The sequence below is a fragment of the Eubalaena glacialis genome, chromosome X, assembly GCF_028564815.1.
Source record: "Eubalaena glacialis isolate mEubGla1 chromosome X, mEubGla1.1.hap2.+ XY, whole genome shotgun sequence".
Lineage (NCBI taxonomy): Eukaryota > Metazoa > Chordata > Mammalia > Artiodactyla > Balaenidae > Eubalaena > Eubalaena glacialis.
Genome location: NC_083736.1, coordinates 37,365,144 through 37,434,548, shown reverse-complemented (window position 1 = coordinate 37,434,548; position 69,405 = coordinate 37,365,144). Strand labels below are relative to the sequence as shown.

General features: G+C 42.8%; 1 protein-coding gene and 1 non-coding gene across 3 annotated transcripts; both read right to left on the bottom strand.

Annotated features, from left to right (window-relative positions):
- Positions 1–8,966: 8,966 nt before the first annotated feature.
- Positions 8,967–28,646, bottom strand: ATP6AP2 (ATPase H+ transporting accessory protein 2). 2 transcript variants are annotated; one of them, XM_061177895.1, is made up of 9 exons: positions 28,409–28,646; positions 22,002–22,132; positions 20,244–20,375; positions 15,510–15,605; positions 15,220–15,357; positions 14,123–14,176; positions 13,123–13,272; positions 12,020–12,139; positions 8,967–10,010 (listed from the first exon to the last, which is right to left on the bottom strand). In XM_061177895.1, exons 1-9 carry the CDS (start codon positions 28,446–28,448, stop codon positions 9,816–9,818), a joined length of 1,056 nt encoding a protein of 351 aa, XP_061033878.1. In that variant the 5' UTR covers positions 28,449–28,646; the 3' UTR covers positions 8,967–9,815. The 2 variants fall into 2 exon arrangements, with proteins under 2 accessions (XP_061033878.1, XP_061033879.1); XM_061177896.1 differs by lacking the exon at positions 15,510–15,605.
- A 24,084-nt stretch (positions 28,647–52,730) lies between these two features.
- LOC133082770 (U6 spliceosomal RNA) lies at positions 52,731–52,834 on the bottom strand. The gene has a single exon (XR_009698999.1). It is a non-coding gene; the product is annotated as a U6 spliceosomal RNA (small nuclear RNA).
- Between the last annotated feature and the right edge of the window lie 16,571 nt (positions 52,835–69,405).

Below are 69,405 nucleotides of genomic sequence, written 5' to 3'. Positions count from 1 at the left end.
GAGAACAAGCTGCGGTCCACCAGCACCTCTGTGCCTGCCTGCCTGCCTGCCTGCCTGCCTTCCACTGCGTTTAACCCCGTTGCCTTCTGAGAGTCGGTTTCCTTCTGCTTCAAACCTCTTGCAGTGATGTCTGAGCCAGCTCTTCCCTGGAATCGCGCGGGGAAGGCGATTCCGGGAACCACGGTTCCGGCTCAACCGGGTTGACACGGTACCAACCACTGCAGCCAAGTTGAAACTTTGCCATGTTCGTTTTATTGTTCTCTTTATACATATGCATGTGTATATGTGTGTGTGTATCTATATATGTAATATATTTATATATATATAATCCAAACACACATTACTTTTTATCTGAACCATTTGAGAGTAGGTTGCAGACATCATTTTGCTTTACTCCTTAATACTTCACTGTGTATTTCCTAAGAACAAAGATATTCTCTGACGTAACCACAGTATAGTTATCATTGATGAAACGTTGTATACAATATTTTATGTAATTATAGTACACATTTCAGTTTTGTCAATGGTCCCCAAAATGTCCTTTATTGCATTTTTTTTCTCTTCAGTACAGGACCCACTCAGGGCATTTAGTAGTCCCCTTTCATCTGGAACAGTTCCTCAGCCTTTCTCTGTTTTTCATACCATGGACATTTTTGAAGAGCACAGACCAGTTATTTTATAGACTGTTCCTCAGTTGGGGCCTGCCTGATGTTTCCTCACAGAGTCACATCTCAGCCAAAATACTGTCAAAGTGATCTGTGTCCTTCTCAGAGTATCACATCCAGAAGCACGTGTCTGTCTGCCCCTCACTGCTGATGTCCATTTTCATTACCTAGTCAAGGCATTGTCCAGTTTCTCCACTGCAGAGATACGACTGCCCCTTGCAGCTAATAAACGCTCAGTAGGTAATTACTTTAAGACTATGTAAATATCCTGCTCCTTGTCAGACTTTCTCTCTCATAGATTCAGCATCCGTCTTCTCCAAATCAATATTTACTATGATGGATGCAGAGTGGTGATTTTCCAGTTCCACCAGTCCTTCCATATATATCTGTCAGCATTACTGTAAGGAAGACCCTCCCTTCTCCCTCCATTTTTTGTTTGTTTGTTTGCGCTGCGCCGCTTGCGGGATCTTAGTTCCCCGACCAGGGACCAAACCCGGGCCCTTGACAGTGAAAGTGCCAAGTCCTAACCACTGGACCGCCAGGGAACTCCCCCTTCTCCCCCCTTTTATATACGTACCTGTTTATTATTAAGGTGGTCTCATGGATTCCTACTTTATTCAGTGGGTTATAATCCTTTACTGTCCCCTTAATTTGATGCCCTAATCAGCCCTTATTTGGACAGTGGGAGCCCCTTGAAGCTGTCTCCTCTGACCTTTCAGCATTAAACTACACAAAAAGATACACCCTGCAAGGGCTGTCTTCTCCCCGATTTATTCCATGCTGTCCACCCCCATCCCCAAACTTATAGGTAACTAACTACATTGTTTTCTGGTTCATCCTTCCTGTGTTTCCTTTTGCAAAAGTGAGGAGATATGTGCATATTTACTTATTTCCCTTTCTTACACAAATGGAAACAGACTGTTTAAACTCTTTTTCACTTTACAGTATATCCTGGAAACACCCCACACCACCTCACAGAGATCTTCCACTTTTTTTTTTTAATTTTTTAAAAAATTTTTTATTTTTGGCTGTGTTGGGTCTTCGTTTCTGTGCGAGGGCTTTCTCTAGTTGCGGCAAGCGGGGGCCACTCTTCATCGCAGTGCGCGGGCCTCTCACTATCGCGGCCTCTCTTGTTGCGGAGCACAGGCTCCAGACGCGCAGGCTCAGTAGTTGTGGCTCACAGGCCCGGTTGCTCCGCGGCATGTGGGATCTTCCCAGACAAGGGCTCGAACCCGTGTCCCCTGCATTGGCAGGCAGATTCTCAACCACTGCGCCACCAGGGAAGCCCCACATTCTTTTTTCTACAGCTACATAGTACTCCACTGTGTGGGTGTATCATCGTTTATTTAGCCAATAGCCTTGATTTGGACACTTGGGTAGTTTCTACTATTTTGTGAGTACGAGTAATGCTGAATATCCTTTTTTTTTTTAATAGACTTTTTTATTTTTTATTTATTTACTGTTTTTGGCTGTCTTGGGTCTTCGTTGCTGCACGCAGTCTTTCTCTAGTTGTGGCGAGTGGGGGCTACTCTTCGTTGCGGTGCGCGGGCTTCTTGTAGCGGAGCGCAGGCTCTAGAGCGCGTGGGCTTCAGTAGAAGCGGCACACGGGCTCTAGAGCGCAGGCTCAGTAGTTGTGGTGCACGGGCTTAGTTGCTCCGCGGCATGTGGGATCTTCCCGGACCAGGGCTCGAACCCGTGTCCCCTGCATTGGCAGGTGGATTCTTAACCACTGCGCCACCAGGGAAGCCCTGAATATCCTTGTGTCTGTATTTTCTTGTTGTTACTGGTGTATTTTAAGAGGAAGGCCCTAGAAATGGTACTGCTGGGTCAAAGGGTAAATACAAATCTAGTTTTGCCAGATATTGACAAATTCACCTTCCATTTTGCATTCTCACAATGTTTAAGAGTGTCTGTTACCGCACAGCCTTGTCAACAGTATACTGTCAAGCTTTAGAATGTTTGCTAACCTCATAGATGAGAAATGGTATCTCACTGTAGTTTTTTTAAATAACAGCTGTATTGAGGTACAATTCACATACCATACAATTCACCCATTTGAAATGTACAATGGTTTTTAGTGTTTTCCCAGAGCTGTGCCATCATCACGGTAATCAACTTTAGAACATTTTCATCACCCCAAAAAGAAACCCCGTACCCATTAGTAGTCCCTCCTCATTGTCCCCTCCCCAAAGTCCCTGGCAACCTCTCAACTCCTTCCTGACTCTAAGGAGTTGCCTATTCTGGACATTTCATATATGTGACATTTTGGTCTGGCTTCTTTCATTTAGCATTATGTTTTCAAGGTTCGTCCATATGGTAGTGTGTGTGTCAGTACCTCATTCCTTTTTATGGCAGAACACTCTTCTACAATGTGGAAAGACCACATTGTGTTCATCCATTCATCAGTTGATGGACATTTGGGTTGTTTCTGCTTTTTGGCTATTGTGAATAATGCTGCTGTGAACATCTGTGTACAAGGTTTTTGTTTTTTTGTTTTTTTTGTTTTTCTGATTGAAGTATAGTTAATTTACAATGTTGTGCCCATCTCTGCTGTACAGCAAAGTGTCTCAGTTATACCATGTAGACATTCTTTGTTTATATACTTTTCCATTATGGTTTATCACAGGGCATTGAATATAGTTCTCTCTGCTGTACAGTAGGACCTTGTTGTTTAGCCATCCTACATATAATAGTTTACATCTGCTAACCCCAAACTCCCAGTCCTTCCCTCCCCTCCCCACCCCTTGGCAACCACAAGTCTGTTCTCTATGTCTGTGAGTCTGTTTCTGTTTTGTAGATAAGTTCATTTGTGCCATATTTTAGATTCCACATATAAGTGATATCATATGTTATTTGTCTCTTTTTGACTTCACTTAATATGGTAATCTCTAGTTGCATCCATGTTGCTGCAAATGGCATTGTTTCATTCCTTTTTGAGTACTATTCCATTGTATATATGTACCACATCTTCTTTATCCATTCATCTGTCATTGGACATTTAGGTTGTTTCCATGTCTTGACTATTGTGAATAGCGCTGCTGTGAACATAGGGGTGCATGTATCTTTTTGAATTGTAGTTTTGTCCAGGTATATGCCCAGGAGTGGGATTGCTGGATCATATGGTGATTCTGTGTTTACTCTTCTGGGGAACCTCCATACTGTTCTCCATAGTGGCTGCACCAACTTACATTCCCACCAACAGTGTAGAAGGGGGTTCCCTTTTCTCCACACCCTCTCCAGCATTTGTTATTTGTAGACTTTTTAATGATGGCCATTCTGACTGGTGTGAGGTAGCGCCTCATTGTAGTTTTGATTTGCATTTCTCTAATAATTAGTGATGTCGAGCATTTTTTCATGTGTCTACTGGCCATCTGTATGTCTTCTTTGGAGAAATGTCTATTAAGCTCTTCTGCCCATTTTTTGATTGGGTTGTTTTATGTGGTTGTATGTTTTCACTTCTCTTGGGTAGATCCCTAGGAGTGGAATGACTGGGTCATATGGTAACTCTATGTTTAGTCTTTTGAAAGACTGTCAGACTGTTTTTCCAAAGTGGCTTCAACGTCTTACATTCCCACCAGCAGTGTACAAGGGTTCCAATGTCTCCGCAGCTTCAGTAACGCTTGTTGTTCTCTTTTTGATCGCAGCCATCCTAGTTGATGTTCTCAGTGTAGTTTTAATTTGCACTCTTAGTATGAGTGAATTTGAGTATCTTTTCACATGTTTAAGGGCCATTTTAGTATCCTTTTAGGTGAATTGTCAATTCATGTCTTTGGCTTGTTTCTATATGGGAATTTTGGACTTTTCTCCCCTCTCATTTTGAAAGTTCTCTCTATATTAGAAATATTAGTACTTTATCTGTGAGGTATGTTGCAAATATTTTCTTCTTTTGTGGTGTTTTTAGCAGCCTTACTCATAATAGCCTCACACTGTGAACGGACATTTAAAATGTGGTCTGTCCATTACTGGGATACTGTTCAGCAATAAAAAGGAAGGAACTATGGATACATGCTATGACATAAATGAACTTCAAAAACCTGATGCCCAATGAAAGAAGCCAGACACAGGAGACCACATGCTATATGATGTCGTTTATATAAAATATCCAGAAAAGACAGATATATAGAGACAGAAAGTAGATTAGTGGTTGCCTGGCTCAGGGGACCAGAGTGCAAAATGGGATCAACAGTAAATGTGCATGAGGGATCTTGGGTGATGAGAAGGTTCTGAACTGATTTGTGGCAGTGTCGCACAGCTCGGTAAATTTACTAAAACACCATTGAACTGTACACTTGAAATAGGTATGTTATATGATATCTAAAACATACCTCAATAAAATTTTAAAAAATTATATTTTTAGATAGTCAAATTTATCAACCTTTTCTTTCATTGCATCTGGGTTTTGAGTCAAGTTGGGAAAGCTGTTCCCTACACTTGGGCCATTGAAGTAATTCACCCTGTTTTCTTCCAATACTTGTATGGTTTCTTTCTCTCTCTTTAAAATCTAGATCTCTCACCCATTTGGAGTTTGTTCTTGCGTGTGCTGGGAGATAGGGATCTAGTTTTATCTTTTCCCAAATGGGTATCCTGTCGCCCCAACATTTATTCAAAAGTTCACCTTTGCCCAGTGATTGATTTGAGATGCCACTTCTACCATATACTAAATTTCTGTATGTACTTCAGTCTATTTCTAGACTTTCTGTTCTATTCCATTGGTTTGTCTATCAGTGCATCAATACCATACTGTTTTTTTTTTTTTTTTTAGTGGAACATTTTATTTTTTATTTTTTTAATAGATCTTTATTGGAGTATAATTGCTTCACAATACTGTGTTAGTTTCTGTTGCACAGCAAAGCGAATCAGCCATATGCATACACATGTCCCCGTATCCCCTCCCTCTTGAGCCTCCCTCCCATCCTCCCTATCCCACCCCCGTAGGTCATTGCAAAGCACTGAGCCGATCTCCCTGTGCTATGCTGCTGCTTCCCACCAGCCAACTATTTTACATTCAGTAGTGTATATATGTTGATGCTACTCTCACTTTGCCCCGGCTTCGCCCTCCCATCCCATTTCCTCAAGTCCATTTTCTGTGTCTACCTTTTTATTCCTGCCCTGCAACTAGGTTCATCAGTACCTTTTTTTTTTTTTTAGATTCCATATATATGTGTTAGCATAAACCATACTGTTTTAATCATAGAGGCTTTATGTTTTAATATCTGGTAGAGCTAGTTCACCCTTGTAACTTTTCCTTTTCACTGTTTTCTTAGTTTTTCATATATAAACTTTAGGATCAACCTGTCTAGCTCCATAAAAACATTTTTATTTTCATCAGGATCAGATTAAATTTGTTAATTAACTTAGGAAGAACTGACATTTTTATGATGTTGTTGTGGGTTGAATTTTGTCCACCAAAAAGATATGTTGAAGTTCTAACCCCTGGTACCACACAATGTGACCTCGTTTGGAAATAGGGTCGTTGCAGATGTAATTAGTTAAGATGAGGTCATACTGGAGTGGGCCCAGTACTAAGCGTGGGCCCTTAGTCCAATATGACTGTTCTTATAATAAAAAGGAATTCTGCCTCGTCTAGCATACAAATACAGGCTTGAGTTTCCAGCCTGCTGGCCTGTGCCCACAATCACATGAACCAGCTCCTTAAAATAAATGTGCATGTATATATGTGTGTGTATATGTATTTTTCATATATTCTCTGGAGCACACCGACTGATATACATGTTGTTTTTCTATTCAAAAAGATGTCTTTTCATTTGTCTCTTTTTGTGTCTTTTAAGAGTGGTTCAAAATTGAAACTTGTTTTCTATAGCCATGGTTTGAGATGTAACATTCTGGGCTTGTATGTTCTTTCCTTGGGTTTCTTGAAAATGCTGTTCCACCCTCGCAGTACTTTGCATATTACACATGAGAAGTCTGATGCTAGGCAAATTTTCTTATTCATATAAATAATTTGACCTTGTGCCTGGAAGCCCTGAAGATCTTTTGTCTTAAAAGTCTAAAATTTTAATAAGATATGTCTCAGAGTTGATAGATTAATGTCAATTTTCTGAAGTACATGGTGGGCCATTTCAATATGTAGATTTAAATTTTCTCTTATTTCTTGGATTAGAGTTTTAAAAAAAGTTAATGTCACCAAAGATTAGACATATTGAGATCATGTGCCTCCTGACATCATGAGCAAATATCAAACCAACAATTTTATAGAGAGACATTCTATAAAATCACTGGCCATTACTTTTTCAAAAGTGCACCAGTGGTCCAGTGGTTAGGATTCGGCACTTTCACTTGCTGGGGCCCCGGGTTCAATCCCTGGTTGGGGAACTGAGACTAAGGAGACAGGACAACTAAATGCGAAATGCGCTCCTGAACTGCATCTGGGGCCAGTAAAAGGTCACTAGAGTAGGACAACTGACATAATTTACTAATCAAAGTTTGTTCCTATTATTTGCAACCAAGAAACTAGCCAGTACATATCAGTGGTACAATGATGGGCCCAAGCAGAGTTCCTTGAATTTGGTACTATTATTATAGTTTATATTAAGCATTCACAAACCTTTGAGCATGTTATCCCGCTGAATGCTGACTTTCACAAACCTGGAGTATTACCATCCCCATTATATAGATGAAAAACTTTGATTCAGAGAGGATTCAGGGATTTGCCCAAGATTGTTCAGCTAGTAAGTGGTGAATCGGATAACTGAATTCATCTTTATTTCAGTCACAGTGCTTCTTAACTAATGCCTTTTTCTGACAACTTATTTTTCCAGGAAACCACTGCATAGTCACTCTGTCATGAAAAGGCTGGAAAGAAACCTACCTGAAGCCAAGGTTGGAAGGCCTGATGCCACTGCATGTTTTGGAAATTGTTGATCGCCCATTAAAAAGTAAGTTTATGGCTTCCATATTATTTGGTACTAGTGAAAATGGATTCAGGATAGCATTCCTTCACAAAAGACAGCCAAAGAAAGTAAAAAATCAATTCTCTATTATTCTTAACAGAATTAGGCCATAAGCAGTATCTACCACATGTAGAATCTCAGATATCTTATAAACCTGGAATATTCCACCAATTAGATATAAAGTGACTGGGTTTTCTCTTTCAGTGTCAGTGGAATAGTCTGCCATGAGCCTGACTTTCCTGCCTCTCACACAAATCTTGACATCATGATTTATGTTCCTGAACAAATTAGACTTAATTTAAGAGCAAATCATCAGCAACAGGTATAATAATCTTGGCAGAACATTTATTTTAATTAATTGCTTTCTGCCTACCATAGATGGAAGGGTGCTGATGCCATTTACCCTGTAAGGATTAGTGCTGTCATGTTATTAATTTTTTTTCTTCTAGAACGTAGTCTCATCAGTTTTAAATTACAAAGGCACTGGTTTACTTCATATTTCATCATAACAATCTAACTTCTGTGGCAATATTTATATAAGAAACTTGTGAAAGAAAAATGAATTTTAACCACTCTGCAGCATTATAGATCCCTGTTCCCCAGACGTAGGCCCTGTTGGGTTCCGTGGGGGTCAGAGTGTTTCCGGGCTAGGTCGCTGAAAATGCCCTCACCCTCGTAAACTTGGCAGGGGGTAGTGGCGGAGGAGAACACTTGAGTGATTTTAGGACCATTAGTTTTTCTTTCCTGTGGAGTTATTAGCTTCACTATTTATAGTTCAATGAGAGGCAAAAAGAAAACAAAAATTTCCTCCACTCTATGGAAGTTTAACACTGTAACTGTCAATGGTATCCTGCAGTAGTGGTAGAAAACGCAGCTAAATAGACTCCGTCTTCTCAAACATGTTATTTAGAAATGATTTGATGATGTTCTTTGCAAAGAAGAGGCGGACACAGCTAATACTAAACCCAAGTAGAGTTCCCAGGGGCAGGGCAGCACAACTCTCTTACTAAAGTAACTTAGCTACATAATCATGAAGTTTAAAATTCTAATTGGGTAAGCTATAAGAATTTAAAACTGTATCCCTTAAGCCTTTACCTTATTAGTTCTTCATACTCTAATCAATTAGTTGTATATTCACCTTTTTGAATGCTATAGGGAAATTTAAGCCTTCCCTACCTGAAGTCTAGTGTGAATTTATCACATATTCTGTATAAATTCAGTAACAAGCATAGTAATTGAAATGTCTTCCTCAATTGGTAATGAATCTCAGGAGGCAGTGAGAATAATAATAAAAGTTTGTGTAACAAAACAGCCAATTTTAATTAGATTAAAACCCTTTTCAGTTAGGTTTTTATAATATAAAATAGATTTAATATTGAAATGACACAAATTTGGAATCATTATTAACTTTATTTATTTGCCACTCTTTATAGACATTGGTCCACTTCCACATGAAAAGTAGGGAGCATCTACTTCCACTTAACGTTCTATAGAACGATGTTGTACTGCAAACCAGAGTAACTTACTTACAAAAGGGGAAAAATTACTGAAATCATGCCCCAAGATGTCCCCCAAATGTTTTTGTGTGTATAATTACAAGCGTCTATAACTCCACAAAGCTAGTTCCTTCTTAGATCAATGTAGTATCTTTAATATCCACACCTGACCATTCGGATCACCAAACTTTCAGAAGAGGTTAAGAAACAGCTATAGTCTAGTCTGTCAATCAGATGGAAGTCCAAATCTAAGTAAGTGACTATATAAGCACATGCATAGACATACGTAGTTTAGAGCTGCTTGAAGTTAAAAACCTTTACTTTACTCGTTTCAGATTAAGATGTTTATGTTCATAGTATATAACAGTCCAATTATCACTTTCACCTGTCCTGTGTAAGGAAGTAAGGAAGTTAAGCATTTCAAAGTCAGTGCATTTTCCCAACATAAATAACACAAACTGTTATTTCAGTGCATGTTTCCAAATATTAAATGGAATGAAATTCATATTAAATGGTTATATCAATCATAGTATTTGAGCATATTATGGAACCTGTATCACACAAATCAACTCACATCAATACTATAATTAATTCACTCTAAAAGAACATCATCACAGGCACACAAAAGCGAGAACACAATCTGCTTTTTTTATAAATTTATACTATCTACTTTACACTAAAAGATTTATTATAACGAAACAGCCGATTTCCAAACCCCTTTCCTAAGTTGGCATAAGGAAAGTTCAATCCATTCGAATCTTCTGGTTTGTCATCCTATAAATGATGCTATCATATCCAGGATCCATGTTCCAAATATTGTAAGAGGTGATAATCACAGCCAAGGCCAAGGCGATCATTATCCAGAGTATCATGTTGAAAACCACTGGATATTCAAAATTATACTTATATGCGAGGTTATAGGTACTTGATGGGTCCTTCTACAGTAAAGAAAAGAAAATCACAGAGGGAAGAATGTTAAGTTAGGAAATTATCCCAATTTGCTAGCTATGATTCATTTATCTAACAAAGTATATATTAATAAGTGGCATAAGAGCTCCCTATATTAGGAGGAACCAAGAAGGGGGAGCCTTCAAAGAGAAGGTTAGCACACTGTTGGTGGAAGTATATACAGTGCTCCAACTGCTTGCAACGCCGATAAACTTGACCGTGTGCGTATACTGTGATCCAGCCAGTGCATGCCCTAGGGAACACTTCTAGATGTACCAAGACATGTGCAAGGCCATCCATCAACGGGATGAATAAATGTGGCACATCCAGTGGAACATATAGTAGTTCAGGTCATTTTACCGCTATGTTTATCAACTTACGTGGCTCTTAAAAACAATACTGAGCCTTTGCTCTGACAAAAATACATATAGTGTGATTCCATTTATAGAAAATTCACTTACAGGCAAAACCAAACATTACTTAAGGATAAATACATATGTATTAAAACTGTAAAGAAAAGCCAGGGACTGGTTAACATAATATTCAGGAGAGCAATTACCTCCAGATGGGGAGGGTAAAGGAATAAGACAAGAGGGAGCTTCAGAAGAACAAGTATTCTCTTCAGCTTTATAACGTTAAATGTTTAAAATTCTTTAACTAGTATTACATGTTACATACTTTGTACGCTGTGTGTGGAGGGTGTGTCCTGCCAGGGAGGTTTTACATTCGCTTCTGCTGGAGGCCACTGGTCTTACCAGCCTGGGGCTGAGGTTTGTGTTAATTTCTTGGCCTGGGGCTTCCTAGAACTTGCGGATAGTATAAATTTGAGCCTCAAACCCACATGAAGGTGGCCCTGTGGTTAAGGATTCCCTAGGAGACATTCCACCCCCAGCACATACCCCGACTGCACAGCCCCCAAGCTGCCTTCCTGTCTCCTTCTGCTGGCAGGCGGGCTGTTTTCTAGTCTCACTGCGGGCACGGCCCTTTCAGGGTCCCAGCTTCACGGGGAGGCGTCAGTTCCAACTCCCCACAGAGAGCCAGTTGCTCAGTAACCCAACTGGAAATGTTCCCAGGGCAGCCTGACTAACACAGTTCTCCAGTTCCCTTTCTACAGTTGCTCCTTAAGAGTTTCCCTTACTTTCTTGAGAGTTAAACTGTGCACTCAAGAGGGTGTTTACTTTTTATCCACTATTTATTTCTAGATGCTCTGTAGTCAGAAAATTTTTCGGTTTGTCTAGCCTGCCGTGCTGTCTTAAACAGAGGTCCTTCCACTCCTGTTAAGGATGGAAACAAGTCACATCTAGATTATCTTGACCACGTTACTTTTGAGCATCTCACTCTGAGTCCCACACAGCGACTGATAAAACTGAGGAGAGTGCTGGCTGCAAAATGGACCCAAAGGAGAGTGTCCATAAACGACTGGGAATCCGCCTGCTCTGAGAGATGAAGCCAGCTGAAGCCAGCTGTAAGTGATGTTCTTGGCCGTGCGCGCACACGCACTTGTTATATATACTAGGGCTGGCACCCTTGCCTATGATCCTCTAAATGCTTAAAAATCAAAGCAAGATCCAGGTCAAAAAATTGTATTATAAAGAGTGTACGTAGCCGGAAAATGGGAGACTGTACCACAAAGACAATGTACCGCTGAGAAAAGCAGACTCCACAAGTTGAGAGCGCCACACCACTCCCTCATGCTAACTTCTGAGGTCTTCTTGTAATACCCATATTTGAATTATCTTATGGGCTCTGACACATTTGCTTTTATCCCTAACAAAGTCTCGCATCCCTAACAAAGTCTTGCATTATCTGATTACAACCCCAAAGAACTGGGCATCACTGGCAAAACACACATACCTACGTGAATAAGAAACCTACGTTTTAATTGTTTTTTTCAGATTTACTGACTGCTCATTCATACTGCCCACAAGTGATACAGGATTTAGTGGGTTTTTGAGAGTTAATTTTACAATTTTAAAGCAGGATCTAAAAACATACTCACCGCTTGTTTTGCCTCAAGGATAGTCCTAGTCTTCCTCGCAAGGGATGTGTCGAACGATCTGACAGTCACTAACTCTACCACTGCATTCCCACTGTAGAGATTGTACATGTCATCTGCAAACTGAAGAGTTACTGACATTACTATGAATCTCAAAATACACACTTATTAAAATTTTTGTAAAGCTTCTGTGCACCTACAAGAACAAAAACAATTACCTCCTGGCTCATGAAATACACTGTGTCTTAAAATAGGCAAGTCTTAAAGGGTTTGATGATGTTAAAATATTCAGAAAAGTGTTAAGATTCAACATATAAACGTTCAAAATAAAATTACTTCCAGAAAGAAGGGTCACTGAATTTGTTGGTGTATAAATTGGGGGCAGGGAAGTAGGAAAAATGAAATCTTTGTGGTCTCTGGTTGATCACAAACATCTACAAAGATTTAACTATGAAGCCTCACTGAAGAGCTGCAGGTGAATAACGTCAAGGGCAGAAGAAAACTAGCGTTTACTAGTATCTACTAAATGTCTGGTACTGTGCTAAGTGTTCTCCTTCGATTATTTCATAGGGATTAGAGTTTCAGGGAAGATGAAAGTTCTGGCGCTGGATGGTGGTACAGTTGCCCAACAATGTGAATGTACTTGGCGCCACAGAGCTGTACACTTAGAAATGGTTAAATGGTAAATTTATGTTAGATATATTTTACCATGCCAAAAAGAAAAAGAAAAAGAAAAAAGTACTGTGCTAGAGTTATTGATCATTTCCTATGCTGCCTATGCCAGCATTAGAAAGAGAGACATCCCTGGGATTTCCCTGGTGGTCCAGTGGTTAGGACTTGGCACTTCCACTGCCAGGGCCCGGGTTCAATCCCTGGTCGAGGAACTAAGATCCTGCAAGCCGCTCGGCAAGGCCAAAAAAAAAAGACGGACATCCCAACATACACCTGTGACCTACTCCATCCTCGGTCACTGAAATTAGAGGGCCCTCAAAGAAGGTGAGTAAAAGACTTCAATCAATAGTATTTCACGAAGCAGATTTTTCCCATTAGGAGGCTAAAAGTCAAATGCTCATACTCTAACTGCTCACACCCCATTGATGGTTTACCTTTTGTAGAGCATCAACAAGGATCTTAGAAGCATCTCTAAATTGTTCAGAGTCTTCCCCGTAACGTTTCCCAATTTCGTCCAAACCTGCCAGCTCCAGTGAGTATAAATCAGGAGAATGATCCTTGGCTAGATGCTTATGTCGAGACAACTTAGGAGAAAAAACAAACAAAAGGAAATAGATGAAGTATTGTCAAACACAGCCAGTTGGAGTTTTACACTTAACTGAACTAGGCAGAAGCACCCCAGGGTACCACAATAGTCTAGAACGGTGGCAAACAGAACTGGTTTAAATGGGAGTTTCTGATAAAACAAATCCAACACAAATCTCATTTTTAGGCGCAGTTATAATAAAAGCGCTTTTAAAAATTTCTTAGTTTAAAAACCTCAGATACGGGCCAGGGTATGAGAGAACAGATGGTTGGACCAGTTTGATCCCAGGAGAGACGAGCCATCAGTGCTCACAGAGCAGACACCTCCCACACCACCAGCACTACACTTCCACACTCCCCAAACCAACCCCACTGAGAGTTTGGCCAACAACTTCAGAAGATAGCACACGGGTAAGATTTTCTATTTCATCATAGGAGGGTTTTTTTAAAAAAATCACCAAAAAAAAAAAAGAATACACTACAGGCATATATATTCTCTTCCTGACTTGGTCGACTGTGTTATTAGTCCAAACTGTTTAAGTCTTAATGTCTGACAAGAAATCAACAGGTCAGGACCACAGCCAGGGTGGCCTTACTCCTAAGCCTGTGTTCTTGGAAGATATATTAATACTTACTATCCCTCCTAAAGGTAGAAATGCAAAGTAATTTGTTAACATGAGATGAGTTCAAAATTCCCAACACCACCACTGCTTTCTCAACTTTCATGGAATCATAAATCTAGGGCATACTTAAACTTCTTGACCGGTTTCACTATCATTCAAGGACTCTCTAGAAATGTCTTCTGGAACCAGAATAAATGGAACTGAAAAATTAGAGAAGCCTACTTACCAAACTTGAAATATCATGTAGCACTTGCAGTTCAGAAAGAAAAAGCAGATCAACCTGCAGAGAGCAAAGAAATGAGCATTATTTTAAATATGCATCTAAGATCTATATTTGCCATCTATCAAATAAGGCACAGGATATTACAGACATTAAGTACATGAGTGAATTTATGCAACAACTGTCCTCCATTTGCTAGGTTCATTTCAACTGAAAATGCTTATAAAACCGTATTTCCTAACAAAAAGGTGACAGTCATTCTCCAGCACAGTGACTACCACTCAAATAGCTTTATTTTTTTTTAAGGAATGCTTTTTTGTGTGTTTTATTATTTTTTTAAAATTTATTTATTGTATTTATTTATTTTTGGCTGCGTTGGATCTTCCCGGACCGGGGCTCGAACCCGTGTCCCCTGCATTGGCAGGCGGATTCTTAACCACCGCGCCACCGGGGAAGTCCCAACAGCTTTATTTTTTGATAAAGCTGTGATAAAGCATCTAAACTGGTTTTCCCTCAGGGCATCAGAATATTCTGGCGCACTGCAACGAGGTCCTGCCAATAGCCTGCTTTGCTCACATCCCTTGAAGAATAAAAGATGGTGGTCCTGGTCATCCAGAGTAGGTGAAGAAGGGAGGCTACCACAAAGGTGGCATGCCATGTGGTTAAAAGGGTGCATGAACAGGTGGTGAAGCTGACATACAGGAGTCGAAAGTAAGGGTGGTGCCCTCCACTGTACAGTCAAGAATGAATTAGAAAAATGAGGCAACACATCAAAAGTGGCAGTGAATAATGGCTCCCACATTACCAGATCCACACAGCTCTACCAACTACCAACTAGTTACTGTGATTTCTGGCCTGTCAGGATTAATTGGTGGCAACCCTTGCGCTAGAATGTAGTGCTATTTATTACACAGATCAGCTCACAAAGAGATGAGATTCATTTCTTAAAAATTACACTAAAGGAAAAAAGAATCTACTCCAAGCAATAAACTTGCAAAACTTTTCATTTTCTAAAATTTCAAGTTTGCTCTAAAGTCAGGAGCATAAGAAATGGGAACTTACTAATGATATTCATTTATTCATTCAATAACTGCACTACTTACTTCATTGTTCCTACTCAGAGAATTGAGGGGAAGTGAACTGAGAACAGAGTTTTCTTGAAACAGTCGATTGCGGAGCTGTCTTAGTGTTACTGAGAGATCTTCAAAAACCGAGTTTGCCTTCCCCACCATGTACACTCTCTGCAAGAATCCAAAATTTTGTTACATTCTACAGATTAATTCCAATATACAGAGGTCTGTCAGCAATTTTCATAAAATTAGTTTTAAATTTTCATTAAATAAAGAAAGCTTATTTTTTAAAGCATTTAAAATAAAAACTGTATCACACTTACTTCCTCACTGGGAGCCAACTGTAAAACTACAGGAGTTTCTTCAGAAAATAAGGAGTGAATGGAATTTGCAACGCTGTCAAGACTAAAAGGAACTGCCTGAAATTTTAATAGTGAGATCTTAATTATTATCTGAACCAAAATGGGAAGAAAAATCATTTACATAGTATTAAAAAAGGAGCCTTCAAAAAAAAAAAGTACCAGCATTTTCTATGGAAATTCAAAAGACCTAAATCATATCCAAACGCAAAGAGCCCTTTTGAGGGCACAGAAGATTAAACAGCCCCCTAGGAGGCCAATGAGTTTGTGTCTCCAAATGTGCCTAAATGAGAAAAAACGTGCAAAATGAAGGAGAAAACACTACCTTGCACAAACGACCATTTTCTGGTGGTCATTCAGGTATTTTAAGCAGCAATACATCTGGTTTCAATATTGATAAAATGTGCCACAATGAATGTATATTCTACAATAATGTATTAACTTGCATTTAAGAGAAGGTCAAAGGAATTTGAAGACGAATATAATTGAAAGAGAGACCTCATTTTTCATTTCAAAATTTTAAAAATAATAAGATGTAGGGTTTGGTCTTCAGATAGACTGAAGACTCTTAGGCAAGGCATAAAGTATGTCACAAGAATTCTGAATGTGAAATTTATCTTGGGAACACATGATATTAATAAACTGAAATAGCTAATTGTGATAACATGTACTTTTTTCCGTGAATTTATTATTAAAGTGTAACATACATATAATACGGTGCACAAATCTTGGAGTAACAGCTCAAGGAATATTTACAGATGGATATGCTCATATAACCCAACCAGAGCAAAACAAAACATCAGCACTCTGCAAGCCTCTCTACCCACTCCCTCCACCCCCAAGGGTTACCAAAATTCTGACTTCTATTCCCATAGACCTGTTTTTGCCCCACATTATTTTTTAAAATTATGGTAATTTTTCCCCTCAAAAACTTATTTATTCTCAATATTATTACAACAAGCAGTACAGTAGTAATGTTTCTGTTTTAATGGAGACTTCGTACAGTGATTTTTTTTTCCAGTAATTCCCTTTACTATTAAAAGGTTCATGTATATAAGTAGCTCGTTAATGTGGGCCAGGCAGAAATAAATGTGATTAATAAATGTGAAGTGTTATCTATTTTTACTCTTACACAAGATGCATATTAACTCTTCCCCAAATTCTCTTAAACTAAGTTAATGAGTAACTGAAGAAGGGGAAGAGTTCCAGCTTGCAAAAGCATCCTGTTACAAGCTCCCTGAGTCAGCCACAAGCGCTCCTCCTTTTGCAGGCACACACTTCACTTCCTTGGGCTTTGGAAGGAATATGAGAACATGTAACACAAACTCTCCAGCCTCATTTCACCTCAGTGGCACACACAGCAGGAAAGTTGAAGATTAAAGGTAACGTGTCCCTAGCAATCAAATTGGAGAAGCTACTGAGTCAGGTGAGCGCCAAACTGTGAAGGAAAAGAAAAAATTATATAGACTGCTATACTCAAAAAGGAAAAAAGGTCATGCTTAAAATCCCATGATTGTTTTCTTCTACTACATTATAAGGATACACGTTTGTCCTGGGAAAAATGGAAATTCTGTATCTACAGGACTTGAAAATCTAATGATAACAGCTAGCTAATCAAATAGAAGCTTTGTTAAGTGGAATTCTAAGGCTTTTTTTTTTTTTTTCTTCTGGTGGACTTTTCCCTCGGAGCCTTATATCTATCTTTCCACCTACTGCCAGTAAAAGTATTAGAAGCGGTCAGTCAGGGTCAAGCAATAACACGACCTCTTTTCACAGCTTCTACTCCTGTAAAATGAGGCTAGTCTGTTTTAAAATGTTTAGTTTTGGATTGTAGGCTAATGAAAATCTTAATGGCATATTGGATTTTTAATATACTTTTTTATTTTTATTTTTTGGCTGTGCTGCGTGGCATATGGGATCTTAGTTCCCTGACCAGGGATGGAACCTGTGCCCCCTGCAGTGGAAGCGTGGAGTCTTAACCACTGGACCGCCAGGGACGTCCCATATATACTTTTTTAAAAGAGATCTTCTACAGTGATTTTTACAGAAATCACACAACAAGCTACTTAATAATCTTTGAGAAGACTAAAAGTATCTTTTTCACATGTCTTTCATTTTTATTGTTCCCTTCCTTCCATTTACTCTGAAATTCTTCTGGTTTCTTTAGCTCATTAATTTCCAATCTTTTAAATTATCTAACGTGCATGTAGGGTTATAAATTTTCCCTCTTCTTACCACTTTAGCTGTACCCTTTAAATATATGGCACATTTGTGATATTCAGTTCCAAATAATTTCAACACTTCCACCATAATTTTCTCCTCAACCAATGAATTATTTAGGACTGTGTCTATTTCAGCTATCTTTTCTTGTTGGCTTTTTAAAAATTAATGTTTAAGAGTTATATATACATGTGGTTTAAAGAGACAAACAATTCTTTAAGACTTTCTATGGAAGATAAGGTTGCCTGTCCATTTCCTATTTCTCTGAGGTACTCACTTTCTTTCCTCCCCCATCTTTTTTCTTCCTCACTTCGAGTTAATTTTTCCAGTTTTATTGAGATACAGTTGACATACATCACTGCGTAAGTTTTAAGGTATACAACATGATGGTTTGACTTAAATATACTGTGAAATGATTACTGCAATAAGTTTAGTGAACATAAAGAAAATTTTTTTCCTTGTGATAACTTAGAGTTTACCCTCTTGACAACTTTCATATGTATCACACAGCAGTGTTAACTACAGTCATCATGCTGACTGACTGAACATTACATCCTTAGTACCTATTTATAGCACTCACCTTCAAATCCTTTGTTTCCTTTTCTTTTTACCACCACCTCTAAATAATGTTTATACTACTCCATCTTGATTTTTCGATTTTAGGCATTATGTATTTATCGCCCGTTACAGAAAATGAGGATCTAGCTCTCCCACATTACCAACCACAGCCCTATCCCCTTACAAGCACTCTGTTTCTATCTCTCCACCCTCCCAATAGTTACAATTTTCATTTCTGTATCATTTTATTATAACTACTTAAACAATATTCTCAGCCTAGCTTCATACTGTGCAATTCCTGCTTTTCCTTTCTTGCGCTTCTGGTCCCTAATGGCAATGATGAGAAATCTGCTACCATTTTACTCTCATTCCTTGGTCATGACAGCGTCTTTTCTCTCTGGGAAGATTATCAGCGTCCTTGACAGTTCTTCAATTTCACTATATTTAGGTGTTATTTGGCTTTAGCCTACCTCAGTGTGCTCTAAACCTGAGGAGTCGTATCTTGTGTTTGTTTCTACCATTTCCAAGCATTTTTTAAGGTATCATTTTGTTATTGTATTCAGATTTAACTGCATTGTGGTCAGAGAGGGTGGTTTATATGATACTGATTATTATCCATTGAGATTTGCCTTGTGGCCTAGTACATGGTCATTTTTTGTAAGCATGTCATGTGTGCTTGGAGATAATGTATACCAGACCACAGGAAAAGTGTGAAACCCCCCACCACCACCAAAATCAGCATCATATAGACCAGTGTTACAATGCAGTGAAATTAGAAACTGAAAAATTAAAAATTATTTTGAAAGAACCCGTATGTTACAACACTTCTAAATAACTCATGGGTTAAAGAAATCAGTATAAATTACAAAATATTTTTAAGTGAAAATGAAAGCACCACATATCAAAAATATCTTTTAACTGCCTCTGGTTTCTATCCCTTCCTTTAACTCTTTCACAATTTTAATATATGTATTTTTAAATCTCTTTTTGAGGCTGGTCTGTTATCTGTAGTAGTTCTAGGGGGATGAATTCTGTTTGTTGCACCTGCTGACTTTCTCATGGCATTTCTTCCTTCAAGTGTTTGGTAAATTCAACTCCTCTTCAGTTCTTTTTTTACCGAAGGAGCCCTGGGCTGGGGAGGTGTCTGTGTGGGGTGGATTGTGTGAATTTGGAGCATGTGACTCTGCACAGCACAAGCCCATAGTTCCGATTTCTCTTAGGGGGGCTCTTTGGGCCCCACAGCTAAGGGTGGCAACCCAGCTCCTTCATGGTAGCCCTGGGGCAGCTGGGGTTTTAATAGTCCTCCTTTCAAGAACAAGACAGCATTTTATAGCCCCAGGCTTTCTGTAGGGAACACAATTTCACCTTCAGCTCCTGCTCACCATTGTGGCTTCTGAATTCTCTATTCATATCTGGCACCTGTGTGTATCCCTTCCTCGCTTTCAAGTTTAGTGATACATGTAAAGATGTTTGGTGACTTCTATATGCTTACAGTAGAAGGAGGGCCTCTCAACAGCTCAGTCAGCCATATTGCCTGAAAGGCCAGTGAAGGAATAAGTGAGCCAGCAAAATTGCCTCCAGTCTCCTTCTTACACAAAAATGATAAAATTCTGAAGGGAAGGTGACAAAATAATGCCCTAGAAAATGTCAGCAGGTTACACCCTCAACTGGTTTCTCTTTTTTGAGCCTCTGACTATTCTGAGTGGGCCAATTTCTCTACCTTAGAAAGTATTCTCATCCATAGCAAACAGCCAAGTCTCAATAAATTTACAACCATCATATAATAATAATAAAAAAAAACTATTTTACTTATCAGTGCATTAAAAAAAAAAGACGAGTGCTTAGAACACAATCCATAATGACAGCTGACAAGATAAAATTTTAAATGCATCCCTTTAATTCTTTATAATAAATACTCACATTTTCCAAAGGGTACGAAATGACACTGCCTGGGGGTAGAGCAAGCTTGTCCACTCCCTTCACCGTCACCATAACGGTAGCCCGAGGACGGTGGAATAGGTTACCCACTGCAAGTCCCGGCCAAGAAAGGTCCTACACATTGAAAAGTGTGAAACTGTGCCAATTATCAACGCAGGAAACCATTTCCCTAATAACATCTAACAAGCAGAATTAAGGGGTACTGGGATGACACTGGCAATGAAAACTCACAGGGACAGCAAATGTCTTATTTAAAGCAGTAGTTGCAATCTCCTAATTGAGGATGCTGATTTCTACCTTCTTCATTTTCTTAAACTTCTACAGACTTGAAACAATAAAGTCTAATAATAAGTCATCTCAAACCTTCTGTGGAAAAAAGCAGGCAAATAAACAAAATGTAGGTACTTTTCAAATTCCAGATTACAAAACATTCTCTTTTCCATATAACCATGGACATTTCCTTCCCTCACATCATTCTTTGCCCTTACCTACAGCATCACTTTTCTCTTTCACAGTGACACAGCAAGGCTACCATTACAACATTCTCTTTAGGCTAAGTGCTTTATAAATAAAATTCCTGCTGAAAGTAACTCATAGTAGTTTATTAATAATTATTTCTAAAGGTTACTTTGACAGCCATTTGTAGTCAAAATTAAGTTTGTAAAGAACTAGGTGCAAATTTCATCCTTAAATGTAAACAACCCATCAGGTTCACGCAAGGAATGCAGGGGCTCCACCCAAAGGCCCAGCAGAGAGGCAGTTCCCATGCACTGCTTCTGGTTTCAAGGGCACTCAGGACCTAGGAAGAATGTTCCTTTGAGTGACTGATGATATCTAGAGACCACCTCAAAAGCACCAAAGTTTAAAGTGGGAGGAGATAGGAAGATAGAGCAAACTCCATCTCCTTTCTTCCAGCCCTGAGCTTTATAAGATGTCTCATACTGACTGGCCCTAGGCCCCCTACGCAACAATCATGTAAGTAGCCAGATATTACAACAGGTTATGGCTACTGACCACACTATTTTCCTAAACTCAGGTAAGATGCATATACATTTTATCATTCATAACAAATTGCAATGGACTGAATGTTTGTGTCTCCTCAAAATTCATGTTGCAAAATCCTAATCCCTCCAGTGTGACGGTATTAGGAGGAGGGGCCTTAGGGAGGTAACTACATTATGAGGATGGAATCCTCATGAATGAGATTAGAGCACCCTTATAGAGGGGACCCCAGAGGGCTCTCTCCGGCTCTCTCCACCATGTGAGGATACAACAAGAAGTTGGCAGTCTGCAACCCAGAGAGGGCCTTCACCAGAACCCTACCGTGCTGGCACCCTGATCGCAGACTTGCAGCCCCTAGAACTGTGAGAAATAAATGTTTATAAAGCACCCAGTCTATGGTACTTTGTAACAACAGCCTGAACCAAGACACAAATCTATCATGTGTACTGGAAAAACACAATAAAATTATACATCCTATTAATAGTAGGACAGATGCATTCTCTTATATAACAAAGAACGTCACTACTATGAATAAACGATTACATGGTTAATGTTTTATAATGATTTGTTTTCATAATCGAGCTTGGAACACTTATCCAAAATCTCCCTGACTACAAATAAGCTTTTTACTTTTGTAATCTGTACCTATGTTTGCCCGTTGCTTTCCTGGCCTATTAGCAGAACTCAACAAAAATGCTTTCAGAAGCAGCTCCAAATATTTTTTTTAAATACACATACTTCTTTCACAGAGAAGCCCATGGACAATGCAGCCACGTCTGGGATTCGCTCTCCTGGTATGGGCCAATTTCCATCCCGGAAAACAACAGACCCTGGTGATCTTAATATACTAAACTCGTCCCCTAAGACACCTGAAAGGAAAACAGATTAATAAATGATCACCATCATAAATCTTTTGCACCCACATTGAAAATTATTAAATATAATACATACTTTCCCATTCTCCATTGACTTTAGCATACTAAATTTTTGATTGGACAAAATGCTGAAACCTAAACATCAACAAATTCTTTTTCAAAGTATCACTGTAAGAATTTAAGTCCATACATTCTGCTGTAACAAAGTTACAACTATGAAACAAGATTCTCCTAATGACCTAGGTGCCTTCCTACAGATGGCCCTTAAACGGGGGCATGTGGCAATTTTGCAAGAATTAGAAATCAGCAGCATTTCTCCAGATTTTTAAAGAACAGAAACCAAAACCTTGGCCCAGACCAGAAAGGAAGAAAAGAAACTTGAAATCTCTAAATTATTTCTACCATCAAGGGCTTCCCTGATGGCTCAGTGGTTAGGAATCCGCCTGCCAATGCACGGGACACGGGTTCGAGGCCTGGTCCAGGAAGATCCCACATGCCGCGGAGCAGCTGAGCCTGTGCTCTAGAGCCCACGAGCTGCAACTACTGAGCCCACGTGCCACAACTACTGGAGCCCGCGTGCCTAGAGCCCGTGCTCCGCAACAAGAGAAGCCACCGCAACGAGAAGCCCACACACCACAACGAAGAGTAGACCCCGCTCACCGCAACTAGAGAAAACCCGCGCACAGCCACGAAGACCCAACACAGCCATAAATAAATAAATAAATATTTCTACCGTTGATCCTCTCTTGAAAATGCAAATTCATAAAATTCCTAGTATATCATGCCAAAACTTCAGCAGGTTAGTATATCTCAGGATAGATCATAGCTTCCCTTATGTCCCACAGGCAAAGCTAGTGAAATGAGTACTGTCAAATGGGGGGGTCCACGTTACGAGTCAGAATGTAAAATACTTCAGACTCTAGAAACAAAGTCCAGGACATAGTATTTCCAATGCACATATCAAGAGGCTGAGAAAAGGTATTCTGTAATAATAAAGTCAACTAGTCTAGGGGTATGGGGCCTGGGATTAAGAGGTGAGAATGAGAATAAAGGGACTATGTTAGGGGCTCCCCTGGTGGCGCAGTGGTTGAGAATCTGCCTGCTAATGCAGGGGACACGGGTTCGAGCCCTGGTCTGGGAAGATCCCACATGCCGTGGAGCAACTAAGCCCGTGAGCCACAACTGCTGAGCCTGCGCGTCTGGAGCCTGTGCTCCGCAACAAGAGAGGCCACGATAGTGAGAGGCCTGCGCACCGCAATGAAGAGTGGCCCCCGCTTGCCGCAGCTAGAGAAAGCCCTCGCACAGAAACGAAGACCCAACACAGCCCAATAAATAAATAAATAAATAAATAAATAAAAAGATTCCAGTTTTTTAAAAAAAAAAAAAAAAAAAGGGACTATGTTATAGGCCCTCCAAGGCTAAGGATGAGGTATCTTGCTTCTTCACCCATCGTGAGTTAACCCAATCATGTCTAGATTACACAAGGACAAGTAACTAATGGAAACTTTCGAGTTCCTATGAAAAGATTAGTTCCAAGTCCAAAACAAATCTTGGTCATGCCTAGTACAGGAAAATTAGACTTTAATAAAGCATCACTGTTACTCTCTTGACCTAAGGAAAGTACCGCTTACAGGCTATGGGAATAACGTTGGAAGCAGCAGTAAATGTTTCGGTGTTGCAGTATTGACAGTAAATAAAAGGCCTCAGGATGGTGCTGATACAACATGAAGAGTTACGAGTTTCATTCAGCACAGCCACTAGAGCAGGAATTTCCAAACTGCTCTAGCCAAAGGCAGACAAAAAAAATTTAGCAGAATGGAATGGCAGTTTGTAAATGATAGACATCTTGGTTCGCTGAAGTAGTAGTTAACTGCAAACTCTAAGGAAAATGGGGCAGCAAGGAAGGCATACTTTCTGAATACCATACACACTTAAAGAACAAGATCTGGATCTGGAGATTGCCTTGTTTGAGACGCAGCCCTACTCACTCGACCCCAGCAGAGCTCTACTAAATTACTTCGCCTCAGCTTTACAGTTAGAAGCCACTTCCACACCTGTACAACAGCCCTTCAGGAGCCTAGAGCTTTAGAAAACCTTACAAAGACTCCTGTACTGAGAAACTGCTGCTTCACGCAGGCATCTCCGGGATACCTGAAAGAAGGTCACCCATCCTCTACCTGAATATGACCAGTGAATGGGGATGCCACCTCAGCACTACGTTTGCCAGCAATCATCTCCATTGTCCCAACATTCTAATCCTTTAAAAAGTTTAAGAAGTTGGCTTCCCAACTTCTCTCAACTTCCAGTTGTATCACTCCCAACTCAGTCTCACCAGATAACCTCATCTCCAGCTTCCTGCTTCCTCTCCCCATCACAAGTTTATCTGCACAAGCCCCTAGCCTTATCTCCTCTCCCTCCAGGTGCTGGCAGGGATGTCCCTCCTCCGGTTGAAAATACCCCATGGTTCAGCCTTCAAGGGACCTTCATTCATTCACCTACTGAATTATTCATTCAGGGTTTATTAAGTCTCTATTCTGGAACAGACGATGTATCAGGAGTTAGGTGGCTCTATGGTTTGGGGCATACGAAGCTGGCCCTGTACAATATGAGCTCCACGAGGGCAGGGGTTTCAGTCTGTCTTGTTCACACAATATCCCCAGGGCTGAAAACCGTGCCTGGCACACCGGTGCTCAATAGATACTTGTTGAGTGAATGAATGAAGCCACACGTTGCACTAGCCGTTTCCCCTCTCAACTGGCTCTTTCGCTTCAGCATAAAAATACGCGTAGGGTGCTCCCATTCTAAAATCCAAACCACAAAACCCTTCCTTTGGTCCTACCAGCCTCCACCTACCTCTGCTTCCCTTCAGACGAAGAATCCTGGAAGAGTTGTCAGCCATCACTGGCTCCGCTACTTCTTCATCTCCTGTTTGCTACCTAACCCACAGGTTCTGACCCCACCATGCCACTGAAATGACTCACCAAATCCCAAAGACAATTTTCAGCCCTCAATTTATGTAACTTCCCAAAGCAACTGATACTGACAACTCCTTCCTTGAAACTCTCCTGCCTTGGCCTCCATAAGCCCGGGCCCCTGGTTTTCCTTCCAATCCCTCTGGCTGCTTTTCTCCTCAGTTTCTTCCCCTTCCCATCCTTTAAAGCAGTGACGTCCAAACTTTTGAGATTTCAACCCTTTCAGTATAAAGTTTGAAAGTATTCCCAATATACATATATTTACTTATAAAGTATACATTTGTAGTATAAAATATATATTCATAATATATTACAGAACACACAAAATAGAAATTTTTTAAAAGGATGAGACACCTTAGTATTCTTCCCAATTTAATCATGAGAAAATAGCAGACAAGCCCAAACTGAGGGACATTCTACAAAAATATCTGACCATTACTATAAAAAGAAAAGAAAATAAGAGACAAATGGAATTTCCAGTACATTCTTCTGGCATCCCAATATCACTGGGCACACTCCACTTGGGAGATCTGCAGCTCCATTCCTGACCCTCACTGCTTTCTATTCTACACTGTTCTACAATGGAGTCTCCCCCTGGCTGAGCCCATCTACTCCCTAAGACTGCAAACACCAAAAACACACTAATGGCTCCCAGATTTTTATATTCAGCCTAGATTTCCCTTGAGCCTTAGGCCTACAGTCAGCTGAGCATTTCCTTCTAAGTCCCATGGGTCCTTAAAACTCAAGAGGTTCAGAACTGAATTCACCATTTTTCCATACACGCCTCCTACATTCTCTGTATCAAAGGATGACACCACCTTCCACCCAGCTGCTCGAATTAGTCATCTTTAAATCCTTCCTCAGCACCACAGCTAATCAACCAATGAATTCTGTCCATCTTTTGTTCTTCTTAGCTCACAACCCTTTCCCCTCCATGTCCAGGGTCTTCATCAGGCCCTCCCCACTTCAGGCCCTCCCGAGGCTTGCTAGAACTGGCCGCCTTATGACCCGTCATGCCACTCTCGGATCCAGCCTTCCCAGCACCTTTTCAAACTACAGATCTGAACATTCACCCTTAAGCTCAACCACCTTCACTCGATGCCCGGAGCCTTTGAGACAAAATCCAAAATGTAACACCCAAAGCACTTCACCACCCTTCCTTCTGGGATCTCCCCAACTTAACTCCTATACGTTTCCGCTCCACCAAACTATTCACTCTTTTGCTCTCACACCTCTGTGCTTTTACACATACTGTTCTGTCAAAAATGCCTTTTCTTCCCACCCCAACCTTTCACACATTTGCCTGTGAGGCACCCTGCCTAGGGAAATTTCCCCCAGCCTCCCCAGTCTGGGAGAGAGGTTAAGAATCCTTCCCCTCTTTGGGAACTCCCACCATACTATGCTGTCATCTATGAATGGGGATGGAATCAACAAGTGAAAAAATAAACAGGTCCTACTTTTGACCTCTGGGGCATCAGTGACCAAACTGAATCCCTCTTCAACATGACATCCCTTCAAATTCCATGTGTTCACCCTTGGCCTTTTCTCTCCAAGCTAAACATCTGAATTTTTTTCAAATACTCCTCATGACCTGGTATTCATAACCCTAGATCCCTTCCCCTGGTCTCTGGTTTGGTAACACCATTTTAAAGGACTCATATTTTTTTCTCAGATAGAGAAGTCAGATCTCTTAAAGATGTTTTCCATTAAATCACATTTAGTCATTGTGGAAAATAGTAATTTAACCTCATCTGACAAAACCATGCAGTGCAGAAGCTGACAGGATCAGATTCCTGATCTGTATGAACTAGACTATTATAGTTAGGAAAGCAGGTTCAAACCATATACAGAAGCAATTATTTTGCCTCAGACCAAAACCTAACAAAAACCCCTAAACCTCACTGAATCAAAATAATATCAATCATAACATTAAAACATGGAATTTCAGCGAGATGTTCAGTTAAATCACAGTATCAAAGGGAAGATCTTTAAATTTCAAAAACTGAATTTAAAAACTTAAAATAAAAAATTCCCCCAAAGAAATTGAGTAGATAGATCAGAACGACCTTGACAGAGCCAGAGACGAAAGGTACAATACAACCTTAAAATTTGGGGGTCATTAAAGTAAGTGTAACTATCATCAACACACAACACTGGGCACCTCCAGGGATGGAGAAAACCTGCAGATTTCAAAAATATCAAAGGTCTATACCTTCATGTAGAATTAAACCACCATTCCCAAAGTGGGGCATCTCAGCACCTCACAGAGCAGCGGCACAGGCGTCCTACAGATTTTTAACGTCTAGGTTTTAAATCGACACACTGGGGAACAGGGACCCATTCCTCCAAACTGTTCTCAAGTCGGCCTCTTGTTCACCACTGTGCTGCTAGTCCCAGCCCCCATCATTCCCACATTCTCACACCTGTGCCACGACACGTATAATGGGAAAGGCCCACGCTTTGGAACCAGCTGATCTGGGTTCAATTCCAGCTTTGCGGCTTACTACTTGTGTGCTGTTTGGGTAATTTATCTAGGCTTGACCACTCTGTAAAACGAGGGTGATATCCTCTTCTAAGGATTGGTGTAAAATTAACCGAATTACATGATACACGGTAAGAGGCCGATTATGAGCCACTTGCATTCCCCTTGTTGAATGCTAGGGAACCTAGGTTCCACGGAGAAAGCTACCATTTATTTGACATGTGACCCTAAGAACGTTGACTCACATCTTAGTTTCCAAATCCTTAAAATTGGGAACTATTGCAAACTACTGAGAGGAACTTTAAATTCTCCTTGAGAAATAATCATACAAAAACAATTACTCCACCTCCAACTTCCGTATCCTGAAACACTGGGGGGAGTGGGGAGATTTCACCAATTACTGATGACAACCGCTAGAAATGAAGACACCAGAAAAATGCAAAGAAAAGCAGCAGCTGATGGCAGCTGAGAAGTCTGCCTTCGCTTCTTCGCAGAGGGCTGCGGTTCAACAGTTGACTGAGAAATGCATCTCCGTCCTCCGAAGCGCCTCCCGAGCCGGAAGAGGCCGGAGCAAGACAGGCGGACGCGCCTTTCTTGAAGAGGCGGAGGGTGGAGGCCAGCTCAGGTGCCCCAAAGCAGCCCAGCCCCGCCCGGCCCCAGCAAGCCCGCCAGGCCGCGCCGCCACAGGCCGGCCCGGAGAGAAGGCGGAGAAGGAGGCGGCTGGGGCGATGCCATCGCCAGCTGCCCGCACTGCGGCATCCGCCCCACTGCCGCCCACCCGCAGCCGCCCCCGAGTCCCGCGGCCCGGGGCCTCACCCGCCACCAAGAAGGACAAGAGCACGACGAGCACAGCCATGGTTCCGCGGCGGCCGCAGCAGTGCAGGACGACAGGGAGCGGGCCGGCGGGACGCGAGCGACCACCGCAGCACGAGGGGGTGACGAGCTCGGGCTCGCCCCGACTCCCTGCTCGCCTCCTCTGGGACGGCTGCCGCCTTCTCCACCAACCGCCAGCTACGCCGCGGCCTGGGGAAAAGACGAAGCCTGGGAGACGTCGGCATCATGGGCGGAGCCTAACGTGATGGATGGAAGGCCCTGCCAATGGCAGGCAGCGATCGAAGAGCCGGGCAGTTCCTCCCCCGGCCCGTGACGACCGGTCACGGGATGGAGGGTAGGCCGGGTGGTCGGGGGCTGGGGGGGATGACGGAACCTGTCGAGGGGTCTAGAGAGCCCACAGGGTGGGGCTGCCTCCCGGGTGCGGACCCTTTCGCCAGTCTCGAGCGACGGTCTCCAACCAGGGTGTCTGTCCCGGTCGCGTGGCCCCGCCCCGCTACGGGTGCAGCTGTGGAAGCTGCAAGGCTGGTTTGGGTCTCGCTATAACAATTACACAGATGCTGAGCACCTGCTGGGAGGAAGCCAGGCGCTTCGGGAAACCCCTGCACTCCAAGTAGGGGTGCTAGATAAACTACAGGACGCCCAGTTACGTTTGAATTTCAGATAAACAACGAATACTTTTTAGCATAAACATGTGAATACTCCATGGGACGTACTTATACTAAAAAAAAGTATTGCTTATCTGAAAAGTTGTTTATCTGAAATTCAGATATAACTGGGCGTCCTGCATTTTGATTTGCTAAATCTGGCAACCCTATCTAAGACTTTCTGATCTACCAGGAGTTAATTACATTAATTACTTCCTTCATCCATTCACTCAGTGTTACGCGAAGGCTAGACATAATAATTTGACCAGGATCCTCCCTTCTCACATCTTATGGGGTTTATTATTATTATTATTATTAAACCTATGATATGAAGCAAGAAATGACAGTGTATCATCTGTGGTCAGAAAACGATGCCCCAGCCAATGACCTTGAAAGATGGATGTGGTTTCAGTATGCAGGAGATGGGGAGGTTCTTTCAGGTAGCAAAAACTAAGCTATGACAGGGAGAAAACCCATCAGGTTAAGCATTAAATGTTTAGTTTAACCAAAGAAGAGGGGCACAAAGTGCTAAAAATTTCAATTAGGGACATGTTTATTGAGGATGTTGAATGTTACATAAAAGAACCACGCTTCAGTTGGTAGGAAATGCGGAGCCACTGAAAGTTGTCTGAGCATTGTTCAGTGCACAAATGCAAGACCAAATTGTTGGGGCGGGGGAGGGGGGGGCGGGAAATGCCCTACTGTTTCCTCAGTTTCCAATCTCCATTTTCTTCTTGGGATTAATAGAGGGAGAAAAAAAGGAGAGTGGGTTGAAAGCAGTGACCCCAGCAGTTTCTCAGGTATCCTAGGAAAATACTCAGGTTTGAACTGTCTAGAACCCCTATGCTTACCAAAGCCACTCTCAGTTTAGGGAATGGAATCTGAATTTCCTCACTCAATTTCAGAAAACCCTTGGACTCTCGAATTTGTGTTCTTTCAGAGGAGAATTTGCACAAATGTGATTTTAAAGAAATCTGAAGGGGGAAGGGATATTTTTTCATTAGGAATGTGAAATTATTAGATTACCAAAACTATCTAAAGCAGCTAAGTTCAAAACATCAACTCTAAAATGACTGGCTTGAAAAAAATAAATATCAATATAAGAATTTAATCATTTTTTAAAAATTCATTTTCAAGCACGATGGAATCATTTCTCTTCACATCAACTAAAATTTCATTCTTTGTGCATCTTGCTACGTATTGTATAACAGGTTCTAGACAAAGGCCCTGAAAACGTTTGTCTAAATAATCAGCTAAAAGTGGAGCACAACTCCTGCAATTTCATCCAGCCTAAGAAACAGGGAAAGGAGGGAATTTTTCTGTTCTTGAAAGAGTTCTAGGACGTTCTTATTTCTATTAATTTGAAGTAGACTAAAAATATTATAAATAGACTGGAACATAGAATAAATCCTGCCTCTTCCCCCCCACCCCAAGAAAACCTCAAAATCTCACAATCTTTCATACTCTATGTCTTGAGAAATAACATCCTTTTTTGAGCTAAGGGTGAACAGCTTATCCTTTAAACCTAAGACCCCTTTTCATCTGAGGTCTCAAAGGGGCATTGCTGCTCCTTATAGCCTTGAAATGCAGCAGGATAAACGCTGTAGGAAGCCTTCTCCTTGTTTCATAGACTAAGAGATTGAAACCTGGGGGAGGGCATGTGTACTCAAGGTCACATTCTGAATCGTCAGCAGTTCTGCTTTATGAACACAGCCCTTCTGATTCAATCTTTAGCGCTCAGTAAACAACCGGTGATGTGCAGTTAACTTTTCCATTGAAGCATTTCGAGGTGGATATGTGTGTGGCAGGATAATATTTGAAGTAATGACCCATGTGTTAGCCTAAAAGAACCTCCTCCCCGACTCTTGCCACACCTCTCCTCCCAGGCCAAATAGCCAAGATTCCAGCCATCCATTGCCCTGAGGGGAGGACTCTTGGAGAAGAACCAGAAAACAAAAATGTCAAATTCCTGGTTCTTGAGTTCCCAAAGGAGAGGTCCAGATAGAAGATTTGAAAGAATATGTAATATAGTTTGCTTCCCTAACTCTGCCCCCTCCACTCCTTATTAATTCCAGCAGTAAGTTCTGAGTGATCCCAGAGAGACCACGGTGAGATGGTCTGGTCCCTGCAAATCAGCCATCAGGGAGCCCTGTGGAGCCCCACTCAATTAAAATTAAGGATTTCTTTTCAAAAGACACAATATACAGAATGGAAAAGTGAGAGAGAAGGAGAGGATAACTTTACAGAGGAGAAACCTGACAAACACTACTGCAGCCTGGTGATCAAGGTCAACATCCACAGTGACAAACCATGTTGAGAGTACATACTCTTGACATGATGGGATGAGAATGGCACCCAATCTCTGTGACCTTCCTCCCCAAATCCATAACCCCAGTCTAATCATGAGAAAAACATCAGACAACTCCCAATTGAGGGACATCCTACAAAATATCTGAACGGTGTGCCTCAAAACTGTCAGGGTCATCAAAAACAAGGAAAGTCTGAGAAATTGTCACAGCCAAGAGGAGCCTAAGTAGACATGACAACTAAATGTAATGTGGGCTCTTGTATGGGATCCTGCAACAGAAAAAGGAAATCTGAATAAATAATGGATTCTAGTCAAGAATAATGTATCAATATTGGTTCATTAATTGTGACAAATGTGCCATACTAATGTAAGTTGTTAATAATAGGGAAAACTGAGTGTGAGGTATATGGGAACTCTCTGTAGTATCTTCTCAATTTTTCTTTAAATCAAAAACGTTCTAAAAAATAAAGTCGATTAAAAAAAAACCCCATAAGGTAAGTGAAAATACAAGTCACAAAATGGGAAAAGATCAATTATATCCAGAAAGTGGAAATCACTCCTACAAATCAATAAGACACCACCTGATAGAAAAATGGGCAACTGACTTGAATAGATACTTTACAGAAGAGGAAATAGGAAAGACCAGCAACAATATAAAAAGATGCTCAACTTCATTAGTAGTTAGGGAAACGCAAATTTGAAACCACGAGATACCACGACACACCACTAGATTGGCAAAAGCTTAAAAGTCTGACCATGCCAAGTGTAGGCAAGGATGTGAATCAACTGAAACTCTCATAACATGCTGGTGGGAGTATAAATTGGTATGATTTTTGAAAACATTGCCTTGTCTATTAAAGCTGAAGATATACATATCGTATGACCCAGCAGTTCCATTCCTTGGAAGAAATACTACAGGAATGTGCACTTACATGTGCCAGAATGCATGTACAAGAATGTTCATAACAGCACTGTTCATAATAGCCCAAAACTGGAAGCAATTTAAATATCCATTAACAGTAGGCTGGATAATAAATTGTGGTACTGTATGTTTCATACAATACCGTACTATATCATAATGAAAATGAATAAATATAAATAACAGATTATGTATTATATATCACATTTATATTGTATTGTATTATATTATACAGAAATAAGAAATGAACAGTATGATTCCATTTATATAAAGTTCAAAACCACACAAAAGGAAAGTATGCTGTTTAGAGATGCAGCATAGGTGGTCAAAGTATAAAGAAAAGCCAGGAAATGATTACCATAAAAATGCCATAGAAGTTACCTATGGGGTGGCAGAGAGGGGTATACGTCTAAAAGGGACATGCAGAAAGATTTGGGGATGCTGGTCATTTCTTAATGACTTAGGTGGCTGTTGTTACACTAGCGTTCATTTCATTATTATCCATATTTTGAACATTGATGTTGTACGTTTATTTGTGTGTTATATTTTACAATAAAAAAGGTTTTAAAAATCTAGTTTGCTTGTTTGAATCTCGAGGAGCCGTATCTCCCTTTGACTTGGTAGGAATTATTTGTATGCGATTTCAACTTATGTTTGGAGATTCTTGTGTTTACAAAACATGTGTTCAATGAGGGTGGAAGTTTCCAAAGAAAGGCCAGAGTTGTGGTTGGCATGTTAATGGCTGTCTTACAAGAGATCTTAGAGATGGTATCTACTATAGGAATTCACCACAGGGCAAAATCCAGGCTTCAGCCTCCCAGCCTGAGAACACCAGTTCTGTCAGTGTCCCGGAGGGACTCTGACACTGTGACATTGACCCAAAACAATAAAGTCGTAAGTTCTTAATGTTGCAAATAGCATTTTGACATATATAAGTATGTGGTAGTCTGCATATTCATGACAACCTGGTGAGTGTTTTCTCTCCAAAAATGCAAGTGACACAGAAATCCTAGTTACTCAAAATCAACTTGGTGAGTATGAAACCACAGCAAATATTTAATGAATCAGGCTCTGTGGTACCCATCTCCGCAGCTGGAACACACCCACTGGGCAGACTAGATAATTGTGTCAGACTGACAGGGCACTGTAATAAGCCCCCTTTGGGTTTGACTGCACAGACCATACCTCTCCATTCGTGAGAGCTTCCAACCCCCTTCCATGGTCTTCGCCATATTTGTTTTCCTGATTAAACCCTGACTGAGACAGAGCGCAATCTTATTTCCAAGTTTTAGTGGGCATTTCATCTCATTGAGCCACTGGATACTGACTTCAGTGACTTTGGGTTAGTTTCTCTCCAAAGCCCCCTGAAAAACCTAACCAAAAGCACCATGTCCTCTGAACCTATGGTGACAAAAGTCAGAATGTTCGTAATCTGAGGGTGAGGGAGATAGACTGAGAAGGGGCACAAGGGAACTTTCTGGGGTGATAGAAATGTTCTGTATCTTGATCTCAACTGTGGTTACATGGGGGATATACACAGATGAAAACACAACAAGCTGTTCACTTAAGATCTGTGCATTTTACAGTAGGCAAATTACACCTAAAATATTTTAAGAGTATTCTCAGATTGCACCTAGTGGATGAGCATATTTAAACTAACATGAATAGAAGTTGTTTAATTTTTTCATTCACTCATTCATTCATATATCCAGTGCTGGGCGTTTGCAGTGTGCTCTGTGAACACTGGGTCCTGCTAACTTGGAGATGAACCCTGCATAAACAACCTGAGAATTTACATCCCATATGAAGGGGGAAAGGGGAAAAAGCTTCTTTTCATATGGTTCAGCTCCAAGTTAGCAGGGCCCAGTGTTGACAGAGCGCATTGTAAACACTCAACATTGGATATATGAATGGATGAATAAATGAATGAACAAATTAACAAATGATGGTTTCTAGTCATACACAAAGTGTATAAGGGAATCTTCTGCTAGTGAAGTGATCACAGCAAGTTCATTTTCCAGGTAATTACAAAAGGCAAGAACAAGGTAAGACCATACTTTGGCGACAACTGTTTTCAAGACAGCTTCTGAAGCTGACAAGAGCTGGCGGGGATGCTTGGCCACCTGATCAGGCCCGTGGTCCTCTATTTCCCCCATTGATTCCCCTTCTGTCTTTTTTTTTTTTTTTTGGCCACACTGCACAGCATGCAGTATCTTAGTTCCCTGACCAGGGATCAAACCCGTGCCCCCTGCAGTGGAAGCGCGGAAGTCCCTCCCCTTCTATCTTTTCTGCCATGCTCATTCCGCTTTGGACCCACAGACTACCCCTCACTCTTTCTCTTCGCTACGCCCTGATTTCCTTGCCTCTCAGGACTTCTCTTGGAAGTACTGGACAAAACCCAGACCCCGGAATCATGTGGCTGCTCGCCTTCTCTTCCTATAATGGGCTGCTGATTGTTGCTGTGGAAATTTCCCTACCTCTGGGGATTGGCTCTCAGCTGGGCCCCCAAAACCTGCCCAATCATCCTTTCTCCTGACCCAGTCACTGCCTCCTCTCTCCCTCCCCCACCCCCATAACTATTTAAAGCTTCCAGCAAAAGTCTTCAAGCCCCTATCTCCCCCGCTCCCCACCCTCCCTAGCTCCAGTCCGCTGTTGGGCATCCATCCTGCTGCCCATAATGGGAAAGAGTCTAGACTCAGGAGTGTGCATTGGTCATTACTGATCCATTACCAGCATCAGGAAACCAGCTGTGCTCCCTCTTCTCGCATCACCTCTGGCAGCTACTTCCCCTTCCTTATGAATGTGGTGAGTTATGAATGAAAAATCTCCAGTCTCCAGATACCCTCCCTCAACCTCAGAGGGCAACACCAGGAACCCTGCACACAGCAGCCTGCGGGGGTGTCCTGCACTGACCCACTCCCGGTTGTTAGTGAGATTAGTGAGAGCCGAGAGGGGAGCGTGGGAGCCTGGCTTTGCACCGTCGCTGCCCTCAGGCATGCACCCCCCATTCCCCACCCCCCGCCACATTTTGAGCGTCCTGAGTTCCAGTGCACGCTGGATGGGGTGCCCAGGGCTGGGGAGAGAAGGGCAGGTCAGACTCAGCCTCATGTTCCTAACCCACCCGGTGATCAGACTCCTGCTCTGGCCTTTGCTTCCTCTTTTGTTCACTGTCAGACTGTCTCTTGGTGCCTGGTTCGGCCTTCTAGTTACAGATGGTTTGCTTGTTTGAATACATTTTAAATTTGAGAATAGTTTCTGTACACAGAAAAGTTGCAAAGATAGCACAGAGAGTTCCCACATACCCCGCACCCAGTTTCCCCTATTGTTAACCTCTTATGTTAGTTTGGTGTATATTTGTCACAACTAATGAACCAATATTACATTATGATGAACTAAAGCCCATACTTTATTCAGATTCCCTCAGTTTTAACCTAATCCAACTGGAGCTTTGATTCATTTCCTTCCATCGTCTTCTAAATTTGCCTTGGCCTGAGCATGGATGGTCTCGGTCTGCAGCCCCACCCCGACTCCACTCCTGCGCAGCCGCAGTGCTCTCCATCTCAACCAGCAGCTGAGCCTCAAGCCTGGAAGCCCCAGTGGCTTGCAGTTCTGACCTGCATCTGTATCTGGAGCTATCGCATTGTCTCCTGCAACCACTGCATCCTTCCCTCTGGACTCCTGTTGAGTCTATTTGTATCAAGTTTTACCAAACTGGAACACTTCCATACATATTTGGCTTGATCAGAAGCGATTTGTTTGCAAGTGACCTTAACAAAAACAGGGAGTCTTTATTGGCAGGATGTAAGGGTATATAACAACAGTGTTGGATAAAGAGTTCCTGTTATCCAACTGACTGTGATCTTGGACGAGTGACTTGACCTTTCAGGGCTCAGTTTCCTCATCTGTAAATGTGGATAATTGTGGTGTCAACCCCGTAGGTCATGCGAGGATTGAAGTTAATATGCATAGGGCTTCCCTGGTGGTGCAGTGGTTAAGAACCCGCCTGCCAATGCAGGGGACATGGGTTCAATCCCTGGTCCGGGAAGATCCCACATGCCACGGAGCAACTAAGCCCATGCGCCACAACTACTGAGCCTGCGTGCCACAACTACTGAAGCCCGTGCGCCTAGAGCCTGTGCTCTGCAACAAGAGAAGCCACCGCAATGAGAAGCCCGCGCACCGCAACGAAGAGTAGCCCCGGCTCATTGCAACCAGAGAAAGCCCGCGCGCAGCAACGAAAACCCAATGCAGCCAAAAATAAATAAATAATAAATATATATATAATTTTTAAAAATTAAAAAAAAAGTTAATATGCATATAGCACTTAGAACTTGGCGTGTGAGCATTCAGTCATCCTTAGCCATAATAATAAAGGTGATGATGATGATGGTTATAAAGGTGTCTCAAGGAAGAAACAAGGAAGAGCATCAGAAATAAGACAGAAAAACAGGAAAGGAGGTTCCTTTTTTAAGGCTACGAGGCCTCTCTCTTTCCTGCTTTTCTCTAAGTGTTTGATTCCTTCTTCTGTCCTCTGCAGATTGGGACACAGGCTACAAACTGAAGCTGAAGTTCCTAGTGCCTTCAAGCTAGGAGGCTCAATGTTGGTGTTCACGCTGCAAATTTCCAGAAGAGAAAAACAGAGAAGTCCCGCCGGGGTAAGGCAGCCTCCAGGGGTCCTGTCACTGGTGGTATGTGTAGGGGCGTATGGAGCCAATGGATTCCTAGGGCTTCCCCTCCCAGACTGAGGAAGTGGCAGGTTCTCTCAGGGAGTGTCACAGTTATCTACTGCTGTACCACAAATGGCCCCCAAATTTAGTGGCTTCATATCATTAGCTTTTATCATCTCTTAGGGTTTCTCTGCATCAGGAATTTGGGAGCTCAGCTAGGTGGTGTCCTGGCTTGGGGATCTCTCATGCCACTGCCGTCAGATGGTGGCTGGAGGTGTTGTCATCTTGAAGGCTTCTGCACTCACGTGTCTGACACCTGAACTGGGAAGACTCAAACAGCTGGGAGTTGGCACAGCTGGGCATACTGGGTATCTTCCTCTCTCTCTCTATTTCTATTGATACGTGATCTTTCCACATGAAAAGATGTCTACATGATCATTCCAGCATGGTGGCTTCAGGGTAACCAGATGTCTTACATGATGGCTCAGGACACCAAAGGCTCAAGTGTGTGTCCCAAGAGGGAGAGAAAGCCAGGTGGCAGCCATCTTGCATTTTATGACCGGGCCTTGGAAGGTCACTGAGCATCAATCACTTCCTTGCTCACTTGCTCATCACGTCACTTGCTTGGTCAAGGCAGACAGAAAGATCTGCCCAGATGGCCAAAAAGCAAATGAAAAGATGCTCAACATTGCTAATTGTTAGAGAAATGCAAATCAAAACTACAATGAGATATCACCTCACACTGGTCAGAATGGCGATCATCAAAATGTCTATAAACAATAAATGCTGGAGAGGGTGTGGAGAAAAGGGGACCCTCCTACACTGTTGGTGGGAATGTAAATTGGTACAGCCACTATGGAGAACAGTATGGAGGTTCCTGAAAAAACTAAAAATAGAACTACCATATGATCCAGCAATCCCTCTCCTGGGCATATATATATTTAGAAAAGATACATGCACCCCAGTGTTCACTGCAGCACTATTTACAATAGCCAGGACGTGGAAGCAACCTAAATGTCCATTAACAGAGGAATGGATAAAGAAGATGTGGTACATATATACAATGGAATATTACTCAGCCATGAAAAAGAATGAAATAATGCCACTTGCAGCAACATGGGTGGACCTAGAGATTATCATACTAAGTGAAGTAAGTCAGATAGAGAAAGACAAATATCATACGATATGACTTATATGTGGAATCTAAAAAAATGGTACAAATGCACTTATTTACAAAACAGAAACAGACTCACAGACTCTGAAAACAAATTTATGGTTACCAAAGGGGAAAGGTGGGGGAGGGATAAATTAGGAATTTGGGATTAACATATACATACTACTATATATAAAATACATAATCAACAAGGACCTACTGTATAGCACAGGGAACTCTACTGAATATTCTGTAGTAACCTATATGGGAAAAGAATCTGAAAAAGAACAGACATATGTATACGTGTAACTGAATCACTTTGCTGTACACCTAAAACTAACACAACATTGTAAATCAACTATAATATAAAAGAAAAATTAAATTAAAAAAAAAAAAGAGGGACTTCCTTGGTGGCGCAGTGGTTACAAGTTCACCTGCCAATGCAGGGGACGTGGGTTCGAGCCCTGGTCCGGGAGGATCCCATACGGGCGCCCAACTAAGCCCGTGCACCACAACTACTAAGCCTGCGCTCTAGAGCCCACGAGCCACAACTACTGAGCCCGCGTGCCGCAACTACTGAAGCCCACGTGCCTAGAGCCCATGCTCCACAACAAGAGAAGCCACCGCAATGAGAAGCCCGCACACCGCAACGAAGAGTAGCCCCCGCTCGCCGCAACTAGAGAAAGCCTGCAAGCAGCAACAAAGACCCAATGCAGCCATAAATAAATAAATGAATAAATAAATGAATAAATAAATAAAACAGTAAGAAAAACTAAAAAATTGTTAACACTTTAATAAAAAAAAAAGAAAGCAAGAAAGGTCTGCCCAGGTTCAAGGGGAGGGAACACAGTCAGCACCCCCACCCCCACCGCCACCTGTCAACGGAGGCCTGTCAAAGACACCGGAAGAAGAGCTTGTGCGTTGGCATATTTATTGGCATGACCATCTTTGGAAAATACAATCCCCAACAGGGGGGGTTGCACACAGATGAGGAGACAATGGCTGCCATATCTAATATAATACTATCTAATGTATTTTAGCCAAGAATATATTATAAACATTTCTCCACATAATTATTCTTCCCCAACATCCTTTTCTAACAAGCTTTAATTTTTAAAATTCATGTTATCAAAGTAATACATACTCATAAAAAATTCAAAACGCAGAAACGCATGAAGAAACAATGGAAGGTCCCCCCTTCTCTTCCTGCTAATTATTCTCTAGGGATAACAATAAATTTTATATCTGTTTAGACTTTCCTTTATACCTATTTAATCATATATATGATTTTTTTTATAAAAATAAAAATCATGTTATATATTCTTGCTTATTTTACTTTAAAATGGTTTAGCTATCCTGCTGTGTAGCAGAAAGTGATGTGTCATACTCTTTTTAATTGGTGCATAGTATTCTGTTGTCTGTGTTATGATGTCTCTAATTTACTTTAAAGACGGGCAGTGTGTTATAAAGTGTGTGTTATTTAGTTTAAGCTACGCTTTCAGGGCCAGTGAGCTGCTCTTTACAGGAATTCCCACTCCAGGAGCGGCGGCCAACTTTAATCAGAAAAGTCACCCTCCACGAGCTTCATCTATTTTTATCTCCCATCAACACTAGATTTTGCTAATTAGCAGAGTGATTGTTCAAGTGAATCTGCACAACAGATATTCCCAACGGGCTCTTATTGTTGAATTGAGAAGTATTCAAGGTATATGGCTTGGCTGAACTATTTTAGAGACGCTCTCCAAACTTGCACAGACAGGGCAGTTGAATCTAGGCGGGCATGTAGCCTGTGCTCAGGGGCACGTCTGGCTAGATCTCTAAGGGGGCCTTTGTCCAACCATGAATTTGGATATTCTGGTTGCCTGATGCTGCCTTCAAGGCTAATAGAATCCTGCTACTAGAGTACTGTAGCCTCCGCCTTAAATGAATTTTGCATGCAAGGACCGAGCTGGGACTCCTTTGGGTACACAGAAGAGGTTGTACCACTGTTGCTTAGGCCTGCTTGTTAATTTCTACCTGGCTGATCTGGGCCTGAGACCCGCTCTTGTTACAACCTGGTGGCTAGGTGGGGAATAGGTAGGCCCCACCTACCTTGGGACTAATGGCAGCTACAAGAGAGCCTCATAAGACTACCTGACCAAATTGACCTTGGTCAGTTCACAACATTATGGATCATAATTTATTTTTCCAAACCCATTTCAACAGACATTTAAAATGCTTCTAATGTTTTGCCTTTACATTAAACATTGCAGTGCCATCCATTTCACAAAATGTTTGCATAAAATTTTTTAACATAATAATTGCAAACTATTTCATTGAGGGGATGCACCCAAATTTATTGATCTAACCCCCTATTTTTTTTTAATTTATTTTATTTTATTTTTTTAACATCTTTCTTGGAGTATAATTGCTTTACAATGGTGTATTAGTTTCTGCTTTATAACAAAGTGAATCAGTTATACATATACATATGTTCCCATATCTCTTCCTCTTGCATCTCCCTCCCTCCCACCCTCCCTCTCCCACCCCTCTAGGTGGTCACAAAGCACCGAGCTGATCTCCCTGTGCTATGCGGCTGCTTCCCACTAGCTATCTATTTTACGTTTGGTAGTGTATATATGTCCATGCCACTCTCTCACTTTGTCACAGCTTACCCTTCCCCCTCCCCATATCCTCAAGTCCATTCTCTAGTAGGTCTGTGTCTTTATTCCCGTCTTACCACTAGGTTCTTCATGACCTTTTTTTTCTTTTTTTTCCCTTAGATTCCGTATATATGTGTTAGCATACTGTATTTGTTTTTCTCTTTCTGACTTACTTCACTCTGTATGACAGACTCTAACTCCATCTACCTCACTACAAATAACTCAATTTCGTTTCTTTTTATGGCTGAGTAATATTCCATTGTATATATGTGCCACATCTTCCTTACCCATTCATCCGATGATGGACACTTAGGTTGCTTCCATGTCCTGGCTATTGTAAACAGAGCTGCAATGAACATTTTGGTACATGACTCTTTTTGAATTATGGTTTTCTCAGGGTATATGCCCAGTATTGGGATTGCTGGAACCCCCTGTTTTTGTATCTTCGGTTTTGGCAGAATCCAAATCAGAACCTGGGTCTGGTTGATGGAAGCCCAAGTCTTTTCTAATGCTTTTAAACAGAATTTTCTGAAAGATGGGACCTGGGAGTAAAGTGCCAAGGAGCTAATAATGGATGTTGTTCTTTTCCCAGTTCCTATTTGGGGATTCCATCCAGGACCTCAATTGCCTTTTCACCTCTCTGGGTCTGCTTAAACTGATTCCCCACCCTTGTTACAGGTATGATTTTCTGAACAAACGTAAGAAATTCTGTTGTTACAGAATCTAATTTTCAAACCCAGGAAGGTGCAAAGCTCAGATCGTCAGTATATGGAGTTAAATATAACCTCATGCACTGAGCTATATATTTAACGTCCTAATTAATAATTCAGAGCATCAAGTGCAGTGTGGAAAGATATTATGTCTGCACTGCCTGTTTGTGGGAAAATCTGCTACCTTAACTGCATTCCACTCACCTTTCACCCACCAACCAAAAAGCAAACCAGAGACATTTGCCAAGAAGTGGCAAGCATATATTAATGACAAAGGGCAGGAAGATAATTATTCTCATTTACCGGTGATAACACTACTGAATAGGGAAGGACTTCTTTAAATTCTATTTTCTGAGACAATGGAGATTTGATGTGGATTTTTGCCTTTGTTATAGTGTTTTATATAGTCTGTGTTCCTAAGAACTGGGTCAGATTTTGCATTATGTCTGTAATTTATTTTGGAGTGCCTGATATTTACATTCCTATAATGCCATGCTAATACAGGAGTTTTTAAGTTAAAGGAGGTTTTTTTTTTTGAATTGAAATAACAACTCTCCCCCCCTCCATACCATACATTCTATACACAGTTCAATGTAACTTAGTTTTTTCAAAATGAATTCATCTGTAATTTCCCCTCCTGCAGATTTCATTCTCCCACTCCACATACCTTTTCTCCCCTGGCCCAAGGCAGCCAAAAGTACATTCCATCTTTTCTGATCCTCCAGAGTAGTTTATCATTCTTTATCTTATACAGCAAGGCGCTTCCTTAGTTGGGATTTTAATTTGTTTCTAGGTAAGAGAAGTTGCTTGTTAAAAGCTGTCTGGGTCCTGTTTATAAGTTTATCCAGTACAGCTTTATTTGTAATTTTAAAAGATTGCAAATAGCCTGAAAGTCTACCAATTAGAAGACTTTCGGTTAAATAACTTACAGTACATTCATGCTTTGGAATACTCGGCAGCTGTAATAAGAGCAGAAAGCCCTATGGATTGATTGTAAAGATATCCTGTTAGGTGAAAAAAAAAAAAAAAGGAAAAGATATCCTGTTAAGTGAAAAAAAAATCAAGGAGCAGAACACTGTGTATTGTATGCTACAATTTATGTAAAAAGGAGGGGAATATATATATATATATATACACACACATATATAGAGAGAGATATTGGCTTGTATGCACATACAAATATTTCTGAAGGAAACACAAGAAACTGATAAAATTAGTTGCTTTTGGGGAGACGATCTGGGTGGCTGAGAACAGGGGTGGAAGGAAGACTTTCTCTTATATATCCTTTGACAGCTTTTGAATTTTGAACCATGCAAATGTATGAGCTGTTTGAAAAATAAATGAACAAGATGAAAAGTAAAAAGCAAACAAAAGGAAGGTGTAACAACACGGGCTGTGTAGGGGGAGGCAGCAGGTCACTTTGGTGTTGACTTTGGTTCCAAGGGGTCCTCAAGCCACCTCTCCTAGCTATGTAGATGCGTGGTGACAGATAGCTCAGAGGAGGGGTATAACAAGACCTTTCTTTGTGGCTGGATATGGCCTCTCCCAGGAGGCCTTGGTATGCAGAGACTATCCCAGGGCAAATCTGTGTGGCACTCAAGAGATTCCTGAGATTATAGGGAACTGGCTTGAGTCCTTCACTTTTGAGGAATCTCCCTTCTCTGATGGGTTGAGAGGGTCCGGGGCGGGGGCTGCTGGCTGGGGAGGGGACATGGGAACTCTTGGGGAAGCGCACCAAGAAGGAAGAAGCTTGACTAGGTTCAACACCTTGGCATTGGCCATGGCTGGGGAAGGTAGATTCTGGTCAGGGGTGGGGCTGGGCCTGCAGGCCCCCAGGTCTGTTGTGGAAACAAGGGCCGAGTGTTTCAGGGGCAAGTGAAGAGCCACATACTGGGATCCAGCTCTTGGCATCTTATCCCAGGGTCCCCCCAAGGGAGGGGGTTGGCCTTCCTTGGAGAGCCACTGGGGCCTGGACAAGAGCTGGACTCGCAGTGAATTAGGGTGGTTGGACTGAACCAGACCACTGGTTTTCATCAGCAAAACTCAGGGGCAGGGGCAGCCATGGCAATAAACAAAGATGGTGCCTGCTGGGGGACTGCTCAGATTTCTCTAGTTCTTTCTCCTCCAGGTGTCTGGAAGCACGGCTAGGATGGCACCGGACTGGCATCTTGGATAATTTATCAGGGGAGGGGCCCCAAGAGAGAAACTGGGCTTTTTATTAATCTAGGTATGTGAACACTCAAGCAGTTAATTTGAATATATCAGTGACTTGAAGGGGAGCAGAATTTGTCACCCCAAAATATATCTCTTTGGCATAAAAATTATTTTAGACTGATTATTTTTAAGAAAGAGCAGTCATAGGAAAAACTCTGAAAACAGAGTAGAAGTTACCTTTTTGTAAGAGATATTTATAAGGGAAATGCCCATGTATAAGGGTGTCTCCCTCTCTGTACCAGCAAGAGAAAGATGGCCTAAATCTTTACAAACTCTTATCAAAGGAGAAGGTAAGGACCTAAATCTGGGTAACAACCTTCCCCTTGTTTTCTTTTCTTTTCTTTTTTTTTTTTTGGCTGCGCTAGGTCTTCGTTGCGGCGCACGGGGCTCTTCTTTGCGGGCTTCTCTCTAGTTGCGGCACATGGGTTTAGTTGCCCCACGGCATGTGGGATCTTAGTTCCCCAACCAGGGATGGAACCTGCTTCCCTGCATTGGAAGGCGGATTCTTAACCACTGGACCACCAGGGAAGTCCCCTTCCCCTTGTTTACTGTACTTTTCCTGATAATCTCCCATAACTGACTCCCCCCAGCATCTTCCTTTGTCTTCAGCTGGAGATGGGATTTAAGGTGGTGTCTTGGGCCATTTCGGGGAGTTACTCAGTTTTCCTGGGGCTCTCCTATGTACACAGGAGGTATGCGTATTACTAAACTTCTCTTTGTTTTTCTCCTGTTAATCTGCCTTTTATTACAGGGGGGTTCTCAGCCAAGAACCCAGAAGGGTAGAGGGAAAATGATTTTTCCTCCCCTACAGACTGAATGATCTTAAGGTATCATGTTAGTTATTTTGGGAGTGATATTGGTATTGCGGTTATGTTCACAAGGATTCTTTCTCTTTAAAAGATAAGCATTTGTGGATTAGAAGTATTTGTGGATAAAAGAATATGATGGCTGGGATTTGCTTCAAAAAATTCAGTAGGATCCTATAAGGGAAAAGAATCTGAAAAAGTATATATATATATATATATATATATATGTGTGTGTGTGTGTGTGTGTATATATATATCTGAATCACTTTGCTGTACACCTGACATTGTAAATCAACTATACTTCAATTTTTTAAAAAGTAAAATGGGTTAGGGAACTCCCTGGCAGTCCAGTGGTTAGGATTCCGCACTTTCACTGCCGAGGACCCGGGTTCAATCCCTGGTCGGGGAACTAAGATTCCACAAGCCACATAGCATGACCAAAAATAATAATAATAAACTTTAAAAAATAAATACAATTGCTTATATATAAAGCCAAAAAAAATTCAGTAGGGAGGAGGTGGGGGAAGGAAAAAGTGGGTGGGGTATAGATGAAGCAAGATTGGCTATAAATGGATACTAATCACGCTGGGTGATGGGTACTTGAGGGTTCATTATGCTTGCTAATCTCTCTCCTTTTGTGTAAGTTTGAAAATGTTAAATGTTAAAAAAAAATGTTAAAAAAACAAAGGCCAAGTGAACTTATTTAACCCCAAACTGGTAAAACCTGTCCTACCAAGTTTGCATCTATACTGTTTGTTCCTGGGCTAGGTTGATCTTTTTGATCTCCTCAGCTCCCTGAAGTGAAGAGCTTGCTTAAACAGCTCTCCAGCTCAGCACCTGAGTTTCTCGCTGGGCACATGGAGGCAGCAGAGGATAGAGGTTTAAAGGAAGAGTCCTGGGCACACGGCCAGAGCTCCCATCTGGGCACGGCCATTTAGTAACTGGGCAAGTTACCTAGCTTTTCTCTGCCTCAGTTTCCTCATCTGTGCAACAGGAATAAAGAAAATAATCTACCCCACAGGCTGTTGAAAGGATTAGAACAAGATGCTATACAGAGTTTTAGTATAATGCTTGATATATAAAAAGGCTCAAAAATGTTGATTATTATTAATATTAGGCACTCAAAGAGTATTTATTAAATATGAATGCCTGGGTGAATAAAGGCACGTGAGAGACATGATTATTACCAAATCTATCATCTTGTAATTTGTCTTATTTTAAACAATGTATTCGAATAGCACAGGGAATTATCTTCAATACTTGTAATAACTTATAATGGATAAGAATCTGAAAAAGAATACATATGTATATATATGTATAATTGAATCGCTTTGCAGTACACCTGAAACTAACACAACATTGTAAATCAACTATACTTCAATTAAAAAAATTTTTTAAAACATATTCGATATTTTCTAATGTCTTTAGTTTTCAAAGAAAGCTTTGAAATTAGTTAAAGTTTGCCATCCTATTTTGTGGTTTAACTTATATTTATTTTGGGGTCTTATTGGCAATAATAGTGGGCATCCGGAAGAAACCATTGTGAAAATGTATTATTCAGCGTATGCTTTTTGGTCTTCTATAGTCTCAAACTTCAAGAATTTCTTAATGAGAAATGTGAAGTTTATACATTTGGCTACTTTACTGTTGAGATTAGATACTTGTTAAACATAAAATGGGGATATATTTTTCCTATGCTTTATTAATTAAAAAAATTAATTCAATTAAGACTCAATTCTGGGAGGAGGGGGAGATGGAGAGTTGTCCATCAATGGATAAAAAGTTTCAGTCACACAAGATGAAGAAGTTCTAGGGAATTCACTGGCAGTCCAGTGGTTAGGACTCGGCGCTTTTACTGCCGAGGGCCCGGGTTCGATCCCTGGTTGAGTAACTAAGATCCCGCAAGCCACGCAGCACAGCTTTAAAAAAAAAGAAAAAAAGATGAAGTTCTAGAACTCTGCTGTACAGCATTGTGCCTGTAGCTAACAATACTGTATTGTGCACTTAAAAATTTAAGAGGGTATATCTCATGTTAAGTGTTCCTACCACAATTTAAAAAAAGAGACTTAACTTCAAAGCTTCCAGGCAGAAGTCTGTTCATTCTTAAGTTTTGCAGTAAGCAGTAAGCATCAAGAAAGGTGTTGGGCTCATGAAAATACTTTCACATAAATAAGATTTCTTAGTCTTGGCCAAAATGTTGCAGCTGAAGAAATGTACAACCTCACAGGGGGTGGAGTCACTTGGGCCCTCATCCCTTCCGAATGACCAGGATAGCGTCCCTCCTCTAACCTTTGTGCTAGGAAACCAGCCTTCAAAATAAGACAGTGGTTTTCTGTGACCTACTGCTGCCTATCAAATCATCTCAAAACTTAGTGACTTAAAATAACAATTGGGACTTCCCTGTGGCACAGTGGTTAAGGCTCCGTGCTCTCAATGCAGGGGGCCTGGGTTCGATCCCTGGTTAGGGAAATAGATCCCACATGCATGCCGCAACTAAGGAGTAGGCGAGCCGCAACTAAGGAGCCCGCCTGCTGCAACTGACTTGGTGTAACCAAATAAGTAAATTTTAAAAAAAAGAAAAGAATGCTTAGCTCTCTGAGCCTCAGTTTAATAAAAAAAAAACAACAATCATTTTAATATTATTCCTCATGGTTCTGGGGGTTAACAGGGCTCAGCAAAAGCGGGGTATGTAGTAAGGTTACACAGTACAAGCATGACAATAGAGGGGCAACATTTTGGAATGAGGGCAGAGTTGCCTACAGAAGTGACATGGGGACTTTCCTGGTGGTGCAGTGGTTAAGAATCCACCTGCCAATACAGGGGACACGGGTTCGAGCCCTGGTCCAGAAGATCGCACATGCCGCAGAGCAACTAAGCCCGTGCGCTCTACTGAGCCTGCGCTCTAGAGCCCACGAGCCACAACTGCTGAGCCCTCGCGCCACAACTACTGAAGCTCGCGCTCCTAGAGCCCATGCTCCGCAACAAGAGAAGCCACTGCAGTGAGAAGCCCGCGCACCGCAACGAAGAGTAGCCCCCACTCGCCGCAACTAGAGGAAGCCCGCGCGCAGCAACGAAGACCCAACGCAGACAAATATAAATAAATAAATTAAAAAAAAAAAAAAAAAAAGAAGTGACACGGAAGCCTGGGAGATGCTGGCAAGTAGAGATTAGAAAGAAAAGCCGAGGGGCTGGAGATGGGGCCAGAAACACATGCCCACGTCCTTTCTGCTCTTTAGACACGTTAGGCTGGTGTGGTGTGGTTTTAAAACAGGTTTGCAAATCCTTGGACACACTGAGAGATGGAATCTAATTCCCCTCTCTTTTAACATGGGCTGGCCTTAGAGATTTGATTCTAATGAATAGAATTTGGCAGAAGTGATGCTGCGTGACTTTTGAGGCTAGATCACAAAAGTCTATAAGACTTCTGCCTAATTCTATCCCTTTTGGAACACATGCCTTTAGAGTCCTGAGCCCCCATATAAGAAGTCGGTTACCCTGAAACCACCATGCAGAGAGACCGTATAGGGATAGAGGGATGCCCGAGGATCACAGCCATACCAGCTGCCAGGTGTGCTAAGTCTTCCCAGTTCAGGTATTGGACATATAAGCAAAGAAGCCTTTAAGATGTCCCCAGCCTCAACAATTAATAGACATAGATAAAGCATTGTGCCCAACAGAGAATACATATTCTATTGAAACAACTGTGGAAAATTTATAAAAATTAACCAAGACTTAGCTTTCAAAGAAAATCTGAATATATTTCCCAAAAGATATCATATAAGCCATATTATCTGACCATAATACAATAAAATTAGAAAGTAACAGGAACAAATAGGCCCTAACACAACATTGTAAATCAACTATACTTCAATTTAAAAAAAAAAAAAAAAAGAACAGCCCAAATACCTCTATCTTTTGGAGATTTGAAAATATCCTTTCCTTCACTTAAATCAGCAAGAATAAGCAAATGTTTATGTAGGAAGGGGAAGATGCAAGATAAATGATAACTGAAGGGGAATCCTTAAAACAGGAAGAGGAGTTACTAAAACAGGGACTGAATGAAAACTTTAAAAAACAAGTAAGGAGAATGTATTTTTTAAATACCCTATGATGGTTGGTTAATTTGGAGGCTCAGTGACCAAGCTTCTTTCCACATTTCTGCTCTGTCATCCTCAGTTGTCAGTGCCTCCCCTCATGCTCACAAAATGGCTGTATCAGCTCCAGGCATCACATCCTCACACAACATTCCAAGGCCAGAAGGGAGGAGTCTTATCTCTTTCCTTGTGCTCCTCTTTGAAAGGAAAGCCTCCCAGCAGACTTCTCCATCTTAATCTTCGGTCAAAATTGCATCACACTTCCTTTCCTGAACCAATCCCAGGCAAGGGGAATGGAATTACTGCAATTAGCTTTGATTTGTCAGGATTCACCCCCAGCTCCACTCCTGGGATGGGGAGGGGCCCAGCTTTTCCTGAGTCACAAAGCCTTCCATAAATGAAAAAAATCTGGATTTTGTAAGAGAATGGCTGTGGGGTAAGAGACCAATAATGATAGTCATAACCTGCCCCTTGAGACTGCCACTTGCATCAAAACTTAATATATTCTTTTTCCTTTTAAAGTATTTCACCTGTATGAATGAACAAAACCTTCTCAAATATTAATAGATTTTTTTAACATTTTTATTGGCATATAATTGCTTTACAATACTGTGTTAGTTTCTGCTGTATAACAAAGTGAATCAGCTATATGTATACATAGATCCCCATATACCCTCCCTCTTGTGTCTCCCTCCCACCCTCCCTATCCCACCCCTCTAGGTGGTCACAAAGCATCGAGCTGATCTCCCTGTGCTATGCGGCTGCTTCCCACTAGCTATCTATTTTACATTTGGTAGTGTATATATGTCCATGCCACTCTCTTACTTCATCCCAGCTTACCCTTCCCCCTCCCTGTGTCCTCAAGTCCATTCTCTACATCTGCGTCTTTATTCCTGTCCTGCCCCTAAGTTCTTCAGAACTATATATTTTTTTTAGATTCCATATATATGTGTTAGCATACGGTATTTGTTTTTCTCTTTCTGACTTACTTCACTCCGTATGACAGACTCTAAGCCCATCCACCTGACTACAAATAACTCAATTTCGTTTCTTTTTATGGCTGAGTAATATTCCATTGTATATATGTGCCACATCTTCTTTATCCATTCATCTATCAATGGACACTGAGGTTGCTTCCATGTCCTGGCTATTGTAAATAGTGCTGCAATGAACATTGTGGTACATGTCTCTTTTAGATTTATTAAATAACATAAATCAAACAAATTAAACTTTCAAAGCCAGTGAACTTAAAAATTTCCTGGATATTCTAGTACCATACAAAGACTGTACAATTTCAACTTAAAATTCTAAGTCTACATCAGTTACATATTTTAAGTTAGAATCACATGGCTTTTACTTGAATAGGCTAAATCTTCTTAAACATTACAAGTACATAAAATGCCTGATTTGCCCAGATTCTTTTTTTTTTTTTTAATTAATTTATTTATTTATTTATGGCTGTGTTGGGTCTTCGTTTCTGTGCGAGGGCTTTCTCTAGTTGTGGCAAGCGGGGGCCACTCTTCATCGCGGTGCGCGGGCCTCTCACTATCGCGGCCTCTCTTGTTGCGGAGCACAGGCTCCAGACGCGCAGGCTCAGTAATTGTGGCTCACGGGCCCGGTTGCTCGCGGCATGTGGGATCTTCCCAGACCAGGGCTCGAACCTGTGTCCCCTGCATTGGCAGGCAGATTCTCAACCACTGCGCCACCAGGGAAGCCCTGCCCAGATTCTTTATAAGAAAATATGGGCTACTTTTAAACATTTCTAAAGTTAATTAGAAATTTTTGCTGGGTCAAAAGATGTTATCCACTAAGGAACAAGGTTATCATCCCAGTGAAATGAAGTTACTTTTGACCAGAAATTTTGGCCACACATGAGCTCTGGAAAGGCAGAGAGCAGGGCAATTCCGCTCACTCCCACTAAGGAAACCATTATATCATCTTCTCAGCATGTTTGAGGCTGCAAAAAGAATCTGCATTGACATTTAGAGTTGCTATGTCAATGATTCTATAACTCCAAGGGGTGGTCATGGGTCCCTGACATTACCTAATTCTTCAGTTTTCTCACCTAATTCAGCAAGCACCCCCCTAGGCTGAGTACCCCACTAGAGTCTTTGTTTCTTGAACGCTTAAAAGGTATGTTCATATTTTCCTGCCTAGGTGTAAAGACCTTTGAACTTTACAGGAATTCTGCATTCTTTCATGGTCTCAGGACCACTCAATACTTCCAGATATTAAAATGATATTCAACTGAATTCTGGAAATCTCACATGGTTTGTCTGATTTGTGATCACAGCACACAAGGTCCATTCTACTGGTATTAAATACCATTGGATTGTGTAGAAAATATTTTAGAAAGGTGACTAAGTTTGTGATCAGAGTAGATCTAGTGTTGTATTATAAACGAGGAAGAAAACAGTAAGGTGGGAGGAAGGGATGGGAGAAGAGAGAGTGACAGACACAAGGTTTGTGCCTGATTAGGGTTTTACCACCTAGAAGTGGAAACGGGTCTTGATTCTAAGCATCCCAGGGCAGCTTGGAGAAGGGAGAGATACCATCTCCTTACAACTCACAGGGCTCACAGGGTGTGCTTGCACAGATGGACAGGCCACCCACCACTCATCTCTGATTGTGGGTTCTGATTGATCTGTTTCTCTCGCCTCCCTGGAGATAAGCAATTTGCTAGCTGGTCTTTGGCAGGCTTCCTCTGCAAGCCATCCTCCTTGTGATCCCTTAGTGTGCTAGCCAGGGGTCATTCGAGTTTTCTGTTATTACCCAGGAATATGTGCAGCACAAAAAGAGAGCCTGAATCTTGCCACAGAGAACCTGGCTCTGGGGGTGACTGTCTGGTGGGCTTCAGGATGCTGTGGCTGCGGATGTGGGTTGCTCTTTTAGCATGACAGATGCTGCTGCTAAAATATTCCTTCTTGCGTCTCAGACCTTCCTTCCTTCCTGCAGAAGTACATCCCTTAAGGAGTTCCTTAAGTGAGGGTCAGTTGCTGGTAAAACTTCTCCGTTTTTGTTTTCTAAAAATGTCATGTTTTCACCTTTCTTTTGGAATTATAATTTATCTGGGCATAAAATTCCAAGTTGATGGTTATTTTCTCTCAGCACTTTAAAGATAGCATTCGGTACAAAGAAAATTCAATGGGGAAAGAAGCATCTTTTCGACAAATGGTGCTGGGACAACTGTATATCCACATGCAAAAGAATGAAGTTGGACCCCTACCTCACACCATATACAAAAATTCACTCAAAATGAATCAAAAGACTAACTGGAAGAATTAAAGCTATAAAGCTCTTAGAAAAAAAATATAGTGGTAATTCTGCATGACCTTGGATTTGGCGATGGATTCTTTGATATGACAGCAAAAGCATGAGTAGCAAAAGAAAAAATAGGTAAACTGGACTCCTCTAAAGTTAGAAACTTTTGTGCTTCAAAGAACACCATCAATGAAGTGAAAAGACAACCCATAGAATGGGATAAAATATTTGAAAAACATATACCTCCTATGGGTCTAGTATCAAGAATATATAAAGAACTCTTACAACTCAATAAAAAGACAACCCAATTAAAAACAGGCAAAGTATTTAGAGAGACACAACTCCAAAGAATATACACAAATGATCAATAAACACATGAAAAGGTGCTCAACATCATTAGCCATGAGGGAAATGCAAGTCAAAGCCACAGTGAAATATTACTTCACACCCACAAGCATGGCTATAATAAAAAAAGACAGATAATAATAAGTGTTGGATTTCCCTGTGGGTCCAGTGGGTAAGACTCCATGCTCCCAATGCAGGGGGCCCGGGTTCGATCCCTGGTTGGGGAACTAGATCCTGCATGCATGCCACAGCTAAGAGTCCACATGCCGCAACTAAAGATTCTGCATGCTGCAACAAAGATCCCGCGTGCCGCAACTGACCCAGTGCAGCCAAAATAAATAAGCGAATAAATAAATATTAAAAAAAATAAGTGTTGACAAGGATATGGAGAAATTGGAACTCTTTTTTAAAAATATAGAATACGGAATTCCCTGGTGGTCCACTGGTTAGGACTCTGCACTTTCCTGCCAAGGGCCTGGGCTCAGTCCCTGGTTGGGGGACTAAGATTCCACAAGCCATTCTGTGTGGCCAAAAAAAAAAAAAAAATATGGAATATTTCATGAATTTTCATGTCATCCTTGCACAGGGGTCATGCTAATCTCTGAATCATTCCAATTTTAGTATGTGGGCTGCTGAAGTGAGCACAAATTAGAACTCTTATACATTGCTAGTGGAAATGTAAAATGGTGTAGTTGCTTTGGAAAACAGTTTGGCAGCTCCTCAAAATGTTAAACAAGAGTTACTCTATGACCCAGCAATTCCACTCCTGGGTATATTCCCAAGAGAAATGAAAACATATGTACAAACAAAAACTTGCACATGAATGTTTATAGCAGCATTATTCCTAACAGCCAAAAGGTAGAAACAATTCAAATGTCCACCAACTGACAAGTGGATAAATAAAATGTAGTATATCCATGCAATGGAATATTATTTGGACATAAAAAGGAATGAAGCACTGATACATGTTACAATGTGGATGAACCTTTAAAATATGCTAAGTTAAAGAAGCCAGTCACCAAGGACCACATATTGTATGATTCCATACATATGAAACGTTCAGAATAGGCAAATATAGAGAGATAGAAAGTACGTTAGTGCTTGCCAGGAGCTGTGGGGAGAGGGGAATAGGGAGTGACTACCAATGGGCAGTGAGCTTTTTTTTTTTTTTTTAAATTTTTTGGCTGGACCGTGCAGCATGTGGGATCTTAGTTCCCCGACCAGGGATCAAACCCACACCCCTTGCATTGGAAGCATGGAGTCTTAACCACTGGACCGCCAGGGAAGTCCCAGTGGGTTTCTTTTTAAGGTGATGAAAATGTTCTGGAATTAGTGGTGATGGTTGCACAATCTTATGAATATACAAAAACCACTTAGTTGCACACTTTGAAAGAATGAATTACATGGTATGTGATATATATATATTTATTTTATTTTATTTTTTAAAATATTTTAAAAATTTATTTATTCATTTTTTTTGGCTGCGTTGGGTCTTCGTTGCTGCATGTGGGCTTTCTCTAGTTGAGGCAAGCGGGGGCTACTCTTCATTGCAGTGCACGGGCTTCTCACTGCGGTGGCTTCTCTTGTTGCGGAGCACGGGTTCTAGGCATGCGGGCTTCAGTAGTTGTGGCGCGTGGGCTCAGTAGTTGTGGCTCGCAGGCTCTAGAGCGCAGGCTCAGTAGTTGTGGTGCACGGGCTTAGTTGCTCCGTGGCATGTGGTATCTTCCCGGACGAGGGCTCGAACCCGTGTCCCCTGCATTGGCAGGCGGATTCTTAACCACTGTGCCATCAGGGAAGCCCCTATATATTTTTTTTAAAAGGAGCATTTTACAGTCTTCTGGTTTCTACTATTGCTGTCGGAAACTATGCTGATATTCCAATTGTCGTTTTTTTATAGGTAATTGTCCTCCCCTCCACCCAGGACACTTTTAGAATCTTTTTGGTTTTTTTTTTTTTTTGGTTCTACAGTTTCACTGTAATGTGTCTCAGTGTGGATTTCTTTTTATCCTATTTGAATTTGTTGGGCTCTCTGGATCTGAAGATTCATATCTTTCATTAATTTTGGAAAATTGTCAACTGTTATCCCCTCAAATATTGCCTTTCTTCTATTTTTTTTCCTTCTGAGACTCCAATCAAACATTTATGAGACTGCCTCATTCTGTCCTCCACATCTAGTAACCCCTCTTTTATATTTTTCTTCTCTCTTTCTTTGCTGCATTCTGGGTAATGTCTTGCAACTTTGTATTAATAACTTCAACTGCTTTCTCACTTGCATGCCTGATAGCATCTCAACTATAGCACATCCAAAACTAAATTCCTACCTTCCCCAACCTGCTCCTCCCTCAGGCTTCCCCATCTCAATAAATGGCAATTCCATTTTTCTAGTTGCTCAAACCCAAAGCCTGGTGTTACCTTCCCCTTTGCTCTTTCCCTCACACCCCATATACAATCTATCAGCAAATTCTATTGCCTCTACCCTTATATCTTATATGTAGAGGAGAAAATGCACCCATCTGTTTCAGAAGGAAGAGCATCAGCCAAAAAGTGAAATTGAGACCTAATTTCTTAGCAGCAGAACTGGAGGTAAGAGAAAGCTATGTTTTTGACTAGATATTCCTCTCTGGGTCCTGAACACAAACCTTTGATCTGCATAGGACATTCTTCTGGGGTTGCAGGAGGGGTCTATCTCCTCAGTAGACCAAACTACAGACCAGAGAACTGTTTGGGAAGCAGAGAATTAGAATAAACAAATTCCCATCAAGCTACGGAGGCCTGATAGACTGGTATTCTTCACACCAGACCTCTGTCTAAAGAACTCGGACCAATCATCCAGAATTAGTCATCTTCAGCCTCCCATCTCAATACCTAATTTCTTATATCCCAGAATTCTGCTTGAATCTGGTCTCTTCCCTCAATCCTCACACCCATACCTTGGTTTGAGCCTCATCATCCCTTTCTAGGACTCATGCAGTGGCCTTCTCCTTGGCCTGCCTCCAATCTTTCCCCTGCTGCTTCATCTTCCACCCTCCCACCAGAGTCATTCTCCTAGAAAGACTTTGTCTCATGCTGCTTCTCTGTTGGAAAACCTCCTTTGGTTCCCCAGGCTTTGGCATCAAATCAAAACGCCTCAGCCTGGCACTCACATTGCACACACCCTATGCTCCAGCCACTCTGAACCTCTCTCCACAACCTCTACAACATTTGGTGTCCTTGGAGATGTGGCTTCCTCTGCCTGAAAAACTCTTCAGCCCCCTGTATGCTTGGTAATCACTTACTTGCCTTTTAAGAGCTAGCGCATATGTCACTTCCTCCAGGAAGCCCTCTCTGGCCTCCTCCAGACAGTGCTCCCCTCTCTCAAAGGAATGAACACACTACATTGCAATTATTTGCTTGCACCTACACCTCCCCTTTGACATCTGGAGCAAGCACCTTGAGGATAATGACCCTGCTTATTTGTCTTTTCATCCCCAGAGCCTAGCACAGTGCTGGGCTCAAGCAAGGTGCTCAAAAAGGATTTGATGAATGAATGAATGAATGAATGCATGAATAAATGAATGACTGTTTGACCACTGTGGTAGACTGCCATTTGGTGATGCCTAATGAACCTCACCCCACTGTATTCATGCCCTTGTGTAGTCTCTCATACACTGACTCTGGGCTGGGAAGTGACACCTGTCAATTTCAGCTCACAACTCAGTGGGCAGAAGTGATCACATGGCCCTGCCCAACTGCAAGACTGAGGGGAGAGGGGTGGCAGGCAAGTGTGATGCCAGCGCTCTAAGTCAGGACTGATTAAACACTAACAAATTCTTATTCTTTGGCTCTCCTAGTCCTAGATTTCTACCTTTCTAATAATGACAAACATTTGTATAGAAATTGGCTTCATGCAAAATATTCTCACATATGTGATCCTTGCCAGAATACTCTGAGATAGATAGCATTGTTGTCACCATATTTTATAGATGAGGAAACTGAGACATGGAAAACTCCTCAATCCCCCAGCTAGTTAATGAGGAGGTTGGGGTTCAAGCTTCAAAGCCAGACTGTTTCCTTAGCCACAGCAGCCTTAGATTTGTCACAGTTCAGGCATGTTATCAGGAGGACTTCTCTGAAAGAGCAAATACAGTGAACAGACTGGGCCTGGGTTAATTTTTAGGAACATCCCCAATTACTCTTTCTTTCTCTTTCTCTTTCTCTTTCCCTCTCCCTCTCTCTCTCTCCTAATTCACTTAAATAATTACAAAACAGGGAATTCCCTGGAGGTCCACTGGTTAGGACTCCATGCTTCCACTGCAGGGGGCATGGGTTCGATCCCTGGTCGGGGAACTAAGATCTCACATGCCACATGGCGTGGCCAAAAAAAAAAAAAAATTACAAAACATAGAAAGACAGAGAAGGAGAGACAGAATCTGCTGATTGGCCAGCTTGGGTCATATGTCCATCCCTGTAATGAGAGGACAAGGTCACGTCATTGGCAGCCGCATAGAAAGGAAGGGTTCACTCATAAGGGAGAGGAATGCTGTTACCAGAAGAAGATGGCCAGGCATGCTGTGCAGACAAAACCCAGAGATGCCCAGTCTAAGTTTGGAATTATTTTTTTAAGATTTATTTATTATTTATTTATTATTTTATTTATTTTTGGCTGTGTTGGGTCTTAGTTGCAGCACGTGGGATCTTTCGTTGCGGCGCGCGGGCTCTTCACTGTGGTGTGCGGGCTTCTCACTAGTTGTGGCGTGCGGGTTTTCTCTTCTTCAGTTGTGGCGCACGGGTTTTCTCTTCTTTAGTTGTGGCGCACCGGCTCCAGGGTGCGTGGGCCCTGTAGTTGTGGCGCGTGTTTTCCAGAGCATGAGGGCTCTGTAGTTTGCGGCACGCGGGCTTTAGTTGAGGCACGTGAGCTCAGTAGCTGTGGCACGTGGGCTTTAGTTGCCCTGCAGCATGTGGGATCTTAGTTCCCTGACCAGGGATCAAACCTGCGTCCCCTGCATTGTAAGGCGGACTCCTTACCACTGGACCACCAGGGAAGTCCCTAAGTTTGGAATTAGAAAGTGTTGTGGGGACTTCCCTGGTGGTCCAGTGGTTAAGACTCCATGCTCCCAATACAGGGGGCCCAGGTTCGAACCCTAGTCAGGGAACTAGTTCCTGCATGCCGCAAGTAAAGATCCCACATGCTATAACGAAGATCCCGCGTGCCTCAACTAAGACCTGGCGCAGCCAAATATATATATATAAACAAACAAACAAATAAACAAATAAATAAATGAAAGTGTAATGGTTTGAATTGTGTCCCCCTCACCCCAAAAGATATATTGGTGTCCTAACCTCCAGAACCTCAGAATATGACCTTATTTGGAGATAGAATCTTTACAGAAGTAATCAAGTTAAAATGAGGTCATTAGGGTGGGCCTTAATCGAATATGACTGGTGGGGACTTCCCTGGTGGCGCAGTGGTTAAGAATCTGCCTGTCAATGCAGGGGACACAGGTTCGATCCCTGGTCCGGGAAGATCCCACATGCCACGGAGCAACTAAGCCCATGTGCCACAACTACTGAGCCTGCGCTTTAGAGCCCTCGTGCCACAACTACTGAAGCCTGTGTGCTCTAGGGCCCAGCGTGCCATAACAACTGAGCCCGTGTGCTGCAACTACTGAAGCCCGCGCGCCTAGAGCCCGTGTTCCACAACAAGAGAAGCCACTGCAGTGAGAAGCCCACGTACCGCAACGAAGAGAAGCCCCCGCTCGCCGCAACTAGAGAAAGCCCAGGCGCAAAAACGAAGACCCAAAACAGCCAAAATAAATTTAAAAAGAAAAGAAACTTATAAAAAAAAAAGAAGAAGAATATGACTGGTGTCCTTAAAGAAAGGGGAAATTTGGACATGGAAACATGCATATAGGGAGCTGGCCATGTGAAGATGAAGGCAGAGATGGAGGTGATGCTTCTACAAACCAAGGAACGTCAAAGAGCGTCAGCAAACCACCAGAAGCTAGGGGAGGGGCCTGGAACAGATTCTCCCTCTCACCCTCAGAAGGAACCAGCCCTGCCAACACCTTGATCTTGGACTTCTGGCCTCCAGAATGGTGAGACAATACATTTCTGTTGTTCAAGTCACTCAGCATGTAGTCCTTTGTTACAGCAGCCCTAGCAAACGAAAACACCAGGCTGGACAGAGTGGGATTCTGACAATGGCTGTTATCGTCACTCTCCACCTCTGATCCATTTCTGCCTCTTCTCCTGTGCCCTTTGCCCATCAGCTCCTACATCAGTGTTCCTCCCCAGCCGCTCCCTCTCTGTCCAGCCTCTAGCCAGCAAGACCACTGTTCCCAAAACACTGCTGTGTGTGTGTTTGGATCCCAGAATCCTGCTCTCTCCAAAGCAAAGAGCAGCCCTTCCCTAAGGAGGAGCGGGAGAGAGTGTGGCTGTCTGGGCCTTACCCACGTGGGTTGTCCTCTGTGTCACTCACCTCCAGAGGGGCTACAAGACTGAGGGGCTTAGTAGCCCCTGCCCTAGCGTGGCTGGGGGTTGAGGGGGAAGGCTGGGAAGGGGGGGTGAGTAAAAATCTGAGATGGGAAAAGGGGAGACTGTGAAGCAGGATTTCGATTCGGCTTCCTGATGCCTGGTAAGCTATCACAGGATGAGGAAACCACACTTTCTAGTGTCACTATGCACTTCGAATGCTCTTCATTTCCCTTGAGAATCTCCTTAGGTTTTGATAAAATTCCTTTGGATAATTACAGCCCATCTGAAAACTGCTAAAGAATATAGTGGGGCTGCAGGTGGTGATGGGGACGGCAGAGGGCAGAATGGCCCAGAACGGATAGGACCTTGCACTGTCTGACTTAGTTGGGGAAAAACTGGAAAGATCCCATGGCCTTAGCAACATAGAGTTGTTGGAAGGGGTGGAGGCGGGGGAGGCAGGGAGCTGCTGGAACAGCCTTGTTACCTAAATTCCGGAAGGGGCTCACTCTTTTCTAGAAGGTCTAAGAGAAGACCCAGTCCAGGCAGAGGACCAGGGCTGCGTGAGCTCAGAGGAGGCCATTTAGCTCAGTAGCCGGGCAGGAACGGCAGATATCGGATCGCTTGCTTTCAGTGGCAGCTCTGTCACCCATTAGCTGGGTGGCCTTGGTGTGGCGGGCACGGTGATGTGAAGGGGTCCAGGTCCCCCTTCAAGGGAGGATGTGTCACCCCGGCTGCTATCTGCAGCGCTACTGGCAGACAGCCCTCAGCCTTTCAAGGTTTGCTTGGCTCCAGAGACCTCGCCAAGGTCATGGCCTGCTGGGGCGGTCCCCATCCACTGACTGACGGCTGCCGGAGTAGAAAAGTCCGGCCACCTCGGGGCAACTTGGGACAACTCTGAAGGGCCATTCTCGCTCCAGAGCTTCCCATGGGGGTGGCTGAGGCTGCCACTGGGCCTGCATCACAGCTGACTTCGGCCTCTGGCCTCCCTCCCCGGCTCCCTTCTCCTCCTTTTCCAGGAGACTTAATAAACACCCCACGTGCTCACCTCTGTCTCAGAGTCTCCTTCCTGGGAACCCAACACCCAACGCTTAGGTGAGTTAATTTACCCCCCCTCGCCTGGCTTCCTTCATCTTCGATGTAGCTGTGGCACTGCCTTCTTGGAGGTTGACTACGCAGATTAGATGAGACACCGCCTCACCGTCCTGGTCCTGTTCGGGGCGAGGCGGGGCGGGGTGGGGAGCCGCCAGGACCTGGGAGTGACTCTCATTACTATGCTTCGAGGCTGGAGCCCGCTGGCGGGAAATGACAGCCAGCTGCTGCAAGGGGATCGTCTCATGCTTTAAACCTGTACCTAAGTGAGGGCTGCCAGGCTACGCGTGTTCCTCTGGTAACATGTCCTGTGGTTGCCTGAGTCCCTCCTGCTGTGCTAAGGCTGCTGGTTCAGCTGCGTGAGCTCACTTGGGGGTGTGACAATCCACAGTGGCGTGACAAGCTACAAGGTGGCCGCCGAAGCGCCACCACAGCCCTTAAGGGAGGGGGCGGGGAAGCTGGGTCCCCAGGGTGGGGAGCCATCTCTGCAAGAGACATTTCTCATTTCTTTTGAGCCCCAGGCGGTAGTGGTCTGGAGTTAGGGCAGGGGAGCTCTGTTCCTCAGGGGGCCCAGCAGGATCGGGGCATCTGTAAGCACCAGCGCCGGCTCTAAGCACCCCCGATCCCTTTGAATGTAGCAGCCACGAGAATGTCACCTTGTGCTTCAAGCAGAGCACATCACGGCCTCCTCTTAGGAGGTCCTGGAGGGCAGGGGACTCCAGAGGGGCCTGAGACTCTTCTGGCCTGGGTGATCACCCCGTGGTGGGCTAGCACTGGCTTACAACATTATTATTTCTCTATTACGAACTCATACAAAATTCACCTTCAGTCTGGCCATCAGAGAAAAAGGTAAAAATACAGATAAGTGTATTACGCACATGCGTGCACACGCACACATGAAAAGAAAAAGACAGAAGAAAAAAAGTAATTTGCTATCCTGACACCTAGAGATAAAAACATGACATTTGGGGGCATCCCCTTACATACTTCATTCTTTATATTTTCATGTCAATATGCAACAGAGTCACCTATACCCCTTTAAAGTATGTCAACTGAACGCTATACCTTCCCAGAGCAAGAGAAAGCAGTTTCAATAACAGAGGCGAAGATTAACAGAAAATTACCAGCACCCCAGAACTCTCCTCCCCTAATGCTTCTGGGAGTAACCAATCTCCTGATTTCTAATGCCATTGATACAGTTTTGCCTATTTTTAAAGTTTATATAAATAGAATCATATAGTATAAAAAAAAAAAATAGAGACGATTTGGTCCACGAGTTCACTCAAAGAATGAACTTCAGATGGAAGCCACAAATCTATTTCCTCAGTTGCTTTCAATTCAACTGTGTCTCTCCAATCTTGTTAAGTGATACCAGTGTCGAGGGTACCTCTTTTTCACACTGTATGGCCCCGACACGCTAGCGAACTACTACAGCAGGAACTCACCACGAGAAACAGGGACCTTGCTGTGCAGGATTTCGTGTTGAGATTCCAGTATGTTGCCGTCCAAGTTATTTTCAAGGGCGATTTTGTCTATCGGTGATTTTCTCTCATTGCCTGTCTTTAGAAGCCACCTCCTCCAGAGGGTGCAATTTCACTGCACATCTGTTTACAACACTCAGGATGTTTTCAATGTTCCAGTAAGAACTCAGATGCTGAGACGTACATCCTGGTCCATAATACAGGGGCCCTCTTGGCCAGTCATTTCGTTAGGATAAATTTCTAGAAGTAGATGTGATGGTTCATTTCATGTGTCAACTTGACTGGGCCCTGGAAGGGCCTGGATATTTGGTTAAACAATGTTTCTGGGTGTTTCTGTGAGGGTGTTTCCAAATAAGATTGGCATTTGAATTGGTAGACTGAGTAAAGCAGGACCCATCTCTCCCTGCAATGTGGGTGGGCCTCATCCAATCCATTGAGGGCCTGAGTAGAACAAAAAAAAAAAGAGAGGAAGGGAGAGCTTGGCTCTCTGCCTGATGTGAGCTGAGACATCGGTTTTCTGCCATGGGATTGGGGCTTACACCATGGGACTTCTTGGCCTCAGAATCATGTGAGCCACTTCCTTATAATAAATCTCTTTTATTGGCCCCTCTGTGTTCATTCTCCCTATCTTTGTCCACTACCTTTGAAGTCAGAGAGAATCAGTTCCAACTCAAGTCCCACCTCTTACTCGCCCCCAGTTTCTGAACCTCTCAGAGCCTTAGTTAGTTTCCATGTTGTAAAACGGAGTCCCCAACACTTTCTACCCTGAGGTTTTTGTGAAGATTAAAAGCAATTAGCACAGTGCTGATATAGTAAAAACACATTTAAATGTAATTTCAATGACTATCGAATGAATATATATATATTCTCCTCCTATCGGTTCTGTTTCTCTGGAAACCCTAACACTGACCCTAACCATTCCCCCGAAGAACAGTGGTATGGGCTTACAGTCCCACCAACTGTGTAGGAATGTGTCTTTTGCTTGCCGACATTGAGTTGTCACTCAAAAAAATATCAGGGTACGCTGTCTTTTTAAAAAATATGTGGTCCACATACTTGGTACGTCATTCAAGCAGTACAAAAGGGTTTACGGGTGAAAGTAAGGTGGCCATCTCTATCCCCCAGTCCCTTAATTCTCTTCCTGAGAATTAACTGTTAACCTGCACTGTCCAATATGGTGGCCACCAGCCACATGTGGCTACTGAGCATGTGACATATAGCTATTTCGAATTGAGATGTACTATCAGTGTAACATACACCCTAGATTCCGAAGACTTAAAACACAGCACAGAATGTAAAATGTCTCATGAACAACTATTCCTACGGATTAGATGTTGAAATGATATTTTGATATACTGGGCTAAGTAAATATCTTATTAAAATTCATTTTACCTGTTTCTTCTTTTTTTTTCAATGTGTCTACTAGAACAGGGCTCGCCAACCCCTGGGCCGCGGACCGGTAGCGGCCTATTAGGAACCGGGCCGCACAGCAGGAGGTGAGCAGCTGTATCTACAGCCGCTCCCCATCGCTCCCCATTGATCCCCATCGCTCACATTACGGCCTGAAACACCCCACCCACCCCGTCCCTTCCGTGGAAAAATTGTCTTCCACAAAACTGGTCCCTGGTACCAAAAAGGTTGGGGATCGCTGTACTAGAAGATTTTGAGTTATCTCTGTGGCTTGCACTCTACTTCTATTGACTAGAGCTGTTCCACGCATACTGAAGTGTTTGCTTATAAGGCCTTCCTCCCCCTTTTATTTAACCCAAATGGTGGCATCTCAGGCATGTGGCAGGAGAAGCACCCTACCGGCAGGCTGTGATTTGTACATTGCTGGGTGCGGCTGTGATTTGTACATTGCTGGGTGCGGCTGGGCAGCTCCACTGGCTAAAGCTAAACCTCTTCGGGCTGGGTTGCAGGCGAGATCAGAAGGCCAAAGCACTGGGGGAAGTTCCCTGCTGTCCTTGGGCCAGGTCACCAGGGGCAACTGTCCCCTCCCAGGCTAGAGGGCCTAGAGGGCACCTCAGGGCCAAGATGCAATCTTGCCTTTGGAATATCTGTAATATTTAGCTGCCCTAACTCACGCCTTTCCTTTAAAAACAAAATAAAATTTAAATCCCTTATTGTCCTCTGGGCCACTAAATTGTCAGCCTGAGGCTGAGGGTGTGGCGGGTATGCGCCTTCATATTTTCTGTCTCATGTCAAAAGGTTTTGTCAGGCCAAGCCTCTGACATCCAGGGAGGCCGAAGTCAGTTCGGCCTAGGAATATGAGGTAAGCTGTGTATGTCAAGATCAGTGAAATGGAAAAGCAAATGATTGTTTTATAATTGGTGGTGCTTTGCTGTGAGGTTACATTTTGTCCCAGAAAATACAGGTTATTGATTTTCCCCTCTGTATATACAAATCCATTTATAATCCTACTATTGCAGAAAAGTAAAAACTAAAGGAAAAAAAAAAAGATCGAAAAAAAGAAAAACAATTTGGCTCCCAGGGAAACGATACAGGAAACTAGAGCATGTGAGGATCCCATTAAGTTCCAGGATGAAGCAGGGCACGTTTGGAGTGTTCATGCAGGAAAGACTGGCAAGGAAAGATCAATTGAAACCATCTGTTTCTAGAAGAGGGCCAGGTGCCACCCTGACAGATGGGCACGAACGCTAGCCTGGCACGGGGCCAGCTGACGCCCGGCCTAATGGCAGAGAGCAGGGTCTCTCCTCAGCATGTGTGGCGACCACCCAAACCTGGTCAACGCGGGGCCGCAGGCGCCTGTAACTCCTGTTCTCTTGCGTTCTGACGTGGAATTCTGCACAGTGCTTGGGGCCGGAAGTGGAACTGACCATAAGGACACAGGCAGGGGGTGCTGAGGGCTACTCACCTATGTGTCCTCTAGGAAGAAGCACACTTGAAAAGCAAGTTGTCCGTTACAGCTTAGTCAAAAATTTCCCATGACCTCTGGCCTAGGACTGTTCCAAGAGGTAGGGATGGGGAGTAGGTTGGCATAGCTTGGTATTGCCAGTTGAAAACCTTTTCTCTCAAAATGGTTGTATACATTGATGACATTTACTGTTTTGGCCTTCTCTTTCCAAGAAAATGATTCGAATCCATTCTCACCTGTGGTAGCTCACACGGCCACAATTCTCAACCCTCCTTTCTTCCATGCCCTTGGCCATGTGACTTTGCCGTGCCTTCCCACAGTGGGTGGCTTGATCTACCCCATCTCTGGGTGCTGGGCTCAGCCATGTGACTGGCTTAGGTCAATGGGCTGTTAGCAGGCATGTCACAGAGGCTCAAAATGGCCCATCCAGGCTTCCCTGGTGGTGCAGTGGTTGAGAATCTGCCTGCCAATGCAGGGGACACAGGTTCGAGCCCTGGTCTGGGAAGATCCCACATGCCACGGAGCAACTGGGCCCGTGAGCCACAACTACTGAGCCTGCACATCTGGAGCCTGTGCTCCGCAACAAGAGAGGCCGCGACAGTGAGAGGCCCGCGCACCGCGATGAAGTGGCCCCCGCTCGCCGCAACTAGAGAAAGCCCTCGCACAGAAACGAAGACCCAACACAGCCAAAAATAAATAAATAAATAAAATAAATTTATATATAAAAAAAAAAAATGGCCCATCCATTGGAGCTTACTCTCTCTTGGGTATGTGCCATCTCCATGACAGTATGCCCGAGCTAGCCTGCTGGACCGTGAGAAACATGTGGAGTGGAGAGGAGCTGAGGCCAGCCGCGATCAGCCACCAGCTAGCCATGAGTGAGTCCGGCTGAGATCAGCAGAGCTACCTAGCCAGCCATCTGGTTGCATAAGTACTGAGCTTTGAGTTGTTAGGTGGCGTTGCTGTAGTAGAAGCTCACTGATACAGTCAAAAGTCTAGAGGGCCTGAATTAGCCTTTGGTACACACAGGAAGGGGAAATCCATTTTTCACCTACTTTCCAGCCCAGGCTGCCCCACTGATAATATTTATAGAGGAACTGGTGCAAATTTGTCTCCAATTGCAGTAGCCTCAACAGTGGAATCCTGGGAGATTTTGGTGACCCAGAGCAGTCATAAATTAGGCCATATTGGAACTATGTACGATTTTATAATATAATCACCCATAAAAACCTTAAGAGCTCCTTTAGAAAAATGTTCAAAATTCACGCGTGGGCAAAAAGCTCCATATGTGTAACTAGAGCCAGCTAATGTTTGTTTTAGAAACATCTCTATTTCCTGACTTGCAAAAGTTCACCCTTGCAGACTCAGCAGGGTAATAACATTGGTATCTGCATTAATGTCCTGTACCTCTAACGAGAATCTCTTGCATCCACGTAGAAGTAATTTCAGGAGTTCTCATAGCAGGGTCGTAATTCTTAAATACTTAAGGTATTATGTATGTTGTCTCTCCTGATGAATAGAACGTTTTTTCATCTCACTGTTAACAAACTTAGATTCTCTCAAGTGATTGAAAGCTCTCTGCAAGCCTATAGTTCTATAAAACCTCTAAGTAATAGCAACAATAAAACCTTATTAGCCATTTCAGGCTCTGAATCAAGATTTTCAATCCTTGGCATCTAATTAAACGTTTTACATTTTAAAGGAACACGTAGCATTATACCTCTCTCCAAATGCTTCCTTTCCTGATTGGGATTAGAAAATTGGTCAAGACTTTGTATGAGGTGCACAAATGAAACTCAAAATAAAGATGTCTTACGTATTATTGCTTTCAAACACGAGTGTCGGTCCTGGCTGGTACTGCTAATTGCAGGTGGAGGTTGAGGTGGGCCATAAGAAGCCCATTGTTTCTGAATAATGTACAGGCATGCCAGGTGCTTTAGGGATGCTAGCTTGTTAAATAAAGTCTCACCCCTGCATTAGGAGGCAGATATAGCATGATCCCTAACTTATGGAGCAATGAGAAGTGAAGGCCAGTAAGAACCTTCGAGTTCAGGCTTAAAACTCATCAGCCCTAGAAGCAGAAGCGCTCAGTTTCGAAATCCCAGATCCTCATCTGCCTTCTTCTGTAACCCCCGTCACTTATAACCTGTGACCAATGCGGTCACCACTGTGGCTACCGGATGCTTACAATGTGACCGGTCCAAACTGAGAGGTGCTATGTCACATAGGCACCAAAGTTCAAAGACTTCAGTATGAACAAGAAGGACTGAAAATACCTCAATAATTATTTTTGGATTGATTATATGTTGAAATGATCTTTTGGATATATTGGCTTAAGTAAAGTATATTACTGCAATCAGTTTTGTCTGCTTCTTTTTACTTTTGTGTGTGTGGCTCCTAGAAAATAGAAGATTCCCGATGTGACTTGAATTTGATTTCTGTTGGGCAGGGCGCCCTAGAGGAAGAAAGAGAGAAAGGTCAACATGGACAACCTCCAATGGGAGTGGAGAACCTCCCAGGCCTGTCTCCAGGCTGGAGGGACTGAGTGGGGAAATGATCCCTTCGTTATATCATATAGCAGCGCTTTTTGAATTGGGGCTGAGAGCTACAGGATCCCAGCATTGCCCGCTAACCTGCCTCGGTGAGCAGCCGCTTCCATATGTGCTCGGGTTCTCAGGCTTCTGAAACTTTGGGTTCTTTGGTGGGTCTAGTTGCCAAGAGCTGGTGGGAGCTGTAGCGGGCAGCTGCGAAAATGACCACCAAGGGAACCCTGGGAGTGGCACTGAACATAGCTCCGGGGCTTTCGGATAGCCTCCTAACACAGTACAGAAAGGGTGTTTGCCTTCCCCAAGGTCACTGCCTCGTGCTGGGTTCCCCAGGAGGAGGACTCGGAGATGGAGTTTAATGTGCAGGAGGTTTACTAGGGAGAGCCCTTGGGCTCCAGCCCTGAGGAAGGGAGGGGAGAAGGCAAGAGTGGCCAGACGGAGAAATTCAGCTGCGATGCAGACTTCAGGGAAGCCTTAGCCGACTCTACAGAGAGTCTGAAAGATAGAATGAGACTTGGCGCCTTCTGAAGGTGGGGCAAGAGGGCTGAGCCTTCATGGCCCCTTGGCAATCAGTCATTGGAGGTAGGCTACCTGGGAAAAGTGTGGCCTTGGCTGGAGGGGCTCCCTCAGCTGGGAGGAAGAAGCCCTTCATTCCTGAAGGGGGATGCCGCAGTCACACAGCTGGCATCTGAACATAGGTCCCCTAATTCCTTGTCTAGAGCTGGTTCACCTGTTCTGCCCAACCAGAGAACCAAGCTGCTGTCCGGAGCGGGCTACTTCTACGAGGCAAAACAGAACCACCACGATCTAGAGCCAGAAAGGCACTTTGCAGGGGAAACCGGCCAGGATGTTTCCGATTCTGCTCCCTCCACCTGCTTTGAAAAAGCGCCTGTTGTCCCACGGGATTTGGCAATCCTGGGGCAGTCAAGGAACGAGGGGATTTACTAAAGGTGCAGCCAAGAGCTGCTGTGACTCTGGGCCAGTCAGATCTGCTGTGTCCTCTCACACAGATGTAATCTCCAACCTCAGCCAGCAGCGTCATCACTATAAGGAAAGCTTACGACTCATCAAAGACAAACATTGTAGCCTCAACTACTGGAGAAGCGCACGCATCTGGGCACTCAGGATGACAGCATGGCGACTCTTGAGTTGTACTCTTCACCCTCTCATCGTTAGCATGGTTTTCCAGCAAGAGCCCTCACCAATACGCCAAGTACACGTTTGGGTCAAGAGCCCTCAGCAACGGCAAAGCTCTCAAAAGAAATCAAGAAGGTGGTGAATTCTGGTCACTGCCCCATGCTTTCTGTGTGATGTGTTCCGAACTAATGGTGTTGGCCTAAAGGGCTAGAGGACTGCCAAAATCTTGCAGGGGAAGGGGCCGATAGTGGCCACTGCCAGCTTGGAAAACGCAGAATTGGATCCAGGAAGCCTGACTCTATTTCTATCATTGTCTTTCTTAGGCAAGTTGCTCCGTTTTTTTTTTTTATGGTTAACATAGGAGTCATTCAGCCTTCACAGGGCCCCAGTAAAAAATAGATGGAACCATATCTCTCTCAGACAGACGGGAATGAGAGCTGGTGTTGCAGATAGCGCTCTGTTCAGAGCCCCGACTCGGGGGTGTGGAGAAATGCATGCAAAATAGAAGCTAGGTAATGAAAGTTCCAAGCATAGCAGCAAATAATCAGGCAATTATTGAACTAAGACTATAGCTTTAAGTCCTGAAACTTCTGAGTCAGAAAATTCTTCTAATAACAGTTAATAAGAACATAATCCTTAACCATAAGAAGCAGGGGAAGATGTCTAGAAGACGATGTGCAGGCTACAGTTGAGTTAACAAACAAAAACGCAGATTTGTGACGACTTTAACCAAAAAGAATGAAAAAATAGTAAGTGCAGTGAGGCTTGGCAAAGGTGAGAAGGCACAGGTAGGGAACATGAAAAACCCACTTTACCTTGATTAGCTTTTTTTTTTTTTTTTAATATTACATTCATGGTAGAGTTTTATTTATTTATTTATTTGGCTGTGTTGGGTCTTTGTTTCTGTGCTAGGGCTTCCTCTCGTTGCGGCAAGCGGGGGCCACTCTTCATCGCGGTGCGCGGGCCTCTCACTATCGTGGCCTCTCTTGTTGCGGAGCACAGGCTCCAGACGCGCAGGCTCAGCAGTTGTGGCTCACGGGCCCAGTTGCTCCGCGGCATGTGGGATCTTCCCAGACCAGGGCTCGAACCCGTGTCCCCTGCATTAGCAGGCAGATTCTCAACCACCGCCCCACCAGGGAAGCCCCCTTGATTTGCTCTTAATGAGTTTTTGACTGAATGGAGGGACCACTCTTTTACCTCCATCTTGTGGTCAAGCCCAGAACTGCAGCCTCTTCTGGGTCTCCCCCCAACCCCCACCCCCGCCCCGCCCCGCCCCTTTTTCTATTTGCCAAACATTCCTGTGCCTCAATCCCCAAAGTGGGAGTTGGCTGATTGAATTTGCCCCACCGTTTCACCTCTGTGGTTTTCAAGTCCCAGCTCTATTACATGATAGAACCAATCCCTTTTTACTTGGCTCTTTCTTCCCTCTGTCAAAAGATACCTCCCAGCATGCCTGGCTGTGGAAATGTCCGTGGTGTGTGGTGGGTACCAGAACAGGGGTGATGGCACACACATGTGTAAGGTCGTGGGATGAAATCAGAAGAAGACCCAGGCTTTGTGAGGCCTGAAACTCACAATCCTGGGATCCCTCTTTAAGTAAAAGTATAGAAGATTACAGGTACAAAATTAGGTATG

Bases quoted from the DNA above. Each gene is read 5' to 3' on its own strand.
- ATP6AP2 (XM_061177895.1), bottom strand. From the start codon at position 28,448: ATGGCTGTGCTCGTCGTGCTCTTGTCCTTCTTGGTGGCGG. The intron at 20,376-22,001 runs GTATGTGTATTT...TTCAATGTGTAG, and splicing joins TGGGCTTCTCTGTGAAAGAA to GACCTTTCTTGGCCGGGACT. The intron at 15,358-15,509 runs GTAAGTGTGATA...GGATTCTTGCAG, and splicing joins AGTTGGCTCCCAGTGAGGAA to AGAGTGTACATGGTGGGGAA.